Genomic DNA, 72089 nt, shown 5'->3' with positions numbered 1-72089 from the left:
ACAAAAAAGCATTTATCATGAAACATGCGTAAGCTAAGAAAGTAACAGTCTAATATCTATATTATGAGACTATACATATAAACTATATATATATATATACTACTATTCTATACATATGTACTATGGCGTGCTATGACTATATACAATGCAATTATATTGCTGTCTACATAACATGCTATAAGTCTTTGTCAAATGCTATCTAAGCCAACAGAAATGCTATCTAAGGGGGTAGGGTAAGTGCTATGGGCCATGATGGAGTCTGAAAAGGTGGGTTTTCAGACTACGGCGGAAGATTGGGAGTGATGCTGCAGTTCTGACTGCAATGGGAAGTGCATTCCACAGTTTTGGAGCCAGAAGGGAGAAGAGTTTGGGACGTGTGGAGCGTTGTCCCGGCGTTTTTAGTGAGGGTACTTCCAGCTTCCCTGCGCTGGCTGATCTGAGTGCGCAGGAGGGTTTGTAGGGTTCAATCATACTTGCAAGATATGGGGGAGCCATACCTTTGGTTGCTTTGAATGCCAGCATCAGAGTTTTGTATTCTGTGCGGGCAGCGACCGGGAGCCAGTGGAGGGAGCGGAGCAGGGGGGAGACATGTGACCAAGCGAGCTGCGGCATTTTGGATCAGCTGGAGAGGCTTAAGTGCACATGCTGGTAGGCCAGTAAGGAGGGAGTTACAATAGTCGAGTTTTGACAAGACTGTTGTCTGGATTAGGAGCTGGGCTGATTCCTGGGTGAGGAACGGTCTAATTCGTCGTATGAGATATATATAGTTCTGTAGAACAACTGTTTCGTTCGTCCAAAATGAACCCATTTGCTTGAACCACTGACATAGAAACATAAGGGTTTTTCAGAAAACTGTCATGATTTAGAAGACATTTGGAGACTCGAGCTCAGGTCTAAATGTCCTAATCCACTCCAGATCACTCCTGTCTGATCTTCTGTCCTACCAAGAAGAACTGTGAGAATGTAGCTGTGATGATCTGCAAGTACCTCACAGAGTACGTATTACTGATTTACTACAATTACAATTTTGGCATTTAGCAGATGCTCTTAATCCAGAGCGACTTACATTTAGCAAGAACAAAAAGCATGGGAATACATCACATAACAGCATTTATCATGAAACATGCGTAAGCTAAGAACGTAACAGTGGAATATCTATGTAATGAAACTATAACATGATTTGCTTCTCTTCTGCTCTTGGACACACAAAGAATAGCTTCAGTGTACCTGCGGTACCCGTGTTGCTTTGATAGGTGACCTCGTGTATTAACCCATTCTGACCTGAGATCAGATTCATACGAGGTTTCCACTGGACACCCACTGGTCCGATGAACCCATTCTGACCTGAGATCGGATTCTAGAAATGTCAGTCGTTCTTGTCGATTTTTCAAAAATAGCAGACCTACAAGCTCGTATCGCGCCACTCGGTGGCGCGATATGAGCTTGTAGATCTGCTATTTTTCAATAGCTAAAGCATAACATGATGCCAACACCAAAATGGGTGCCCGGTCAGAATGGGTTAAATAGGTGAGTCGAGTGTATTAAATAGGTGAGTCGAGTGTATTAAATAGGTGAGTCGAGTGTATTAAATAGGTGAGTCGAGTGTATTAAATAGGTGAGTCAAGTGTATTAAATAGGTGAGTCGACTTCACGTCTTTCCGTGGTTTCCCTCGCAGGGTGTTCGTCCTGCGTAAGAAGGAGGAGAAGGCGGAGCTCCTGAGGGAGCTGAAGGACAGTGGCGGGGGCTCGGTGTGTCCCGTCCTGAGGAAGACGGTCCGCTACGGCCTGGCGTACCACCACAGCGGCCTGACCTCCGACGAGAGGAAGCTTATAGAGGAGGCCTACAGCCAGGGGACGCTGTGTCTGCTGGCGTGCACCTCCACCCTGGCAGCGGGCATCAACCTGCCTGCCCGCAGGTTCGTGTGGCACTGGTCTCTCTCTCTCGTTGCCAGACTGTTGACTCTCCAGACTTCCTCATTCCAGACAGTTTTCCTCTCGCAAATTTCCAAATGCTTCCGTCGTACAGTCTGGAGCAACGGAAGCTCCGATCATGAGTAAAATATAAATGCTTCCGTCATACAGTCTGGAGCAACTGAAGCTCTGATCATGAGTAAAATATATATGCTTCCGTCATACAGTCTGAAGCAACGGAAGCTCTGATCACGAGTAAGATATAAATGCTTCCGTCGTACAGTCTGGAGTAAACAGAGGCTCAGCATAATTCTGGGGGTCCAGAACCACACACTGATATAGAAACATAGGGTTTAACCCTGTCGGAACAACTGATATAGAAACACAGGGTTTAACCCTGTCAGAACCACTGATGTAGAAACACAGGGTTTAACCCTGTCAGAACCACTGATGTAGAAACACAGGGTTTAACCCTGTCAGAACCACTGATGTAGAAACACAGGGTTTAACCCTGTCAGAACCACTGATGTAGAAACACAGGGTTTAACCCTGTCAGAACCACTGATGTAGAAACACAGGGTTTAACCCTGTCAGAACCACTGATGTAGAAACACAGGGTTTAACCCTGTCAGAACCACTGATGTAGAAACACAGGGTTTAACCCATTCTGACCGGGCACCCATTTTGGTGTTAGCATCATGTTATGCTTTATCTATTGAAAAATAGCAGATCTACAAGCTCGTATCGCGCCACCGAGTGGCGCGATACGAGCTTGTAGGTCTGCTATTTTTGAAAAATCGAAGAACGACTGACATTTCTAGAATCTGATCTCAGGTCAGAATGGGTTCATCAGACCAGTGTGTGTCCGGCGGAAACCTCGTATGAATCTGATCTCAGGTCAGAATGGTTTAACCCTGTCAGAACCACTGAACTGTCTCGGGTGTAAATGCGTTAGTGTGACATCATTGTCCCATTGGATAGTGTACCATTGTGACATCACAGGGTGAACCTGCGCTCGCCCTACGGGTTGTGACATCATGTTTACAGTGTTCTTGCATTGTGACATCACAGTGCTGCGTCGTTGCATCATGTTTACGGCGTTCTTGCATTGTGACATCACAGCGCTGCGTTGTGACATCATGTTTACAGCGTTCTTGAATTGTGACATCACAGCGCTGCGTTGTGACATCATGTTTACGGCGTTCTTGCATTGTGACAACACAGTGCTGCGTCGTGACATCATGTTTACGGCGTTCTCTCATTGTGACATCACAGCGCTTGCGTCGTGACATCATGTTTACGGCGTTCTCTCATTGTGACATCACAGCGCTGCGTCGTGACATCATGTTTACGGCGTTCTCTCATTGTGACAACACAGTGCTGCGTCGTGACATCATGTTTACGGCGTTCTCTCATTGTGACAACACAGTGCTGCGTCGTGACATCATGTTTACGGCGTTCTCGCATTGTGACAACACAGTGCTGCGTCGTGACATCATGTTTACGGCGTTCTCTCATTGTGACATCACAGCGCTGCGTCGTGACATCATGTTTACGGCGTTCTCTCATTGTGACATCACAGCGCTTGCGTCGTGACATCATGTTTACGGCGTTCTCGCATTGTGACATCACAGGGTGATCCTGCGCTCGCCCTACGTGGCCGCAGACTTCCTGAAGAGGAGTCAGTACAAACAGATGGTGGGCCGAGCCGGACGCGCTGGGATCGACACCAGGGGAGAGAGCATCCTGGTTCTACAGGAGAGAGACCGCGGCATGGTGAGTTCTATAGACACCAGGGGAGAGAGACCGCGGCATGGTGAGTTCTATAGACACCAGGGGAGAGAGACCGCAGCATGGTGAGTTCTATAGACACCAGGGGAGAGAGACCGCAGCATGGTGAGTTCTATAGACACCAGGGGAGAGAGACCGCAGCATGGTGAGTTCTATAGACACCAGGGGAGAGAGCATCCTGGTCCTACAGGAGAGAGACCGCAGCATGGTGAGTTCTATAGACACCACCGGGGACCACCAGTGGTTCCTTGAGGGGGTTCCAGGTGGTCCCCAAAATGACAGAGAGTTGGTAACCAAATACCCTTATCCCATCCTGACCTGAGATCAGATTCATACGAGGTTTCCACTGGACACACACTGGTCTGATTAACCCATTCTGACCTGAGATCAGACTCTAAAAATGTCAGTCGTTCTTCGATTTTTCAAAAATAGCAGACCTACAAGCTCGTAGCGCGCCACTCGGTGGCGCGCTATGAGCTTGTAGATCTGCTATTTTTCAATAGCTAAAGCATAACATGATGCCGACACCAAAATGGGTTCCCGTTCAGAATGGGTTAAAGATCTCTTACTCTTGGGGGCATACACTCAAACCATGCGCGCGCCCAGCCATTCACTTCCTTGTTCTTTTTTAAAACGTATGTTTATTGATTTTTCTTTACGACATAGTATTTTCAAATCAATTACTCACTTATATATTTACCCCATACACCCTCGTGGCAGCACAAACGCTGAACAAAATCTTCAAAGAAACATCTTCTGATTTTATTTGTATTTCATTTATTTATGTTTCTTCAGGCAAAGAAGCTCCTTTGTGCTCCCATGGAGACCTGTCACAGCAACCTGATGAAGGACGATGGGAAGGCCCTGCTCAGCCTCACCCTGTCTCTGATTGGTCTAAAGGTGAGAGCACCCTGTCTCTGATTGGTCTAAAGGTGAGACCACCCTGTCCCTGTCCTCAGTGTCCTCTGTCTGTCCTCTGTGTCCTCTCCCTTCAGATCCGTGTCCTCAGTGTCCCCTGTCTGTCCTCTCCTCCAGATCTGTGTCCTCAGTGTCCCCTGTCTGTCCTCTCCTCCAGATCTGTGTCCTCAGTGTCCCCTGTCTGTCCTCTCCTCCAGATCTGTGTCCTCAGTGTCCCCTGTCTGTCCTCTCCTCCAGATCTGTGTCCTCAGTGTCCCCTGTCTGTCCTCTCCTCCAGATCAGTGTCCTCAGTGTCCCCTGTCTGTCCTCTCCTCCAGATCAGTGTCCTCAGTGTCCCCTGTGTGTCCTCTCCTCCAGATCAGCAGCTCAGTGGACCATCTCAGGAGCTTCCTGTCCACCTCCACGCTGCTCAGTGTCCAGCAGAGGCAGCTGTGCGTGGACAGCAGTCTGCAGGAGCAGTGTGACCGCGCCGTGGAGCTGCTGAAGGTCAAAGGTCTGGTCTGCGTCTGCCCCGAGACCCTCGCGCTGCAGGTCACCAAGCTGGGCCGGGCCACCTTCAAAGGTCACGTACCGTTTACAATGTTTTATGTTGTATGTTATGTCATCTGCCGTGTACGGATCTGGAGTGTATTAGTCAGTTTGGTATTGACTTGATCATTGTTTGCAAAACTGTCATGTGGGTTTATTTTTAAGTGGTGCAACCACTTCTACATCCAGCTTGCAATGTCCGTGTAGCTGTGTACGTGTTTGTGATGTGTGTAGGTAGGTACCTGTGACCTGTGTGTGTTAGCACGAGTGGTGTGCGCATGCGTGAAATTGGAGAGAAGTATGTGACATGGCTGCCACCTGCTGGACGACGGGAGTTGCACCACTTGGTTCACACTGGTGTGATTCTTTTAAGACGCAAAGTTACGTCCTGGCACAGGGGGTTATAGTGCTTAAAACGTAACCTGTCGTTCCTTGGCTTGGATTGGGTCAATTAGTCTTCGATCTTCCTGTTATAAGTTTCTAGTACTATGTACTATGAAGAACTAATTAATTCCATTTGACATAATGACTCGAGCAGTGTTGTTTTCCTTCGACTAAAACTAAGATGAAAGATGCAGTTCTGACTGCAATGGAATGCACTTCCCATTGCAGTCAGAACTGCAGCATCACTCCCAATCTTCCGCCGTAGCCTGAAAACCCACCTTTTCAGACTCCATCATGGCCCATAGCACTTACCCTACCCCCTTAGATAGCATTTCTGTTGGCTTAGATAGCATTTGACACAGACTTATAGCATGTTATGTAGACAGCACTATAATTGTATTGTATATAGTCATAGCACGCCATGTGTATAGCATAGTAGTAAATATGTATAGTTTATATTTATAGTGTATGTATAGTTTCATTATATAGATATTCCACTGTTACTTTCTTAGCTTACGCATGTTTCATGATATTGATAAATGCTTTTATGTGATGTATTCCCATGCTTTTGTTCTTGCTTAAATGTAAGTCGCTCTGGATTAAGAGCGTCTGCTAAATGCCTAAATTGTAAATTGTAAATGTTCGTCGACTACCTTTTTTCACTGACAAAATCAAATGGAAACGAAATGAAAACTAAGCTACGATGACTAAAACTAAGACTAAATATACTGACAATTTCGTCGACAAATAAAAACTAGGCTAAAATGTTAGGAAGGGACTAGTGGACAAGAGATCCAGTATAAGTCATTTTACACTTGGTTGCATGCTGAAAATAGCTGATCTACAAGTTTGCAACTGAAGCCTGTCAGTCCTTGAATTGTAAGTCGCCATCTTTCTAGATCCGTTTGGGCCCAGCTGGCCCATTGGCTGGCCCAGACAACGAGGCGGGACTTCCCCCCCTTCTTCTTAGTTGGTTTTTATTTTGACTCGAGTGGGTGGGGACTCCCGATCATAGACTGTAACGGTAGCCACGCCCCTCAGAACATACGCGACTTTATGGTCATTTTTTTTATAAATGGGACCATAATTTTCCAAAAAGAATATTATGACATTAGAAATGAGACTTTAAACTAGTGACTGGAAGCAGAAAGTATTCATGACCATGTTTATTAAGGTAATACAGTCTAGGTGAAGTTGGGCCCAAATACATGGACTTCTATGGGGCTATGGGTTTTTCTGGGTCCAATGACAGACAGCGCCACAACAGGCCATTATATGAACTTTCAGGAAATCCCGATTTCCTTATAGTGGCTTCACAAAATATCTGTCTGACTGCCCCCCTGGTTAAATATCTGTCTGACTGCCCCCCTGGTTAAATATCTGTCTGACTGCCCCCCTGGTTAAATATCTGTCTGACTGCCCCCCTGGTTAAATATCTGTCTGACTGCCCCCCTGGTTAAATATCTGTCTGACTGCCCCCCCTGGTTAAATATCTGTCTGACTGCCCCCCTGGTTAAATATCTGTCTGACTGCCCCCCTGGTTAAATATCTGTCTGACTGCCCCCCTGGTTAAATATCTGTCTGACTGCCCCCCTGGTTAAATATCTGTCTGACTGCCCCCCTGGTTAAATATCTGTCTGACTGCCCCCCTGGTTAAATATCTGTCTGACTGCCCCCCTGGTTAAATATCTGTCTGACTGCCCCCCTGGTTAAATATCTGTCTGACTGCCCCCCCTGGTTAAATATCTGTCTGACTGCCCCCCTGGTTAAATATCTGTCTGACTGCCCCCCTGGTTAAATATCTGTCTGACTGCCCCCCTGGTTAAATATCTGTCTGACTGCCCCCCTGGTTAAATATCTGTCTGACTGCCCCCCTGGTTAAATATCTGTCTGACTGCCCCCCTGGTTAAATATCTGTCTGACTGCCCCCCTGGTTAAATATCTGTCTGACTGCCCCCCCTGGTTAAATATCTGTCTGACTGCCCCCCTGGTTAAATATCTGTCTGACTGCCCCCCTGGTTAAATATCTGTCTGACTGCCCCCCTGCCGTGGACCTGTCTAAACACCTGTCTGTCTGTCTGTCTGTAGGCTCCGTGGACCTGTCTGTCTGCGCGCTGCTCTACAGGGACCTGTCTGTGGGTCTGGAGGGTTTGTTGCTGGACAGTTTCCTGCACCTGCTGTACCTCGTGACCCCGTATGACCTGTCTCACCTCAAGCCTGACTGGATGGAGTACTTAAGACAGGTACCTGTCTCACTCTCACTCCTAGCCTGACTGGATGGAGTACTTAAGACAGGTACCTGTCTCACTCTCACTGTTAGCCTGACTGGATGGAGTACTTAAGACAGGTACCTGTCTCACTCTCACCTCAAGCCTGACTGGATGGAGTACTTAAGACAGGTACCTGTCTCACTCTCACTGCTAGCCTGACTGGATGGAGTACTTAAGACAGGTACCTGTCTCACCTCAAGCCTGACTGGATGGAGTACTTAAGACAGGTACCTGTCTCACTCTCACTCCTAGCCTGACTGGATGGAGTACTTAAGACAGGTACCTGTCTCACTCTCACTCCTAGCCTGACTGGATGGTGTACTTAAGACAGGTACCTGTCTCACTCTCACTCCTAGCCTGACTGGATGGAGTACTTAAGACAGGTACCTGTCTCACTCTCACTCCTAGCCTGACTGGATGGAGTACTTAAGACAGGTACCTGTCTCACTCTCACTCCTAGCCTGACTGGATGGTGTACTTAAGACAGGTACCTGTCTCACTCTCACTGCTAGCCTGACTGGATGGAGTACTTAAGACAGGTACCTGTCTCACTCTCACTCCTAGCCTGACTGGATGGAGTACTTAAGACAGGTACCTGTCTCACTCTCACTCCTAGCCTGACTGGATGGAGTACTTAAGACAGGTACCTGTCTCACTCTCACTGCTAGCCTGACTGGATGGAGTACTTAAGACAGGTACCTGTCTCACTCTCACTGCTAGCCTGACTGGATGGAGTACTTAAGACAGGTACCTGTCTCACTCTCACTGCTAGCCTGACTGGATGGAGTACTTAAGACAGGTACCTGTCTCACTCTCACTCCTAGCCTGACTGGATGGAGTACTTAAGACAGGTACCTGTCTCACTCTCACTCCTAGCCTGACTGGATGGAGTACTTAAGACAGGTACCTGTCTCACTCTCACTGCTAGCCTGACTGGATGGAGTACTTAAGACAGGTACCTGTCTCACTCTCACTGCTAGCCTGACTGGATGGAGTACTTAACACTTTTTTTGCTGAGTGCCAACATATTTGTAACCTCCAGCTATGGGACGTTATCTGCTAGGTACGAACATATTCATACCCCCCAGCTATGGGACGTTATCTGCTAGGTACCTCCCCCTTTACACCATAAGAAGCGGTTAGGCCGAAAATCAGCAGGTTCGGTTGCTAAGCAATGCCTCCGTCACCTCCAGCACCAGGATCTTTGCACATGGCCCCATAGACTTCCTTCCGCTCAAAGTAGGATTTTCTACGCCTTATAACTCTGGACATACGAGCACTCTCCAAGGATGGGATGGATGACGATGAGGATGTGTTTGATATGTTCATCCCATTCTTGGACGGGAACCCCTTTTGGTGTTTTAAGCATTATGTTATGCTTTAGCTATTGAAAAATAGCAGATCTACAAGCTTATAGGTCTGCTATTTTTTTTTTATGTGGCGCAAATCTTTGAATATATATTCTTTCAGAGGGAATGTTTTTTAACTCAAATCTTTGCTTCTGGAGGGGTCCCTGGAACAACATATTTTGAGATGGAGGTCGGCAGACAGCAGCGTGCTGCCGATCCGATTCACATTTGAAAATCAATAGGGCTAATTAGCCCTATATAAAAAATAGAAGACCACATTAGCCTAATGAATGGCATCAGCGTGTTTGAAAGTCGGCCAGTCATATCATAGTTTTAAGCCAGCTCACCTCCACTCGCGCTTGTTCACAAACATGACGGACAGACAGACAGAATTTATAATAATGTATATTGATATTGATCACATGGATGCCACACATAGAATAGTTTAACTCACTGGATAAACTCACTGGATTATAATTTATTCAGACAAGAGGATCCCAGGCCTACGAGGTATAGGCCTATAATTATTCACCTATTTACAATTTACAATTTACAATTTAGGCATTTAGCAGACGCTCTTAATCCAGAGCGACTTACTTACCTATCGCGCAAACCGACAGTGTCGAGGGCCCATGCCCCCCTCTCTCTTTGATGGATTGATGTCAGTTTGTACATATATAGTAGCCTACAGTGGTAATATACAATGGTGCAAAAACGACATAACATAAAAGCCCTAACTGTCCTGCTCCTACATGTGTAGAATTATTAAATTAATAGAGTGCGGGCTATATTCATAGCAGTGACCGCGGCTGTGATTTCTTTCCAGCAATCATTTTTATTGTAATTTGTGAAGCCGCTATTATACTCTGCGGCTGCAAAGCCCTTTTTCTTTTTTTGACAGATGGATCTCAAACTGCTGTCTGCTGAGTCATGTTTGAAGCCTTTTATGGTGCGCTATGGGGCGTGGTTTATATGTATTTATAACTATATTTCCAGTTCACCATGCTGTCGTCAGCAGAACAGAGGATGTGTTTGATATATATTTATAACTATATTTCCAGTTCACCATGCTGTCGGCAGCAGAGCAGTGGATGTGTTTATATATATATGTATAACTATATTTCCAGTTCACCATGCTGTCGCCAGCAGAACAGAGGATGTGTTTGATATATTTATAACTATATTTCCAGTTCACCATGCTGTCGGCAGCAGAACAGAGGATGTGTTTGATATATTTATAACTATATTTCCAGTTCACCATGCTGTCGGCAGCAGAACAGAGGATGTGTTTGATATATTTATAACTATATTTCCAGTTCACCATGCTGTCGGCAGCAGAGCAGAGGATGTGTGCTGCGGTTGGAGTTCCTGAGAGTTTGATCACCAGGAAAGCTGCTGGACAGACCATCAAGAAGGTGTGCACGCACACACACACACACACACACGCACACACACGCGTGCACGCACGTGTGTAGGCTGCCTGGAACAACATATTTACAGATGGGGGTCGGCGGCCAATTACATATAATTGGTAAATGGTAAATGGTGCATTTATATAGCGCCTTTATCCAAGGCGCTTTACAGAGATTGTGCATTACATTCACCCATTCATACACCGATGGCAGCGGAAACCATGCAAGGCACCAACTAGTACATCGGGAGCAATTAGGGGTTCAGTGTCTTGCTCAAGGACACTTCGACAGTAACTCTGGGGAAGCCCGGGTTCGATCCAGGCACTCTACCCCTGAGCCACCGCCGCCGCCGCAATTGTTGGGGTCTTTGACAGAAGACATTTCTTTTTTTTCTGTGTTTCTCAGAGTGTAAACATGGTCTAATAAAGACCCTTGTTTCTCAGAGTGTAAACATGGTCTAATAGAGACCCTTGTTTCTCAGAGTGTGAACATGGAGGTGGTCTAATAGAGACCCTTGTTTCTCAGAGTGTGAACATAGAGGTGGTCTAACAGAGACCCTTGTTTCTCAGAGTGTGAACATGGAGGTGGTCTAATAGAGACCCTTGTTTCTCAGAGTGTAAACATGGAGGTGGTCTAATAAAGACCCTTGTTTCTCAGAGTGTGAACATGGAGGTGGTCTAATAAAGACCCTTGTTTCTCAGAGTGTGAACATGGAGGTGGTCTAACAGAGACCCTTGTTTCTCAGAGTGTGAACATGGAGGTGGTCTAATAGAGACCCTTGTTTCTCAGAGTGTAAACATGGTCTAATAGAGACCCTTGTTTCTCAGAGTGTGAACATGGAGGTGGTCTAATAGAGACCCTTGTTTCTCAGAGTGTGAACATGGAGGTGGTCTAATAGAGACCCTTGTTTCTCAGTGTAAACATGGTCTAATAAAGACCCTTGTTTCTCAGAGTGTAAACATGGTCTAATAAAGACCCTTGTTTCTCAGAGTGTGAACATGGAGGTGGTCTAATAGAGACCCTTGTTTCTCAGAGTGTGAACATGGTCTAATAGAGACCCTTGTTTCTCAGAGTGTAAACATGGTCTAACAGAGACCCTTGTTTCTCAGAGTGTGAACATGGAGGTGGTCTAATAGAGACCCTTGTTTCTCAGAGTGTAAACATGGTCTAACAGAGACCCTTGTTTCTCAGAGTGTAAACATGGAGGTGGTCTAATAGAGACCCTTGTTTCTCAGAGTGTAAACATGGTCTAATAGAGACCCTTGTTTCTCAGAGTGTAAACATGGTCTAATAGAGACCCTTGTTTCTCAGAGTGTAAACATGGAGGTGGTCTAACAGAGACCCTTGTTTCTCAGAGTGTGAACATGGAGGTGGTCTAACAAAGACCCTTGTTTCTCAGAGTGTGAACATGGTCTAATAGAGACCCTTGTTTCTCAGAGTGTAAACATGGTCTAACAGAGACCCTTGTTTCTCAGAGTGTGAACATGGAGGTGGTCTAATAGAGACCCTTGTTTCTCAGAGTGTGAACATGGTCTAATAGAGACCCTTGTTTCTCAGAGTGTAAACATGGTCTAACAGAGACCCTTGTTTCTCAGAGTGTGAACATGGAGGTGGTCTAACAGAGACCCTTGTTTCTCAGAGTGTAAACATGGTCTAATAGAGACCCTTGTTTCTCAGAGTGTAAACATGGTCTAATAGAGACCCTTGTTTCTCAGAGTGTAAACATGGTCTAATAGAGACCCTTGTTTCTCAGAGTGTAAACATGGTCTAATAGAGACCCTTGTTTCTCAGAGTGTAAACATGGAGGTGGTCTAACAGAGACCCTTGTTTCTCAGAGTGTAAACATGTTCTAACAGAGACCCTTGTTTCTCAGAGTGTAAACATGGTCTAATAAAGACCCTTGTTTCTCAGAGTGTGAACATGGACGTGGCCCATCGTCTCTACCTGGCCCTGGTCCTGTTCGCCCTGCTCAGGGACCCCCCAGACCTGTGGAGCGTGGCCGAGAGGTTCCAGCTGGGCCGAGGGTTCCTCCAGAACCTCCTCAGCTCCGCATCGGCATTCTGCTCCTGTGTGCTGCACTTCACCGAGGTAACCTGCTTCCTGTTTCCTCCTGTTTTCGCAGTTATTGTGTTCGTAAATGGTAAATGGTAAATGGTGCATTTATATAGCGCCTTTATCCAAGGCGCTTTACAGAGATTGTGCATTACATTCACCCATTCACACACACATTCATACACCGATGGCAGCGGAAACCATGCAAGGCACCAACTAGCACATCGGGAGCAATTAGGGGTTCAGTGTCTTGCTCAAGGACACTTCGACAGTAACTCTGGGGTTCGAACTGGCAACCTTACGGTTACCATCCAGGCACTCTACCCCTGAGCCACCGCCGCCCCGTTCGTAGGACACGATTTCCCAGCGACGGCTCCCGAGAAATGTGACTGGGGTGCTATTGGGGGGGGGGGGCTAATGCATCTTGGTCTTAGTCAATTGTCTTTATTGAGACAGCAGCCATCTTGCCGGCAAGGTGCTATCTAGGAGCAACTTCCCACAGACAGCCCATTCATCCACACAGAAAAGTCCTTTCTAATTGTATTAAATATCGTCAAACTCACCAACATTGCAGCTGTAGGGAAAGCTTGAATTATCCTCTTTCTATCTGCAATGTAGAATCCAATGTAAAAATCCACTGTAGACATGTTATGAGCTACTTTCTGTCAAGCAATTCCTGGCATGATATTTCTTTGTGTCAGACTTTGGAAGCGCTCGTTGAGTATCACTCGACAGCCCATGCGTACCACACTGCGCAAAAAGCATGGAATACGGATGTGTATATTACAGGAAACTTTCCAACAAACTCCGGTGAACTCCCGAATTGTACCATCACACCTGTATATTACCGTATATTAACTGTATATGCCGCTAAACTTGAGGTTTACGGGCAAAATACAGTGACCCGTTAACCCATTCTGACCGGGCACCCACTTTGGTGTTAGCATTATGTTATGCTTTAGCTATTTAAAAATAGCAGATCTACAAGCTCATATCGCGCCACCGAGTGGCGCGATACGAGCTTGTAGGTCTGCTATTTTTTGAAAAATCGAAGAGCGACTGACATTTTTAGAATCTGATCTCAGGTCAGAATGGGTTCATCATGTTTTGAATGTGCACAGAATGCAGGAGGCAGCAGGAGGTCGCTTTACTGATAACGAGCGCTTCCACACTCTGACACGAAAAATAATAATCTGCACGGAATTTCTTGACAGGGAGTAGCTCATAACATGTCTACGGTGGATTTAGTTTTTTTATTAACCCATTCTGACCTGAGATCAGATTCGTACGAGGTTTCCACTGGACACACACTGGTCTGATGAACCCATTCTGACCTGAGATCAGATTCATACGAGGTTTCCACTGGACACACACTGGTCTGATTGACCCATTCTGACCTGAGATCAGATTCTAAAAATGTCAGTCGTTCTTCGATTTTTCAAAAAATAGCAGACCTACAAGCTCGTATCGCGCCACTCAGTGGCGCGATATGAGCTTGTAGATCTGCTATTTTTCAATAGCTAAAGCATAACATGATGCTGACACCAAAATGGTGCCCGGTCAGAGTGGGTTAAACAAACACATTACTGATAGAGGATAATTCAAGCTTTCCGTACAGCTGCAATGTTGGTGATTTTGACATTATTTAATTCTGTCTGTGGGAAGTGGCACCTAGGTAGCACCTAGCTAGGATGGCCGCGGTCTGAATGAAGACAATTGGGGCTTGTTTGGAGGAGGGGCTTAGGGTGGAGGAGGGGCTTAGGGTGGAGGAGGGGCTTAGAGTGAGATAATTGGATATTTTCAGCATGAAACACATGAAAACGAAACTTAACACAACGCTTCCCGACACAAAAATACACGGTTAACATGAAACCCACCGTCGGAGTTCACATTGTTGAGATTGACTTATTGTGTGTGTGTGTGTGTGTGTGTGTGTGTGTGTGTGTGTGTGTGCGTGCACGCATCAGGAGTTGGAGGAGTTCTGGCCGTACAAAGCTCTCCTCAGCGAGCTGACACGCCGTCTGACCTACTGTGTCCAGTCTGAGCTGATCCCACTGATGGAGGTGAACGGAGTCATGCAGGTGAGCTACTGTGGTCCCCCTGGTGCAGGTGGCCGGAGTCATGCAGGTGAGCTACTGTGGTCCCCCTGGTGCAGGTGAGCTACCGTGGTCCCCATGGTGGAGTTTAACTACTGTGGTCCCCCTGATGGAGGTGAGTTACTGTGGTCCCCATGGTGGAGGTGAACTACTGTGGTCGCCCTGGTTCAGGTGAACTACTGTGGTCCCCCTGGTGCAGGTGAGTTACTGTGGTCCCCCTGGTGGAGGTGAACTACTGCGGTCGCCCTGGTTCAGGTGAACTACTGTGGTTCCCCTGGTGGAGGTGCGCCGGGTGGGAGGGATGTCCCAATCACATTTTCTTTTTTCTCTCTCTCCTGATCCGAATCCGATCATTTGATTTTGAGTATTCTGCCGATCCAATATTTATATTTCACACTTTAATGCCATATCTCACAATATCAGTACAATATCCCAAATCACAGACAATATCCAGTCTAATATCCTGATATGGATATAATATTGATACTACATATGTTCTGTGTGGTGTTCTCAGTCCAGAGCCAAGCAGCTCTACAACGCTGGCTTCAAGACGCTGTCCCTTCTGGCCAATGCTGACCCTTCCTCCCTGAGCGCCAGCGTCCAGAACCTCTTCCTGAAGCAGGCCAGACAGATCGTAGCCTCTGCTAAGGTGAGTGGACCAGCTCTCTGCTTAACCCATTCTGACCTGAGATCAGATTCTAAAAGTGTCTTCTACATCCTGACAGTGTTCTGAAAAAAATCTATGTTTCTATGTCAGTGGTTGTGAATGTTAAACTGACTTCTCTGTGTTTTATAGATGTGGTCAATAGCTAAAGTATAACGTAATGCTAACACCAAAAGGGGTTCCCTCCCGCCCCAAATGGGTTAAAAAACTTCTGCTAAGGTGAGTGGAGCCCTCCTGGCGCTGCGGCCATCTTGGAAACTAAACACAATATAAACAGTGGGAGAAGGGTGGGGGCCGAGAAAGGCCCTTATTAATTTATATGATGAGTATATCTGTCCTTAGAATCTGATTTATCTGTGTTTTATAGAAGTGGTGAATGTTAAGCTGACTTCTCTCTGTGTTTTATAGATGTGGTGAATGTTAAGCTGACTTCTGTGTGTTTTATAGATGTGATGAATGTTAAGCTGACTTCTCTGTGTTTTATAGATGTGGTGAATGTTAAGCTGACTTCTCTGTGTTTTATAGATGTGATGAATGTTAAGCTGACTTCTCTGTGTTTTATAGATGTGATGAATGTTAAGCTGACTTCTCTGTGTCGTATAGATGTGATGAATGTTAAGCTGACTTCTCTGTGTTTTATAGATGTGATGAATGTTAAGCTGACTTCTCTGTGTTTTATAGATGTGGTGAATGTTAAGCTGACTTCTCTGTGTTTTATAGATGTGGTGAATGTTAAGCTGACTTCTCTGTGTTTTATAGATGTGGTGAATGTTAAGCTGACTTCTCTGTGTTTTATAGATGTGGTGAATGTTAAGCTGACTTCTCTGTGTTTTATAGATATAATGAATGTTAAGCTGACTTCTCTGTGTTTTATAGATGTGGTGAATGTTAAGCTGACTTCTCTCTGTGTTTTATAGATGTGGTGAATGTTAAGCTGACTTCTCTGTGTTTTATAGATGTGATGAATGTTAAGCTGACTTCTCTGTGTTTTATAGATATGGTGAATGTTAAGCTGACTTCTCTGTGTTTTATAGATGTGATGAATGTTAAGCTGACTTCTCTGTGTTTTATAGATGTGGTGAATGTTAAGCTGACTTCTCTGTGTTTTATAGATGTGGTGAATGTTAAGCTGACTTCTCTGTGTTTTATAGATGTGGTGAATGTTAAGCTGACTTCTCTGTGTTTTATAGATGTGGTGAATGTTAAGCTGACTTCTCTGTGTTTTATAGATGTGGTGAATGTTAAGCTGACTTCTCTGTGTTTTATAGATGTGGTGAATGTTAAGCTGACTTCTCTGTGTTTTATAGATGTGGTGAATGTTAAGCTGACTTATCTGTGTTTTATAGATGTGGTGAATGTTAAGCTGACTTCTCTGTGTTTTATAGATGTGGTGAATGTTAAGCTGACTTCTCTGTGTTTTATAGATGTGGTGAATGTTAAGCTGACTTCTCTGTGTTTTATAGATGTGGTGAATGTTAAGCTGACTTCTCTGTGTTTTATAGATGTGGTGAATGTTAAGCTGACTTCTCTGTGTTTTATAGATATGATGAATGTTAAGCTGACTTCTCTGTGTTTTATAGATGTGATGAATGTTAAGCTGACTTCTGTGTTTTATAGATGTGGTGAATGTTAAGCTGACTTCTCTGTGTTTTATAGATATGATGAATGTTAAGCTGACTTCTCTGTGTTTTATAGATGTGGTGAATGTTAAGCTGACTTCTGTGTTTTATAGATGTGGTGAATGTTAAGCTGACTTCTCTGTGTTTTATAGATGTGGTGAATGTTAAGCTGACTTCTCTGTGTTTTATAGATATGATGAATGTTAAGCTGACTTCTCTCTGTGTTTTATAGATGTGATGAATGTTAAGCTGACTTCTCTGTGTTTTATAGAAGTGGTGAATGTTAAGCTGACTTCTCTGTTTTATAGATGTGGTGAATGTTAAGCTGACTTCTGTGTTGTATAGATGTGATGAATGTTAAGCTGACTTCTGTGTGTTTTATAGATGTGGTGAATGTTAAGATGACTTCTGTGTTTTATAGATGTGATGAATGTTAAGCTGACTTCTCTGTGTTTTATAGATGTGGTGAATGTTAAGCTGACTTCTCTGTGTTTTATAGATGTGGTGAATGTTAAGCTGACTTCTCTGTGTTTTATAGATGTGGTGAATGTTAAGCTGACTTCTCTGTGTTTTATAGATGTGGTGAATGTTAAGCTGACTTCTGTGTGATTTATAGATGTGATGAATGTTAAGCTGACTTCTCTGTGTTTTATAGACGTGATGAATGTTAAGCTGACTTCTCTGTGTTTTATAGATGTGGTGAATGTTAAGCTGACTTCTCTGTGTTTTATAGATGTGGTGAATGTTAAGCTGACTTCTCTGTGTTTTATAGATGTGGTGAATGTTAAGCTGACTTCTGTGTTTTATAGATGTGGTGAATGTTAAGCTGACTTCTCTGTGTTTTATAGATGTGGTGAATGTTAAGCTGACTTCTCTCTGTGTTTTATAGATGTGGTGAATGTTAAGCTGACTTCTCTGTGTTTTATAGATGTGGTGAATGTTAAGCTGACTTCTCTGTGTTTTATAGATATGATGAATGTTAAGCTGACTTCTCTGTGTTTTATAGATGTGGTGAATGTTAAGCTGACTTCTGTGTTTTATAGATGTGGTGAATGTTAAGCTGACTTCTCTGTGTTTTATAGATGTGATGAATGTTAAGCTGACTTCTCTCTGTGTTTTATAGATGTGGTGAATGTTAAGCTGACTTCTCTGTGTTTTATAGATGTGGTGAATGTTAAGCTGACTTCTCTGTGTTTTATAGATGTGATGAATGTTAAGCTGACTTCTGTGTTTTATAGATGTGGTGAATGTTAAGCTGACTTCTGTGTTTTATAGATGTGGTGAATGTTAAGCTGACTTCTCTGTGTTTTATAGATGTGGTGAATGTTAAGCTGACTTCTCTCTGTGTTTTATAGATGTGGTGAATGTTAAGCTGACTTCTCTGTGTTTTATAGATGTGGTGAATGTTAAGCTGACTTCTCTGTGTTTTATAGATGTGATGAATGTTAAGCTGACTTCTCTGTGTTTTATAGATGTGGTGAATGTTAAGCTGACTTCTCTGTGTTTTATAGATGTGATGAATGTTAAGCTGACTTCTCTGTGTTTTATAGATGTGGTGAATGTTAAGCTGACTTCTCTGTGTTTTATAGATGTGATGAATGTTAAGCTGACTTCTCTGTGTTTTATAGATGTGGTGAATGTTAAGCTGACTTCTGTGTGTTTTATAGATGTGGTGAATGTTAAGCTGACTTCTCTGTGTTTTATAGATGTGGTGAATGTTAAGCTGACTTCTGTGTTTTATAGATGTGGTGAATGTTAAGCTGACTTCTGTGTTTTATAGATGTGGTGAATGTTAAGCTGACTTCTCTGTGTTTTATAGATGTGATGAATGTTAAGCTGACTTCTCTGTGTTTTATAGATGTGGTGAATGTTAAGCTGACTTCTCTCTGTGTTTTATAGATGCTGCTCAGGGAAAAAGCTGCCGCTCTCCAGGAAGAAATGGACGACTTGCTGATGATTGGTGTATGAGTGTATTGATTATCGTAACAGAGAAGTTTTATTCTTTGTTTTGTGTTTATTTTCTCGTTAAAACGATTTAAAGGATATATTTTCTGACATATGGTTATTATTATTATTATGTTTTTGTAAAGGTTTAATTTTCTACATGCAGTCCAGTGTCTCTTTTCTTTTGAATTCCCATTTAGAAACTAAATGGTTGATCACGTGTTGAACGTTTGAAAATAAATAACTGTTATGCCAGTTTGGTTATGCCAGTTTGTGCCAGTTTAAAAAAAATAAACAAATTCATACAACTTCCTGTAAATGCATATTATTTTCAGGTCTTTTTTTCAGAATCCGAATCAATCTTTATTGTCACATTAACGCAAGGTGGTTGTAAAACGTGGTTGAGCCTAAAGGCTCATTACAGTAAGGTGGTTGTAAAACGTGGTTGAGCCTAAAGGCTCATCATTAAAGTAAGGTGGTTGTAAAACGTGGTTGAGCCTAAAGGCTCCTCATTACAGTAAGGTGGTTGTAAAACGTGGTTGTGCCTAAAGGCTCCTCATTACAGTAAGGTGGTTGTAAAACGTGGTTGTGCCTAAAGGCTCCTCATTACAGTAAGGTGGTTGTAAAACGTGGTTGAGCCTAAAGGCTCCTCATTACAGTAAGGTGGTTGTAAAACGTGGTTGTGCCTAAAGGCTCATTAAAGTAAGGTGGTTGTAAAACGTGGTTGTGTCTAAAGGCTCATCATTAAAGTAAGGTGGTTGTAAAACGTGGTTGAGCCTAAAGGCTCCTCATTACAGTAAGGTGGTTGTAAAACGTGGTTGAGCCTAAAGGCTCCTCATTACAGTAAGGTGGTTGTAAAACGTGGTTGAGCCTAAAGGCTCCTCATTAAAGTAAGGTGGTTGTAAAACGTGGTTGAGCCTAAAGGCTCATTAAAATAAGGTGGTTGTAAAACGTGGTTGTGTCTAAAGGCTCATCATTAAAGTAAGGTGGTTGGAAAACGTGGTTGAGCCTAAAGGCTCCTCATTAAAGTAAGGTGGGTGAAAAACGTGGTTGTGCCTAAAGGCTCCTCATTACAGTAAGGTGGTTGTAAAACGTGGTTGTGTCTAAAGGCTCCTCATTACAGTAAGGTGGTTGTAAAACGTGGTTGAGCCTAAAGGCTCCTCATTAAAGTAAGGTGGGTGAAAAACGTGGTTGTGCCTAAAGGCTCCTCATTAAAGTAAGGTGGTTGGAAAACGTGGTTGTGTCTAAAGGCTCATCATTAAAGTAAGGTGGTTGTAAAACGTGGTTGTGCCTAAAGGCTCCTCATTACAGTAAGGTGGTTGTAAAACGTGGTTGAGCCTAAAGGCTCATTAAAGTAAGGTGGTTGTAAAACGTGGTTGAGCCTAAAGGCTCCTCATTACAGTAAGGTGGTTGTAAAACGTGGTTGTGCCTAAAGGCTCCTCATTACAGTAAGGTGGTTGTAAAACGTGGTTGAGCCTAAAGGCTCCTCATTACAGTAAGGTGGTTGTAAAACGTGGTTGTGCCTAAAGGCTCCTCATTAAAGTAAGGTGGTTGTAAAACGTGGTTGAGCCTAAAGGCTCATTAAAGTAAGGTGGGTGAAAAACGTGGTTGAGCCTAAAGGCTCATTAAGTAAGGTGGTTGTAAAACGTGGTTGAGCCTAAAGGCTCCTCATTAAAGTAAGGTGGTTGTAAAACGTGGTTGAGCCTAAAGGCTCATTAAGTAAGGTGGTTGTAAAACGTGGTTGAGCCTAAAGGCTCCTCATTAAAGTAAGGTGGTTGGAAAACGTGGTTGAGCCTAAAGGCTCCTCATTAAAGTAAGGTGGTTGTAAAACGTGGTTGAGCCTAAAGGCTCATTAAAGTAAGGTGGTTGGAAAACGTGGTTGAGCCTAAAGGCTCCTCATTACAGTAAGGTGGTTGGAAAACGTGGTTGAGCCTAAAGGCTCCTCATTAAAGTAAGGTGGTTGTAAAACGTGGTTGAGCCTAAAGGCTCCTCATTAAAGTAAGGTGGTTGAAAAACGTGGTTGAGCCTAAAGGCTCCTCATTAAAGTAAGGTGGTTGGAAAACGTGGTTGTGCCTAAAGGCTCATCATTAAAGTAAGGTGGTTGGAAAACGTGGTTGAGCCTAAAGGCTCCTCATTACAGTAAGGTGGTTGGAAAACGTGGTTGTGCCTAAAGGCTCCTCATTACAGTAAGGTGGTTGTAAAACGTGGTTGTGCCTAAAGGCTCCTCATTAAAGTGAGGTGGTTGAAAAACGTGGTTGTGCCTAAAGGCTCATCATTAAAGTGAGGTGGTTGGAAAACGTGGTTGTGCCTAAAGGCTCCTCATTAAAGTGAGGTGGTTGAAAAACGTGGTTGTGCCTAAAGGCTCATCATTAAAGTGAGGTGGTTGAAAAACGTGGTTGAGCCTAAAGGCTCCTCATTACAGTAAGGTGGTTGAAAAACGTGGTTGTGCCTAAAGGCTCCTCATTAAAGTGAGGTGGTTGGAAAACGTGGTTGTGCCTAAAGGCTCCTCATTACAGTAAGGTGGTTGTAAAACGTGGTTGTGCCTAAAGGCTCCTCATTAAAGTGAGGTGGTTGGAAAACGTGGTTGTGCCTAAAGGCTCCTCATTACAGTAAGGTGGTTGGAAAACGTGGTTGAGCCTAAAGGCTCCTCATTACAGTAAGGTGGTTGTAAAACGTGGTTGAGCCTAAAGGCTCCTCATTAAAGTAAGGTGGTTGTAAAACGTGGTTGTGCCTAAAGGCTCCTCATTACAGTAAGGTGGTTGTAAAACGTGGTTGAGCCTAAAGGCTCCTCATTAAAGTAAGGTGGTTGTAAAACGTGGTTGAGCCTAAAGGCTCCTCATTAAAGTAAGGTGGTTGTAAAACGTGGTTGAGCCTAAAGGCTCCTCATTAAAGTAAGGTGGTTGTAAAACGTGGTTGAGCCTAAAGGCTCCTCATTAAAGTAAGGTGGTTGTAAAACGTGGTTGAGCCTAAAGGCTCCTCATTAAAGTAAGGTGGTTGTAAAACGTGGTTGTGCCTAAAGGCTCATTAAAGTAAGGTGGTTGGAAAACGTGGTTGAGCCTAAAGGCTCCTCATTAAAGTAAGGTGGTTGTAAAACGTGGTTGTGCCTAAAGGCTCCTCATTAAAGTAAGGTGGTTGTAAAACGTGGTTGTGCCTAAAGGCTCATCATTACAGTAAGGTGGTTGTAAAACGTGGTTGAGCCTAAAGGCTCCTCATTAAAGTAAGGTGGTTGTAAAACGTGGTTGAGCCTAAAGGCTCCTCATTAAAGTAAGGTGGTTGTAAAACGTGGTTGTGCCTAAAGGCTCATCATTAAAGTAAGGTGGTTGGAAAACGTGGTTGAGCCTAAAGGCTCCTCATTACAGTAAGGTGGTTGTAAAACGTGGTTGTGTCTAAAGGCTCCTCATTAAAGTAAGGTGGTTGTAAAACGTGGTTGTGCCTAAAGGCTCATCATTAAAGTAAGGTGGTTGTAAAACGTGGTTGTGTCTAAAGGCTCCTCATTAAAGTAAGGTGGTTGTAAAACGTGGTTGTGTCTAAAGGCTCCTCATTACAGTAAGGTGGTTGTAAAACGTGGTTGAGCCTAAAGGCTCATTAAAGTAAGGTGGTTGTAAAACGTGGTTGAGCCTAAAGGCTCCTCATTACAGTAAGGTGGTTGTAAAACGTGGTTGAGCCTAAAGGCTCCTCATTAAAGTAAGGTGGTTGTAAAACGTGGTTGAGCCTAAAGGCTCATTACAGTAAGGCGGTTGTAAAACGTGGTTGAGCCTAAAGGCTCCTCATTAAAGTAAGGTGGTTGTAAAACGTGGTTGAGCCTAAAGGCTCCTCATTAAAGTAAGGTGGTTGTAAAACGTGGTTGAGCCTAAAGGCTCCTCATTAAAGTAAGGTGGTTGTAAAACGTGGTTGAGCCTAAAGGCTCCTCATTAAAGTAAGGTGGTTGTAAAACGTGGTTGAGCCTAAAGGCTCCTCATTAAAGTAAGGTGGTTGGAAAACGTGGTTGTGCCTAAAGGCTCCTCATTACAGTAAGGTGGTTGGAAAACGTGGTTGTGCCTAAAGGCTCCTCATTAAAGTAAGGTGGTTGGAAAACGTGGTTGTGCCTAAACCCTCATCATTGCAGAAACGAGAGGAGCATAAAGTGCATAATATGGCCAATGTGAGTGCATAGTGTGTGCAGGTGTGTGCGTGCCCACGCGTGCACGTGCGTGTGCACATGCGTGTCCACGCACACGGCCTGGCCTACATTTGTAACGGTCAGATATTTCTATCAATGGTTACTAAAAATCACGTGGTAATAATGAACCTCCTTTCCAGATCTACTGAATGTGGCTTTAATGGGTTAAGCTTAATAGGTGAGGCCCTGAATAGGTAATGGGTTAAGCTTAATAGGTGAGGCCCTGAATAGGTAATGGGTTAAGCTTAATAGGTGAGGCCCTGAATAGGTAATGGGTTAAGCTTAATAGGTGAGACCCTGAATAGGTAATGGGTTAAGCTTAATAGGTGAGGCCCTGAATAGGTAATGGGTTAAGCTTAATAGGTGAGGCCCTGAATAGGTAATGGGTTAAGCTTAATAGGTGAGGCCCTGAATAGGTAATGGGTTAAGCTTAATAGGTGAGGCCCTGAATAGGTAATGGGTTAAGCTTAATAGGTGAGGCCCTGAATAGGTAATGGGTTAAGCTTAATAGGTGAGACCCTGAGAGCAGAGGCCCCGCCCCATTGGTCTACATCTGGGGGCGGGGTCGATCCACCCGTGACCGAGTGCCACGACCAGTGTTGTTTTCGTCGACTAAAACTAAGACGAAAGATGTTCGTTGACTACCTTTTTCCACTGACGAAAACTAAATGGAAACTAAATAAAAACTATGCTATGATGATGACTAAAACTAAGACTAAATATGTCGACAATTTCGTCAACAAATAAAAACTAGACTAAAATGTTAGGAAGGGACTAAACAGGCAGACCGACAGACGGTGGGATGACAGACAGACAGACAGGCAGATAGACAGACAGACAGACAGACAGACAGACAGACACAGACAGACAGACAGACAGACAGTGGGATGACAGACAGACAGGCAGACCGACAGACGGTGGGATGACAGACAGACAGACAGAGAGGCAGACAGACAGACAGACAGAGAGGCAGACAGACAGACAGACAGACAGGCAGATAGACAGACAGACAGACAGACAGACAGGCAGACCGACAGACGGTGGGTTGTTGTGATCAGGAGTTCTACTGTATATTGTCACTCCTACTGTGGAATGATCATCATTTATACACACACACACAGTCACGCACGAGCGCACACACACACACACACATAGTCACGCACGAGCGCACACACACACACACACACACATAGTCACGCACGAGCACACACACACACACACACACAGTCACGCACGAGCGCACACACACACACACACACACACATAGTCACGCACGGGCACACACACACACACACACACACATAGTCATGCACGAGCACACACACACACACACATAGTCACGCACGAGCACACACACACATACTGGAGGTTATTCTTGGAACACGTAAAGGTCAGGAAATTGCATCATATGGGATTATATTTATAACCGTGTGTGTGACATACACACACACACACACACACCGGTCACTGCGGTAAGTGAGCACACACGCGCATGCACGCGCACGCACACACACACAGTGTGTGTGTGCGTGTGTGCGTGCGTGCCCGCGCATGTGCGCGTGTGTGCTCACTTACCGCAGTGACCGGTCACACTGATGTCTTTGTTCTGGAGTCACATTCTGACCATCACAGAGAGAGAGAGAGAGGGGGAGAGAGAGAGAGAGAGAGAGAGGGAGGGAAGGAGGGAGAGAGAGAGAGGGAGGGAGGGAAGGAGGGAGAGAGAGAGAGGGAGGGAGGGAAGGAGGGAGAGAGAGAGAGAGAGGGAGGGAGGGAGGGAAGGAGGGAGAGAGAGAGAGGGAGGGAGAGAGAGAGAGAGAGGGAAGTAGGGAGAGAGAGAGAGAGGGAGGGAGGGAGGGAGGGAGGGAGAGAGAGAGAGGGAGGGAGGGAAGGAGGGAGAGAGAGAGGGAGGGAGGGAGGGAAGGAGGGAGAGAGAGAGAGGGAGGGAGAGAGAGAGAGGGAAGTAGGGAGAGAGAGAGAGAGAGAGAGGGAGGGAGGGAGGGAGGGAGAGAGAGAGAGGGAGAGAGAGAGAGAGAGAGGGAGGGAGGGAGGGAGAGAGAGAGAGAGAGAGAGAGAGAGGGAGGGAGGGAGGGAGGGAGGGAGGGAGGGAGAGAGAGTTTTTGATTGATTGAAATCTTTATTAACAGTTTGTAGAATTTACAGTACATTTTAAGCACAAACTCAATACAAAGACTGTCAACTGTGAGTGGACGACCCAATTAAGCATTACACTTGTTTACAACAGGGTCCACATTGTTCAATTCATCAAAACATTTAAAGACATACAAACATTTAGAGACATACAAATAGACATTTCTCTGTAGGTAAAGAACAGAACAGGAATTCATCATATGGGAAGCAAAAAAGGGAAAAGATACAATATACAGTGAGGGAAAATGGGGTGGGGGGATTCAGATTTTACAGAGGCCAGTTTCGAATTGCAGCCATCCGTAGGTGCCCTTTGAGAGCGGTTTTGAAGGAGTCAAGGGATTCACATGTCTTAATGACTGTTGGTAGGGCGTTCCACATTTTGGTGGCATAGGAGCGAAAAGAATTTAGTCCCTTGTTTGTGCCGAATCTGGGTTGTACATGGTTTGTTGCACTCCCTCTGGTGTTGTGGGTGTGGACTTCGTTTACATTAAGGAAGTATTTAGACAGGTACATGGGTATCTTGGTGGTGTATCGAATCTTGTGGACCAGACCCATTGCAAGATGCTGTACTCTGTCGTCGACCCTAAGCCATCCCAGCCTGTCAAAGTGGGCAGGGGTGAGGTGGGTTCGGGGGGTGAGGCCAAGTAGGAGCCTGACCAGTTTGTTTTGAGAGGTCTGGAGCCTTGTTTTAAGGGCCTTTGAGGTGCTGTGGTACCAAGAGGTGGATGCATAGTCAAAGAAACCTTGTACGAGGGCTCCTGTTAAGGTCTTCAAGGTGTTTTTGCTGACCAGTGAGGAGATCCTGTAAAGGAATCTTGTTCTTTGATTGACTTTTTTGATTACGTTGGTGGCCATTTTATGGAGAGAGGGAGGGAGAGAGAATGCCAGTGAATGTTTTTATATTTTAACTGTCTGTGTCCCTTTTGTGCCCATATATGGAAATCTCTGTCTGTCTGCCTGTCTGTGTCTGAAGAAAGAGTGCAAAGTGACTGTTAGTACAGACTAACTGACTGTTAGTCCAGCAATGCTGATATTTTCATGAATTGGTATTGCTAAGAAAGGTGTAACATTGTTATATTTATGTATTCCTACATGTCTGTAGTTTATATATGTGTATATTTCTACATGTCTCTAGTTCATATGTTGTAGTTAATAACTCTTACAGTTCAGTATCTTAATGCCAGTTCTATCATTTATATGTGACCACACGCAGCCCCGCCCCCGACCCAAGAGATTTCCCCGTTCATTTTCCTCATAGAGTTTTCAAAAAGTATTTATTTAATAGGATAGGAACCCCCTTTTGGTGTTTTAAGCATTATGTTATACTTTTAGGTATTGAAAAATAGCAGATCTACAAGCTCATAGTGCGGCACCGAGTGCCACGCTACAAGCTTGTAGATCTGCTATTTTTGAAAAATTGTGAAAATGTGGCACAAATCTTTGAATATAGGCCTATATTCTTTCAGAGCGGACGTTTTTAACTCAAATCTTTGCTTCTGGGGGGGGGTCTCTGGAACAACCTATTTTCAGATGAGGGTCCAAGGCCAAATACAGATCATTCTGGGGGTCCTTGACATGAAAAAGGTTGAGAACCACTGACATAGAAACATGGGGTTTTTCAGAAAACTGTCATGATTTAGAAGACATTTTTAGAATTGTTTTCAGGTCTAAATGGGCTAAAGTCGTTTACGCCGCATGACAAATCATGACCATGAACACAATGTTTTCACTTCAAATCATGACCATGAACACAATGTTTTCATTTCAAATCATGACCATGAACACAATGTTTTCACTTCAAATCAGGACCATGAACACAATGTTTTCATTTCAAATCATGACCATGAACACAATGTTTTCATTTCAAATCATGACCATGAACACAATGTTTTCATTTCAAATCATGACCATGAACACAATGTTTTCATTTCAAATCAGGACCATGAACACAATGTTTTCATTTCAAATCATGACCATGAACACAATGTTTTCATTTCAAATCAGGACCATGAACACAATGTTTTCATTTCAAATCATGACCATGAACACAATGTTTTCACTTCAAATCAGGACCATGAACACAATGTTTTCATTTCAAATCATGACCATGAACACAATGTTTTCATTTCAAATCATGACCATGAACACAATGTTTTCATTTCAAATCATGACCATGAACACAATGTTTTCATTTCAAATCATGACCATGAACACAATGTTTTCACTTCAAATCATGACCATGAACACAATGTTTTCATTTCAAATCAGGACCATGAACACAATGTTTTCACTTCAAATCAGGACCATGAACACAATGTTTTCATTTCAAATCAGGACCATGAACACAATGTTTTCACTTCAAATCAGGACCATGAACACAATGTTTTCATTTCAAATCATGACCGTGAACACAATGTTTTCATTTCAAATCATGACCATGAACACAATGTTTTCATTTCAAATCATGACCATGAACACAATGTTTTCATTTCAAATCATGACCATGAACACAATGTTTTCATTCAAATCAGGACCATGAACACAATGTTTTCACTTCAAATCATGACCATGAACACAATGTTTTCATTTCAAATCAGGACCATGAACACAATGTTTCATTTCAAATCATGACCATGAACACAATGTTTTCACTTCAAATCATGACCATGAACACAATGTTTTCATTTCAAATCATGACCATGAACACAATGTTTTCACTTCAAATCAGGACCATGAACACAATGTTTTCACTTCAAATCATGACCATGAACACAATGTTTTCATTTCAAATCATGACCATGAACACAATGTTTTCACTTCAAATCATGACCATGAACAAAATGTTTTCATTTCAAATCATGACCATGAACACAATGTTTTCATTTCAAATCATGACCATGAACACAATGTTTTCATTTCAAATCAGGACCATGAACACAATGTTTTCATTTTAAATCATGACCATGAACACAATGTTTTCATTTCAAAACAGGACCATGAACACAATGTTTTCATTTCAAATCATGACCATGAACACAATGTTTTCACTTCAAATCATGACCATGAACAAAATGTTTTCATTTCAAATCATGACCATGAACACAATGTTTTCATTTCAAATCATGACCATGAACACAATGTTTTCATTTCAAATCAGGACCATGAACACAATGTTTTCATTTCAAATCAGGACCATGAACACAATGTTTTCATTTCAAATCATGACCATGAACACAATGTTTTCACTTCAAATCATGACCATGAACACAATGTTTTTATTTCAAATCATGACCATGAACACAATGTTTTCATTTCAAATCATGACCATGAACACAATGTTTTCATTTCAAATCATGACCATGAGCACAATGTTTTCATTTCAAATCAGGACCATGAACACAATGTTTTCATTTCAAATCATGACCATGAACACAATGTTTCCATTTCAAATCATGACCATGAACACAATGTTTTCACTTCAAATCAGGACCATGAACACAATGTTTTCATTTCAAATCAGGACCATGAACACAATGTTTTCATTTCAAATCAGGACCATGAACACAATGTTTTCATTTCAAATCATGACCATGAACACAATGTTTTCATTTCAAATCATGACCATGAACACAATGTTTTCATTTCAAATCATGACCATGAACACAATGTTTTCATTTCAAATCAGGACCATGAACACAATGTTTTCATTTCAAATCAGGACCATGAACACAATGTTTTCACTTCAAATCATGACCATGAACACAATGTTTTCATTTCAAATCATGACCATGAACACAATGTTTTCATTTCAAATCATGACCATGAACACAATGTTTTCACTTCAAATCATGACCATGAACACAATGTTTTCATTTCAAATCATGACCATGAACACAATGTTTTCACTTCAAATCATGACCATGAACACAATGTTTTCACTTCAAATCATGACCATGAACACAATGTTTTCATTTCAAATCATGACCATGAACACAATGTTTTCACTTCAAATCATGACCATGAACACAATGTTTTCACTTCAAATCATGACCATGAACACAATGTTTTCATTTCAAATCATGACCATGAACACAATGTTTTCATTTCAAATCATGACCATGAACACAATGTTTTCATTTCAAATCAGGACCATGAACACAATGTTTTCATCTCAAATCATGACCATGAACACAATGTTTTCACTTCAAATCAGGACCATGAACACAATGTTTTCACTTCAAATCATGACCATGAACACAATGTTTTCATTTCAAATCATGACCATGAACACAATGTTTTCATTTCAAATCATGACCATGAACACAATGTTTTCATTTCAAATCATGACCATGAACACAATGTTTTCATTTCAAATCATGACCATGAACACAATGTTTTCATTTCAAATCATGACCATGAACACAATGTTTTCATTTCAAATCATGACCATGAACACAATGTTTTCATTTCAAATCATGACCATGAACACAATGTTTTCATTTCAAATCATGACCTATAAGCACAATGTTTTTATTGGCCGATCAAATAATTAGAAAGCAGGGAAAAAAGGCAGGGTACTTCTTGTTTTGTTTTTCTTATTACTAATGATTTGATGGAAATGTGATGAGGTCAGCAGGGCAAGTTCACAAAACCTGTCTCAGCCCCTGCAGCTGGACTATGTGGAAAAAGTGTAGTGGTTAAGTAATCAATTGGCAGGTGTGGGGTTGCCATGGCAATCGATTGGCTGAGGCAGAGGCTGGGAATTGTACAGGTGAGGAGACTCATTAGGCCGACTGGCAGAGCCTGAGCAGAGCCTTTTGTGGCGGTTCTGGAGAACCGTGGGTCCGACCGACTCGACACCGGCCACTGCACTCCCTGCGGGGGTGTGGAACGTGTGTGTCGAATATGAAGTCGTTGGGGCGATCGGTTCTGGAGTTACGTGGATTATAAGATGTACAGACACGGGTACATTAGGATTGATGTCAACGGCATCAATGCAACACAGCTCTGTCTTATTCCCTGTTTCTCGTTCATTCTCCCACTCTGTTGAGTGGAGAGAGAGATGTGTTGCATACAAGGCCGCTGGCTCGCAGAACTAATTTCAGTGCAAACTGACAATAAAGTAGGCCTACTATATCATATCAAGTGCTACAGGCTATAAGGTGGTCGAGGATAGGACAAGTGCTACAGGCTATAAGGTGGTCGAGGATAGGACAAGTGCTACAGGCTATAAGGTGGTCGAGGATAGGACAAGTGCTACAGGCTATAAGGTGGTCGAGGATAGGACAAGTGCTACAGGCTATAAGGCGGTCGAGGATAGGACAAGTGCTACAGGCTATAAGGTGGTCGAGGATAGGACAAGTGCTACAGGCTATAAGGTGGTCGAGGATAGGACAAGTGCTACAGGCTATAAGGTAGTCGAGGATAGGACAAGTGCTACAGGCTAAGATGGAGACTCTTCCTCTGTGAATAAGTGCGGCGTCTGTGGTGCGTTGCTGTTTACTCACTGGATCAACAAAGCTGTTTATTATGCTCTCTCGCTCTCCCTCTCCCCCTCTCTCTCTCTCTCTCTCTCTCTCTCTCTCTCTCTCTCTCTCTCTCTGTGTGTCTCTCTCTCCCTCACCCCCCTCTGCCCTCTCTCTCTCTCTGACTCTCTCTCTCTCCCACAGCATCTCAACAGTCTGTACCAGGGAGTTCCGTAGACTAGAGGCTGCAGGCAGAACATTCTGTGGTCGGTGTCAGACGGTATCAAAGCTCAGCTCCATCCTAACAGAACATTCTGTGGTCGGTGTCAGACGGTATCAAAGCTCCATCCTAACAGAACATTCTGTGGTCGGTGTCAGACGGTGTCAAAGGTCCGCTCCATATCCTAACAGAACATTCTGTGGTCGGTGTCAGACGGTATCAGAGCTCCGCTCCATCCTCACAGCACCATGTCGGCCCTGACGGGAGGAGAGATGTGCGTCAAGTACCTTCTGTTCGTCTTTAACTTCGTCTTCTGGGTGAGTCACGGCTCACGGCTTTTAAAACTAACCCGTGGCAGGTTAACACTAACCCGTGGCAGGTTAAAACTACACTGCGGCAGGTTAAAATTGATCCGTGGCAGGTTAAAACTAAACCGTGGCAGGTTAAGACTAACCCGTGGCAGGTTAAAACTATACGACTCATGACTGTATAGGACTGTTTTTGACTGTTTGTAGTCGCAGTTTTTTACGTTTGGGTGAGAAATAGGCTATGGTGGGTTTATTTTTTACTATATAGTTGAAATGGTTGAATACTTTTAGATTGATCAGGCTTTATAAGACATTGGGATTTTTGATTTGATTTGATGTATTTATTTAGCACCATATAAAATCAGTACATATAAATGAAGATATGTAGAAAAATTAAAAATAAAAGTTCTGGGAGGAAGCAAGAAGCAGGGGCCTCCCAGTCTCTCCACTAAGGGGACAGGGGTGTGTTTATTTCAGTAGCAGGGGCCTCCCAGTCTCTCCACTAAGGGGACAGGGGTGTGTTTATTTCAGTAGCAGGGGCCTCCCAGTCTCTCCACTAAGGGGACAGGGGTGTGTTTATTTCAGTAGCAGGGGCCTCCCAGTCTCTCCACTAAGGGGACAGGGGTGTGTTTATTTCAGTAGCAGGGGCCTCCCAGTCTCTCCACTATAGGGCTGGTTCTCTAAGGGGACAGGGGTGTGTTTATTTCACTAGCAGGGGCCTCCCAGTCTCCACTAGGGCTGGTTCTAAGGGACAGGGGTGTGTTTGTTTCAGTAGCAGGGACCTCCCAGTCTCCACTAGGGCTGGTTCTAAGGGACAGGGGTGTGTTTATTTCAGTAGCAGGGGCCTCCCAGTCTCTCCACTAAGGGGACAGGGGTGTGTTTATTTCAGTAGCAGGGGCCTCCCAGTCTCTCCACTAGGGCTGGTTCTAAGGGCCACAGGGGTGTGTTTATTTCAGTAGCAGGGGCCTCCCAGTCTCCCCCACCTCCGCCAGGTCTGGTTCTAAGGGGACAGGGGTGTGTCGAGTTGTGACAAATCATGACAATAAACACAATATTTTGGACCAAACAAATAATTACAAAGAAGAAAAACAACAACAAAAAAGTGTTGTAACCTGCCGTTTTCTTCTTCTTCTTTCTAATTCTTTGTTGTCATGATTTGTCACAACTCGAGTTGGGCTTTGTACGAGGCTTTAAAAGGTCTTTAAATAAATACTTTTTTAAAAGTCTATGAGGAAAATGAACGGGGAATACTTTCCTGGGCCCTGGTGGTAGGGGGCGGGACTGCAACGCTCTATTAAAGGACCACTTCACCACTTTTCAACCTATCTTCATATAATAGGTCCTCACTAATATTCATGATAAAATGGCACGATTTCTTTCTACTCAGTCTGTGTCTCATAGGAGGGCTGTGGGCAGTTTAGAAACCGTCTTCCAGTGACATCATCATTAGGCAGATTATTTTTTAAACAAGATTTTTTTACATTTTTTTTTTACATTTTCATTATCGTGAGAACGATGGCTTCCATTTTCGCATTGCAACTTTCCAGGACTAGAAAGCCTGCAGTTTCTATTAGCTTCTAATCCCCATCGAGGATGTCACTGGAAGACGGTTTCTGAACTGCCCACAGCCCTCCTATGAGACACAGACCAAGTAGAAAAGAAATTCGCCATTTTTTCATGATTATTAGTGAGGACCTATTATATGAAATATAGGTTGAAAAGTGGTGAAGTGGTCCTTTAAGGCAACCAGGCGGTTCCACGTGCCGTACAAGGTGCCCGTTTTTGTTTTCTTCACTTGAGCACCTGGCACTGCCCCTCTAAATGTCTGTGCACGCCCCTGTCCTGCCCCTCTAAATGTCTGTGCACGCCCCTGTCCTGCCCCTCTAAATGTCTGTGCACGCCACTGTCCTGCCCCTCTAAATGTCTGTGCACGCCCCTGTCCTGCCCCTCTAAATGTCTGTGCACGCCACTGTCCTGCCCCTCTAAATGTCTGTGCACGCCACTGTCCTGCCCCTCTAAATGTCTGTGCACGCCACTGTCCTGCCCCTCTAAATGTCTGTGCACGCCACTGTCCTGCCCCTCTAAATGTCTGTGCACGCCCCTGTCCTGCCCCTCTAAATGTCTGTGCACGCCCCTGTCCTGCCCCTCTAAATGTCTGTGCACGCCCCTGTCCTGCCCCTCTAAATGTCTGTGCACGCCCCTGTCCTGCCCCTCTAAATGTCTGTGCACGCCCCTGTCCTGCCCCTCTAAATGTCTGTGCACGCCCCTGTCCTGCCCCTCTAAATGTCTGTGCACGGCACGCCACTGTCCTGCCCCTCTAAATGTCTGTGCACGCCACTGTCCTGCCCCTCTAAATGTCTGTGCACGCCCCTGTCCTGCCCCTCTAAATGTCTGTGCACGCCACTGTCCTGCCCCTCTAAATGTCTGTGCACGCCCCTGTCCTGCCCCTCTAAATGTCTGTGCACGCCCCTGTCCTGCCCCTCTAAATGTCTGTGCACGCCACTGTCCTGCCCCTCTAAATGTCTGTGCACGCCCCTGTCCTGCCCCTCTAAATGTCTGTGCACGCCACTGTCCTGCCCCTCTAAATGTCTGTGCACGCCCCTGTCCTGCCCCTCTAAATGTCTGTGCACGCCCCTGTCCTGCCCCTCTAAATGTCTGTGCACGCCACTGTCCTGCCCCTCTAAATGTCTGTGCACGCCACTGTCCTGCCCCTCTAAATGTCTGTGCACGCCCCTGTCCTGCCCCTCTAAATGTCTGTGCACGCCCCTGTCCTGCCCCTCTAAATGTCTGTGCACACCTCTGTCCTGCCCCTCTCTAAATGTCTGTGCACGCCCCTGTCCTGCCCCTCTAAATGTCTGTGCACACCCCTGTCCCTGCCCCTCTAAATGTCTGTGCACGCCCCTGTCCTGCCCCTCTAAATGTCTGTGCACGCCACTGTCCTGCCCCTCTCTAAATGTCTGTGCACGCCCCTGTCCTGCCCCTCTAAATGTCTGTGCACGCCACTGTCCTGCCCCTCTCTAAATGTCTGTGCACGCCACTGTCCTGCCCCTCTAAATGTCTGTGCACGCCCCTGTCCTGCCCCTCTAAATGTCTGTGCACGCCCCTGTCCTGCCCCTCTAAATGTCTGTGCACGCCACTGTCCTGCCCCTCTAAATGTCTGTGCACGCCACTGTCCTGCCCCTCTAAATGTCTGTGCACGCCCCTGTCCTGCCCCTCTAAATGTCTGTGCACGCCACTGTCCTGCCCCTCTCTAAATGTCTGTGCACGCCACTGTCCTGCCCCTCTAAATGTCTGTGCACGCCACTGTCCTGCCCCTCTAAATGTCTGTGCACGCCCCTGTCCTGCCCCTCTAAATGTCTGTGCACGCCCCTGTCCTGCCCCTCTAAATGTCTGTGCACGCCACTGTCCTGCCCCTCTAAATGTCTGTGCACGCCCCTGTCCTGCCCCTCTAAATGTCTGTGCACGCCCCTGTCCTGCCCCTCTCTAAATGTCTGTGCACGCCACTGTCCTGCCCCTCTAAATGTCTGTGCACGCCACTGTCCTGCCCCTCTAAATGTCTGTGCACGCCCCTGTCCTGCCCCTCTAAATGTCTGTGCACGCCCCTGTCCTGCCCCTCTAAATGTCTGTGCACGCCCCTGTCCTGCCCCTCTAAATGTCTGTGCACGCCACTGTCCTGCCCCTCTAAATGTCTGTGCACGCCACTGTCCTGCCCCTCTAAATGTCTGTGCACGCCACTGTCCTGCCCCTCTAAATGTCTGTGCACGCCCCTGTCCTGCCCCTCTAAATGTCTGTGCACGCCACTGTCCTGCCCCTCTAAATGTCTGTGCACGCCCCTGTCCTGCCCCTCTAAATGTCTGTGCACGCCACTGTCCTGCCCCTCTAAATGTCTGTGCACGCCCCTGTCCTGCCCCTCTCTAAATGTCTGTGCACGCCACTGTCCTGCCCCTCTAAATGTCTGTGCACGCCCCTGTCCTGCCCCTCTAAATGTCTGTGCACGCCACTGTCCTGCCCCTCTAAATGTCTGTGCACGCCCCTGTCCTGCCCCTCTAAATGTCTGTGCACGCCCCTGTCCTGCCCCTCTAAATGTCTGTGCACGCCACTGTCCTGCCCCTCTAAATGTCTGTGCACGCCACTGTCCTGCCCCTCTAAATGTCTGTGCACGCCACTGTCCTGCCCCTCTAAATGTCTGTGCACGCCACTGTCCTGCCCCTCTAAATGTCTGTGCACGCCACTGTCCTGCCCCTCTAAATGTCTGTGCACGCCCCTGTCCTGCCCCTCTAAATGTCTGTGCACGCCCCTGTCCTGCCCCTCTCTAAATGTCTGTGCACGCCCCTGTCCTGCCCCTCTCTAAATGTCTGTGCACGCCACTGTCCTGCCCCTCTAAATGTCTGTGCACGCCACTGTCCTGCCCCTCTAAATGTCTGTGCACGCCCCTGTCCTGCCCCTCTAAATGTCTGTGCACGCCCCTGTCCTGCCCCTCTAAATGTCTGTGCACGCCACTGTCCTGCCCCTCTAAATGTCTGTGCACGCCCCTGTCCTGCCCCTCTAAATGTCTGTGCACGCCCCTGTCCTGCCCCTCTCTAAATGTCTGTGCACGCCCCTGTCCTGCCCCTCTAAATGTCTGTGCACGCCACTGTCCTGCCCCTCTAAATGTCTGTGCACGCCACTGTCCTGCCCCTCTAAATGTCTGTGCACGCCCCTGTCCTGCCCCTCTAAATGTCTGTGCACGCCACTGTCCTGCCCCTCTAAATGTCTGTGCACGCCCCTGTCCTGCCCCTCTAAATGTCTGTGCACGCCACTGTCCTGCCCCTCTAAATGTCTGTGCACGCCACTGTCCTGCCCCTCTAAATGTCTGTGCACGCCACTGTCCTGCCCCTCTAAATGTCTGAGCACACCACTGTCCTGCCCCTCTAAATGTCTGTGCACGCCCCTGTCCTGCCCCTCTCTAAATGTCTGTGCACGCCCCTGTCCTGCCCCTCTCTAAATGTCTGTGCACGCCACTGTCCTGCCCCTCTAAATGTCTGTGCACGCCACTGTCCTGCCCCTCTCTAAATGTCTGTGCACGCCCCTGTCCTGCCCCTCTAAATGTCTGTGCACGCCCCTGTCCTGCCCCTCTAAATGTCTGTGCACGCCCCTGTCCTGCCCCTCTAAATGTCTGTGCACGCCACTGTCCTGCCCCTCTAAATGTCTGTGCACGCCACTGTCCAGCCCCTCTAAACGTCTGTGCACGCCCCTGTCCTGCCCCTCTAAACGTCTGTGCACGCCCCTGTCCTGCCCCTCTAAATGTCTGTGCACGCCACTGTCCTGCCCCTCTAAATGTCTGTGCACGCCACTGTCCTGCCCCTCTAAATGTCTGTGCACGCCCCTGTCCTGCCCCTCTAAATGTCTGTGCACGCCCCTGTCCTGCCCCTCTAAATGTCTGTGCACGCCCCTGTCCTGCCCCTCTAAACGTCTGTGCACGCCCCTGTCCTGCCCCTCTAAACGTCTGTGCACGCCCCTGTCCTGCCCCTCTAAATGTCTGTGCACGCCACTGTCCTGCCCCTCTAAATGTCTGTGCACGCCACTGTCCTGCCCCTCTAAATGTCTGTGCACGCCACTGTCCTGCCCCTCTAAATGTCTGTGCACGCCCCTGTCCTGCCCCTCTAAATGTCTGTGCACGCCACTGCTAACGGTGCAGATGGAAACTGAGTTTCTGTTGGTCAAGGAGAAGATAGATAGATAGATAATCTGGATAACCCTGGTTCTCACAAAGTGCTCACATTCTTGTATACTTGTGAGGACATGATGTGAGCCTCACACACACACACACACACACACACACACACACACACACACACACACACACACACACACACACACACACACACACACACACACACACACACACACACGCCCCTACCTCTTGTGGCCCCTCCCCCCAGCCCCTCCCCTGACTAGTTCCTAACAATGCACAGGTGAGGTAGTGTCTGCTGTGACACACACACACACACGCACACACACAACAGTGAGCAGAGAGAGCTTTGGAATCACACGCCTTCTCTCGTCGGTCCTAGAGACTGGATTCATTCGAAGCTTTTTAGACAATAACATATAATATTTTATAACAAACTTTTAGCCTCTTTTAGCCTCTTCTCTTTATAGTTTTGACTTGCGTTGGAATCTAAACATGGGAGGAATTCAGTGCATCAAATATCTGGTGTTTGTCTTCAACTTCCTCTTCTGGGTAAGACGAGACGCTCTTTATTCTGGTCCCCGACGGGAGGTCCATTTGGTTACAATACATCATGTGTTACATTGTATCCCGACGGGGGGTCCATTTGGTTACATCATGTGTTACATTGTATCCCGACGGGAGGTCCATTTGGTTACATGATACATCATGTGTTACATTGTATCCCGACGGGAGGTCCATTTGGTTACATCATGTGTTACATTGTATCCCGACGGGGGGTCCATTTGTTACATGACTGTGTAAGTGTTACATTGTACAATGTAACACATGTAACAAATGGACCCCTCGTCGGTCCATTTATGTGTTACATTGTAGCCTGACGAGGGGTCCATTTGGTCACATGTGTCACACTGCAGGGTGGGGTATAGATAATAGACCTTTTCACAAAAATCAAAGGTCCATTATATTTATTCAGCATTTGAGCCACGTACGGAACTTTGATGAATTGAACATGGTGGACCCTCTTGTAAACAAGTGTAATGCTTTATGGTGTCGTCCACTCACAGAGTTGTGCTTGAAATGTACTGTACTGTATTTAGCCTCTCAGACCCAAAGCTAAACAACATTTTGTTGTCGTTGGATCAGATTTTGTCCACAATTCCATGCTGTATTGTTGTTGGTACCATTAGGAGAGACAACAGGCAAACGTTGACCAAAAGAACACTTATTCTACATTCTCTAATTGTGTAGACTTCTGGTACATTTATTTACTCTTGAAATTATTTATTTTGCAACTGAATGGCTGGAAAATGGAAATGAAGAGTTTACAGATTATTGTATAGTTATTGTATAGCAGTCAATTTATATTGGGGGTCGGGAGGAGGTCCCAGAGACATTGCCAAAGCATTTCCGGGGGTCCCCGGCCAAAAACGTTGAGAACCCCTGATTTAGCAGGGGGTCCATTTGGTTCCATATACTTCCATTTGTTACACTCTCAGAGTTACAGACCCATAAAGGTCCATTTGGTTCCATGTGTTACACTCTCAGAGTCACAGACCTGTAAGAAATGGAGAAATACCAGATCTACAAGCTCATCTACAAGAGACATAGAAACATGGGTTTTTCAGAAACAGCTACAGGACTTGTTTTTTTCCCCATCATTTTCATTTCATGTCATGTGAAAGCAGGGAACCATAGCTTCAAATTGACATTGGTTGTTCAGTTTGACCCACCAGTTTTGGAGATATGGCTTATAGAGTAATGTCTTGCAGAGAAACAGCGAGTTGAGAAAACAGGCTTGAAAAGGTTCACTTCTGTGGACTCTAACATTACACCTATAGCTACATGTTTACGCATTTATTTCACATTTACATGTCTTCTGTGGTCTCCAACATTGCACCTAGCTACATGTTTAAGCATTTATTTCACATTTACATGTCTTCTGTGGTCTCCAACATTGCACCTAGCTACATGTTTAAGCATTTATTTCATATTTACATGTCTTCTGTGGTCTCTAACATTACACCTATAGCTACATGTTTACGCATTTATTTCACATTTACATGTCTTCTGTGGTCTCCAACATTGCACCTAGCTACATGTTTAAGCATTTATTTCACTTTTACATAATAATAATAAACTTTATTTATATAGCACCTTTCATACATAAATGTAGCTCAAAGTGCTTTACAGGGCAGAAAAGATAATAAAAACAAAAGCAAAACAAAACAGCATTAAAACAGGCATGCAGTTAAAATACAATAGCGCAGTGTCAAATCAGGAGAAGGCAGTGGTACAAAGATAAGAACAGGTAAAGCAGGGCAACGACATTAAAAGAAACAAGCAGTAATAAAATACAGTGAGAACATGAATAATAAAAATGTGTTCTGTGGTCTCCAACATTGCACCTAGCTACATGTTTAAGCATTTATTTCACTTTTACATGTCTTCTGTGGTCTCTAACATTACACCTAGCTACATGTTTAAGCATTTATTTCACATTTACGTGTCTTCTGTGGTCTCTAACATTACACCTATAGCTACATGTTTAAGCATTTATTTCACATTTACGTGTCTTCTGTGGTCTCTATATTACACCTATAGCTACATGTTTAAGCATTTATTTCACATTTACGTGTCTTCTGTGGTCTCCAACATTGCACCTAGCTACATGTTTAAGCATTCATTTCATATTTACATGTCAATTTCAGCTCTGACATTTATTTCAGACATGCTCTAGTATGTGAAGAGTCAGTCTGTGATATTAACTCATTGGATAAAACATACATAAAACCAGTTTTTCTCCTGTGGTGAAAAGCTGGAGGTTTGCACGATGACAGGCTCTCAGTCAAATCTGGGTCACACACACAATGTTCATTATGTCTCTTTGTGGTTCAGTGAAATGGCTCTGGTGACTGATACATGGTTTCAATTATTTAAACGATAACTTTTGTTTTTTTTTCAACCAAGGTTCATGTTTTAGGTTATTAGAGAAAGTAAAAGATGAGTGTTAATTATTTTTCATTGGCTGCTTTCTTTAGTTTTAGGGATTTTAGCTGACAGGGGGGGGGGGGGGGGGCATTCGAACATGGGGGTAAATATGTATTTTTGCTCTTACAAAATGTTATAGCTATTTATTTGTTTTGTTATTTACTATAGTCCTACTAACCCATTTTGGGGCGGGAACGCCTTTTGGTGTTGGCATTATGTTATGCTTTAGCTATTGAAAAATAGCAGATCTACAAGCTCATATCGCGCCACCGAGTGGCGCGATATGAGCTTGTAGGTCTGCTATTTTTTGAAAAATCGAAGAACGACTGACATTTTTTAAAATCTGATCTCAGGTCAGAATGGGTTCATCAGACCAGTGTGTGTCCAGTGGAAAACCTTGTATGAATCTGATCTCAGGTCACGACTGACACAGAAATATAGCTTTTTCAGATCTGTCAGGATGTAGAAAACATTTTCAGAATCCAACCGGCCAACATTCCACTTGTTGCTGCCTTGATCTCCGTTTTATGTTTTATGGACTTTACTTATATCTTAACGGGCCTTGTTGTTAATCTCCCATCATGCATTGCAGACACTCCAGTGTTAAACAATTTTATTATATATATATATTTATTTTCTTAAATTATTAGTTCACTGTTTCCTTTCAACCTTTTCTGCACACCGAAACACACCTTGTTGTCATGGCAACAGGAGAGTTCCAAGCAAACTTCCGAGGCGTGGGAACGTGCGTGCGTGTGTTTGTGTGCGACTGCGCACGCCTGTGTGTGTGTGTGTGTGTGTGTGTGTGTGTGTGTGTGTGTGTGTGTGTGTGTGTGTGTGTGTGTGTGTGTGTGTGTGTGTGTGTGTGTGTGTGTGTGTGTGTGTGTGTGTGTGTGTGTGTGTGTGTGTGTGTGTGTGTGTGTGTGTGTGTGTGTGTGTGTGTGTGTGTGTGTGTGTGCGCCTGCACTCACGCGAGAGAGTTTCTGCCTAACCTGTATCTCTTGTCGTGTGGAATCCTCACCTCAAGTTTATTTAGTGTCCCCGAAGGGCAAATTGTGTTGCAGCATAGACAGACAGTACATTAAACAGTGAATGAAACGGTACAGACAACAAACAGTTCACATAGCGGATACCAGAGTAAAAGGTGCACACAACCATTAAAGTGCTATGCGATAGGTCATAAAAGTGCGTGTGCATAGACATAGGCACAAGATAATACAGTAAAAATATATCTGAGCTATAGATCTACCGTGTGTCCAAAACGGCTCACAATGCAACGCGTGTTCAGCTTGTAGATCTGCTATTTCTTAGAGATGCTCCGATAATCGCCCACCGATCGGAGATCGGCCGATATTCACTCCCATCGGTTGTGTCATCTCATCGGATATTCACTCCCATCGGTTGTCTCATCGGATATTCACTCCGATTACATTCTCTCCGACATATCTGGGTGGCGCATGCATTTCCAACTTGCATCGTTCCAAGTGTGAATGAGATGATGTATGATAAGAGCACCGCTCACGGGTGTGACGAGGGCCTCCATATACGGCTTTGTCCCCACAGAATGTCCACAACACAAACATTAAATGCCACTTAGTGACAATGAAGGGAAAATGTACGTCATCTTGTCCCCAAACGTCACACATGAAAGGAGAAATTGGGTCATAATGTGACTCAAATATGACGTATATAATGAAGGGAAAATGTACGTCATATGTAGACGAGCAAATCGGAGTAGCAACACAAATTCAGTTGTCATCAAGAGAAGAACAGACGAGACCACCCCCTCACTTCACAGACCGCCCCTCACTTCATAGTTCAGACAGACGAGACCGCCCCTCACTTCACAGTTCAGACAGACGAGACCGCCCCTCACTTCACAGTTCAGACAGGTGTGTTTTTTTTTTAAACAACTTTCCCTTCACACACTATGTAGTTGATTGGGAGTTCCTCAGGGCTCTGTAAGGGTCCAAATCCATTCATCTCCATTTGTCACTCATCCAGAAGCATGTTCTCGCCACACCCAGTAATCCATCTCTTTAATAATTGTCTGCTGTGAAATGAACTGTAGCTGACCCCCCCCCCCCCACAGAGCTGTGCTTTTCAACCAGTGGTCCTTGAGGGAGGGGGTTCCGGGGGGGGGGGGTCAAACTGGGGGTCCTTGAAATTAAACGGGTTGTGGGGGTCCCTGGCATATCTCTTCAAATGGGGGTCCCTGGCATGTCTCTTCAAATGGGGGTCCCTGGCATGTCTCTTCAAATGGGGGTCCCTGGCATGTCTCTTCAAATGGGGGTCCCTGGCATGTCTCTTCAAATGGGGGTCCCTGGCTCATCTCTTCAAATGGGGGTCCCTGGCATGTCTCTTCAAATGGGGGTCCCTGGCATGTCTCTTCAAATGGGGGTCCCTGGCATGTCTCTTCAAATGGGGGTCCCTGGCATGTCTCTTCAAATGGGGGTCCCTGGCATGTCTCTTCAAATGGGGGTCCCTGGCATGTCTCTTCAAATGGGGGTCCCTGGCATGTCTCTTCAAATGGGGGTCCCTGGCATGTCTCTTCAAATGGGGGTCCCTGGCATGTCTCTTCAAATGGGGGTCCTTGACATGAAGGAGTTTGGGGACCACTGATTCTAAACGGCTGTATAGTTTCCTTGTGGCTGAAATGCCTTGTTGTGGTTGGTGTCTGGTGACGCAATGCTTTCTGTCATAGAGTTACACCGACTGCGGCTAAGACATGTCGGGACGTGATCTGATGACACACACACACACACACACACACACACACACACACACACACACACACACACACACACACACACACGTCAGAGGCTCACTCAGGAGTGTGTGTGTGTCTCTGTCAACTACGGTGTTTTGGTGTCTGAGGGGGATCATGTCTGTCAGCCTGCCGGTTAGCGTGGCTAGTGTTTACATCAACTGATGTCACTCATTTCATTTCACAGCTTTCTTAATGTAGGAAGAGTTAGAACAGCCGGTTGGAACCAGTGTTGATTTCGTTGACTAAAACAAAGTTCATTTTCAATGAGATCAGCGGAGCGGAGCGGTGTGACAATGCAAGCGTATTTACGTGAGCGCGGTACCGTGAATTTGTTGCCCTGGATTCTGTTTAGCTTTTTTTTTTAGCGCTTGCATTGTTGCGCCCCTCTGGAGCAGACCTGGAGGAGACCTGTGTTGATCCAGACCCTCTGGAGCAGACCTGGAGGGGACCTGTGTTGATCCAGACCCTCTGGAGCAGACCTGGAGGAGACCTGTGTTGATCCAGACCCTCTGGAGCAGACCTGGAGGGGACCTGTGTTGATCCAGACCCTCTGGAGCAGACCTGGAGGAGACCTGTGTTGATCCAGACCCTCTGGAGCAGACCTGGAGGAGACCTGTGTTGATCCAGAGCCTCTGGAGCAGACCTGGAGGGGACCTGTGTTGATCCAGACCCTCTGGAGCAGACCTGGAGGGGACCTGTGTTGATCCAGACCCTCTGGAGCAGACCTGGAGGAGACCTGTGTTGATCCAGACCCTCTGGAGCAGACCTGGAGGAGACCTGTGTTGATCCAGACCCTCTGGAGCAGACCTGGAGGAGACCTGTGTTGATCCAGACCCTCTGGAGCAGACCTGGAGGAGACCTGTGTTGATCCAGACCCTCCAGAGCAGACCTGGAGGAGACCTGTGTTGATCCAGACCCTCCAGAGCAGACCTGGAGGAGACCTGTGTTGATCCAGACCCTCTAGAGCAGACCTGGAGGAGACCTGTGTTGATCCAGACCCTCTAGAGCAGACCTGGAGGAGACCTGTGTTGATCCAGACCCTCCAGAGCAGACCTGGAGGAGACCTGTGTTGATCCAGACCCTCTGGAGCAGACCTGGAGGAGACCTGTGTTGATCCAGACCCTCTGGAGCAGACCTGTGTTGATCCAGACCCTCTAGAGCAGACATGGAGGAGACCTGTGTTGATCCAGACCCTCTAGAGCAGACGTGGAGGAGACCTGTGTTGATCCAGACCCTCTGGAGCAGACCTGGAGGAGACCTGTGTTGATCCAGACCCTCTAGAGCAGACCTGGAGGAGACCTGTGTTGATCCAGACCCTCTGGAGCAGACCTGGAGGAGACCTGTGTTGATCCAGACCCTCCAGAGCAGACCTGGAGGAGACCTGTGTTGATCCAGAGCCTCTAGAGCAGACCTGGAGGAGACCTGTGTTGATCCAGACCCTCTGGAGCAGACCTGGAGGAGACCTGTGTTGATCCAGACCCTCTGGAGCAGACCTGGAGGAGACCTGTGTTGATCCAGAGCCTCTAGAGCAGACCTGGAGGAGACCTGTGTTGATCCAGAGCCTCTAGAGCAGACAACACCTGCGTACCTCGCTTCTTGTTTTGAAAGGCACTTTAGGCAGATTTTTAAAAGAAAGGTATTCACTTGTATTCCCCATCGATGATGTCACTGGTGGACTGGTTTCTGAACTGTCCACAGCTAGCCCTCCTATGAGACACAGACTGGTTTCTGAACTGCCCACAGCCCTCCTATGAGACACAGACTGGTTTCTAAACCGCCCACAGCCCTCCTATGAGACACAGACTGGTTTCTGAACTGCCCACAGCCCTCCTATGAGACACAGACTAGTTTCTGAACTTCCCACAGCCCTCCTATGAGACACAGAATGGTTTCTGAACCGCCCACAGCCCTCCTATGAGACACAGACAGGTTTCTGAACTGCCCACAGCCCTCCTATGAGACACAGACTGGTTTCTGAACCGCCCACAGCCCTCCTATGAGACACAGAATGGTTTCTGAACTGCCCACAGCCCTCCTATGAGACACGGACTAGTTTCTGAACTTCCCACAGCCCTCCTATGAGACACAGAATGGTTTCTGAACTGCCCACGGCCCTCCTATGAGACACGGACACATGGTATTTTATCATTGACATTAGTGAGGACGAATTATATGAAGATGGGTTGAAAAGTGGCGAAGTGGTCCTTTAACAAGTAATGAGCTCAAATAATCCACTTTTTAAATTGTGTGTGTGTGTGTGTGTGTGTGTGTGTGTGTGTGTGTGTGTGTGTGTGTGTGTGTGTGTGTGTGTGTGTGCGCACAGCTTGCAGGTACAGGTGTGCTGGCGGTCGGCCTGTGGCTGCGTTTCGACACGAGGACGGCAGGACTGTTTGAAGGAGAGGACTCTCCTACTGTGTTCTTCACTGGTATGACATGCACGCACACACGCACGCACACACACACGCACACACACACGCGCACACACACACACACACACACACACACACACACACACACACACACACACACACACACACACACACACACACACACACACACACACACACACACACACACACACACACACACGCACGCACGCACGCACGCACGCACGCACACACACACATTAGACTCTCCAACCGTCTTCTTTACAGCTAGGCCATAAAATATGAATCATTTACAATGTAGTCATTTATCAGACTCTCTTAATCCATTCTAACCTGAGATCAGATTCATACGAGGTTTCCGCCGGACACACACTGGTCTGATGAACCCATTCTGACCTGAGATCAGATTCTAAAAATGTCAGTCGTTCTTAGATTTTTCAAAAATAGCAGACCTACAAGCTCGTATCGCGCCACTCGGTGGCGCGATATGAGCTTGTAGATCTGCTATTTTTCAATAGATAAAGCATAACATGACATAACATGACATAACACCAAAATGGGTGCCCGGTCAGAATGGGTTAATCCAGAGTGATTTACAGTAAGCAAGAACAACACATGGTAATTAATACATCACATACTGTACATAGAAATGTCCATCTAGGATCAATAAGGAAGCTGAGAACCCAACAGTAGAGTAGAGTACAGTGAAACTTATGCACAATTATTCAACAATTGTGTTCAAACAACTCCTTTATAGTGTATTGGCAACAGTGAGGATGTTACCATTTCTTATAGTGGGCAACAGTGAGGATGTTACCATTTCTTATAGTGGGCAACAGTGAGGATGTTACCATTTCTTATAGTGGGCAACATTGAGGATGTTACCATTTCTTATAGTGGGCAACATTGAGGATGTTACCATTTCTTATAGTGGGCAACATTGAGGATGTTACCATTTCTTATAGTGGGCAACATTGAGGATGTTACCATTTCTTATAGTGGGCAACATTGAGGATGTTACCATTTCTTATAGTGGGCAACATTGAGGATGTTACCATTTCTTATAGTGGGCAACATTGAGGATGTTACCATTTCTTATAGTGGGCAACATTGAGTTGTAACGTTCCATAGCTGGTGGTGACGGAGGTGTTGCATAGCAACCGGATCAATGTTAAAAGCAGCTCTGGGGCTCAACCGCTATAGAGCGCCAAAGTCCTGACTCGCTCATCCCCTGGTTCTAAAGTCCTGACGTCACTCGCTCATCCCCTCGATTCCCCTGGTTCTAAAGTCCTGACGTCACTCGCTCATCCCCTCGATTCCCCTGGTTCTAAAGTCCTGACGTCACTCGCTCATCCCCTCGATTCCCCTGGTTCTAAAGTCCTGACTTCACTCACTCATCCCCTCGATTCCCCTGGTTCACGGAAGTAATTTCTCTATGGAGAATAACATGGGGTTGTCTTAATATTGTCTACTATAAGCATTGTGGTCCAAAAATAAACAAGCTGTCTCTGCGTTATTGTCAGGGAGGTGTCTCTGTATCGTTATATTGTCAGGGAGGTGTCTCTGTATCGTTATATTGTCGGGGAGGTGTCTCTGTATCGTTATATTGTCAGGGAGGTGTCTCTGTATCGTTATATTGTCAGGGAGGTGTCTCTGTATCGTTATATTGTCAGGGAGGTGTCTCTGTATCGTTATATTGTCAGGGAGGTGTCTCTGTATCGTTATATTGTCAGGGAGGTGTCTCTGTATCGTTATATTGTCAGGGAGGTGTCTCTGTATCGTTATATTGTCAGGGAGGTGTCTCTGTATCGTTATATTGTCAGGGAGGTGTCTCTGTATCGTTATATTGTCAGGGAGGTGACTCTGTATCGTTTGCGACAGTCAGTCACTCATATATGATACAGTCTGTTTCTAGCGAAAATTTAACTAATTCAGCAGCAGTAACGTTTTCTCTCAGTCAGTTGATTCTTCATATCCATATGAGTGAAACGGCCTGGATGACATTTATTTTTCAATCACAGTTCTTATATGTGGCGATCTAAGATCCCCCCTATGGGGATTACAATGCAACTAAAAAGTACCTGAACCGGTGGATTTATAGAGCCCTCTACCAATATTGACGTCAGACTTCGGTGCTCTATATACTGGGCTATACGAGGGGGTGCGTAACTTTGGCATATGAATGTTTAAAGGAGCTATAACATAAAATTCTACTTTTTTAATTTCTTTTTTGTTTTTGGAGCTCCCATATGTGTTTTCTATCCCCACAAATAACCAATTTTGAACAATCAGGCCTTCATGTCATATGGGTGTTTTAATGGAAATTGCTCTCAGGAACAGCTCAACTGATTTTGGCCTCATCGTGATGTCATCAATGTCACCCTACTTATATAATTCCTCCTCTTTTTCAGTCTTCAGTTCCAAATTTGCATTTCCACTTTGTTTACAATGTCCACCATTGTTGATATTCCAAGCTGGCATGGAATGGAAACAAGCATGGGTTTATCTAGCATCAGTATTATAATATTAAATAATCTGCATATCAGCACCCCCACCACCTCAGGACATTGTGGTACTGCAGCTAAAACGGCTTTCAAAGTCCAGAAAGAAATGACAAGGCCTGGTTATATCAGAGTGGTGATTGAGGCTCAAACCATTAGAAATAACTTTGAGGGACATAGACCATATGATTATTAAATATTAAAAGCAGTTTTAAAATGCATGTTATTTGCGCTTTAATGTTAACGTGCCCCCCCCCCCCCCCCCCCCCCCTTGTAGATCGTCTATCTCCGCTGAAGGATGGTTTGTCTTCAAACTGTCAGCGCCCTGAGTCAGCCTGACGGACATGCTTAAAGTGCTTTACTCACTTTCTCTCTCTCTCTCTCTGTGTGTCTGTGTGTGTGTGTGTGTGTGTGTGTGTGTGACTGTGTGTCTGTGTGTCTGTGTGTGTGTGTGACTGTGTGTGTGTGTGTGTGTGTGTGTGACTGTGTGTGTGTGTGTGTGTGAGTATAATGGCACCACTGTGCACAGAGGGAAGGGCAGATGAGGCAAAGTTTGTCCGCTTGCGAGCGAGGCCATTTTCTGTAGCCTGGCACACACACACACACACACACACACACACACACACACACACACACACACACACACACACACACACACACACACACACACACACACACACACACACACACACACACACACACACACAGCCTCCATTCTCCGTGCGGGCACAGGGACACCATTGTTCCTCCTTGACTTTTGTTTTTGTCTGTTATTCTCTGAAGATTTGTCACAAGAAAAGAGACTCTCTACCTCTGTCTCTCTCTCTCTCTCTCTCTCTCTCTCTCTCTCTGTCTACCTTTCTCTACCTCTCTCTACCTCTCTCTCTTTATCTGTCTCTCTATCTCTCTCTCTCTCTCTCTCTCTCTATCTCTCTCTCTCTTTCTCCGTCAGTGGGCGGTCGGGTGACCGAGGAGCGGTTTGAAATGACAAACATCTAGAGAGAGAGAGAGAGAGAGAGAGAGGGGCGAGAGAAAAGGCATTTGGGAGGTGTGTGTGTGTGTGTGTGTGTGTGTGTGTGTGTGTGTGTGTGTGTGTGTGTGTGTGTGTGTGTGTGTGTGTGTGTGTGTGTGTGTGTGTGTGTGTGTGTGTGTGTGTGTGTGTGTGTGTGTGTGTGTGTGTGTGTGTGTGTGTGTGTGTGTGTGTGTGTTTGAGAGTACTTGTTACTGTACTTGTGAGGACCCCACAAGTACAGTAAGAATTCACACAAGATAAATAGTTGTTTCTGAGGTTAAATAAATATAATGTTCTTTTTTAGAACGGTTCACATATCTATATATCTATTACATTAATTACATTTAAATTAATTAAATTCTCCTTTCATTGTCAATGGCACATGCAGAGATTAACCCATTCTGACCGGGCACCCATTTTGGTGTCAGCATCATGTTATGCTTTAGCTATTTAAAAATAGCAGATCTACAAGCTCATATCGCGCCACCGAGTGGCGCGATACGAGCTTGTAGGTCTGCTATTTTTGAAAAATCGAAGAACGACTGACACTTTTTTTAGAATCTGATCTCAGGTCAGAATGGGTTAAAATAGGGTGCATTTTGCATCCCAAAACTCAGTTTATAGTTCAGGGACGCAATAAAACAACGACCTCTGACCTCTGCATCCACGGGATGCTCTACTGCACTACTGTACAGTTTTTATTCTAGTTTATTTTGCTAGCTTTAGTTATAATAATCATTTTTTCTTCTGTTTTCAACATGAATAATTTAACCACATTATAACCATAATAATATGACTCCTAATGTGGTTAAAAGACCATCCCTGCATCCTGGGACTCATTTCTAAAAGACCATCCCTGCATCCTGGGACTCATTTCTAAAAGACCATCCCTGCATCCTGGGACTCATCTCTAAAAGACCATCCCTGCATCCTGGGACTCATTTCTAAAAGACCATCCCTGCATCCTGGGACTCATTTCTAAAAGACCATCCCTGCATCCTGGGACTCATTTCTAAAAGACCATCCCTGCATCCTGGGACTCATTTCTAAAAAGACCGTCCCTGCATCCTGGGACTCATTTCTAAAAGACCATCCCTGCATCCTGGGACTCATTTCTAAAAGACCATCCCTGCATCCTGGGACTCATTTCTAAAAGACCATCCCTGCATCCTGGGACTCATTTCTAAAAGACCATCCCTGCATCCTGGGACTCAATACATTGAAAACCTATTTACATCACTGATCTAAAAGACCATCCCTGCATCCTGGGACCTGTTTACATCACTGCCACGTGTCTGTCTGTCTGTCTGTGTCTGAACCCTCCCATCATTTTCAATTTGATGATATTCATATGCAGTGGCGTGCAGACATTTAGAGGGGCAGGTGCTCAAGTGAAAAAAGGGCACCTTGTGCAGCGTGTGGAACCGGCCGGTCGCCTTGTAATAGTGTGAGATTTATAGATTGTGGGGCCTAAATAATAATATTAGAAGCTTTTTCATCAATATTTGATCAATGTCACCATGGTCCACATACTGTACAGTGTACTACACTGTACAAAAATAATAATAATAATGGCACATTTGTCCAGAGGGAAAGGGACACTAGGGGGTGCTGTAGCACCCCCTAGTGTCTATCTGTGCATGCCACTGTTTATATGGAGCACTCGAGGGCTGCAATGGGAACGGGAGCCAGCGGGACCCCGCGTAAATGTTGGCCGTGCGGGCGGTATTTAACCCATTCTGACCTGAGATCAGATTCATACGAGGTTTCCGCCGGACACACACTGGTCTGATGAACCCATTCTGACCTGAGATCAGATTCTAAAAATGTCAGTCGCTCTTCGATTTTTCAAAAATAGCAGACCTACAAGCTCGTATCGCGCCACTCGGTGGCGCGATATGAGCTTGTAGATCTGCTATTTTTAAATAGCTAAAGCATAACATGATGCTGACACCAAAATGGGTGCCCGGTCAGAATGGGTTAAATACCTGCGGGCGGGCCCTAGGGTGACCAGATGTCCCCCTTTGCGTGGGACAGTCCCTCATTGCCAGGACTTTTCAGGCGTCCCACAAATTGAGACCGCATGTCCCACATTGTGACTCAGTGACTGGCAGGCCTCACTGCTGAAATGCCTTAATAGTTAGTCCCCTAATAGTTGGCTCTCTTGCTTCTTTCCTGCTAGATGTGTTATTATGTCTGTTAACCCATTCTGAACGGGCACCCATTTTGGTGTTAGCATCATGTTATGCTTTAGCTATTGAAAAATAGCAGATCTACAAGCTCATATCGCGCCACCGAGTGGCGCGATACGAGCTTGTAGGTCTGCTATTTTTTGAAAAATCGAAGAACGACTGACATTTTTTAGAATCTGATCTCAGGTCAGAATGGGTTCGTCAGACCAGCGTGTTGTCCAGTGGAAACCTCGTATGAATCTGATCTCAGATCAGAATGGGTTAATAGTTAGTCCCCTAATAGTTGGCTCTCTTGCCTCTTTCCTGCTAGATGTGTTATTATTATGTCTTGTTAAAATAACATGAGAAATATCCCCTAGGCTATGGTACCAAGTCGGCCATACCACCCATGACCAAGATTTGCATTTAAAACAAAATGTGAGACATCAGTTTGGATCTGATTCTGGTCACTAAAAGGGCATTTCCTGTTGTTCTGTAGCTGCTGTCTCTGAGGTCTATAGTGGCTCAGTCCTCAGTGCAGGGTGACCGGTCTGAGGTCTATAGTGGCTCAGTCCTCAGTGCAAGGTGACAGGTCTGAGGTCTATAGTGGCTCAGTGCAGGGTGACGGGTCTGAACTGCATGGCCAAATAGTGTCTCTTTATAGACGGAGCTTGAAACAGAAACCTGTATTCTCAGTTGAGATTCTGGTTGGTTTACATTACTGGTCGGGTCAGAGGTCAGGCTGCATTCAGGTGTTAAAATACCAACATAAGTCGGAAGTCCATGAGCCAGAGGCTCCAAATGTGGGCTATGATGACCTAATCTGTTATCCCAGGAGTTTACCAAATGCAGTAGGCAAAGCCATAGAAGACATTTTTTTAATTTAGACGTCAGGCCTAAATGGGTTAATTAAGCAATATTACACGAGAGGGTGTGGGTTAACGTGATTATTGCCACGACAGTGATGCGGTCAGGAACGAGACGAAGTCGAGTTCCCCAAGCATCACTGAAGTGGCAATAATCACGTTAAACCACACACTCAAGTGTAATATTGCAATTCTACAAAAGTTACCATTAAAACTAAGAAAATCGCTGAAAGAATATATATTTTTAATGACAGATGTAGTCACTACGACCACAAATGTCCCAAGAAACTAGCTAGCCTAGCCACCGAGTTTGCTAGCGCTCTGGGAGAACAGAGCAGCTGAATTCTTTGTTTTGATTAGGTGGTGAATGGTGCTGGTTTAACCCACGGCTAGAAGCCGTTTCAACCAATCAGATTGATTCCTCGAAATGACCTGTTGTAGAATATAGATGAAACTGTTTCAAGTAAAGTACCGTATGATGTTATTTTCACCTAGGTGAATTGGATTACACATTTTAAGAAATTGTTATCCATGAAACTGAAATTGTACAAATTAGGCATTATATAGGAAAACATGCCAGATTTTGCATAACTTTCCAGAATCAAAATGGGGAAAATGTGATGTAGCCAGAGGCAACCTTATAACCATATATGGAGCTGGCCTGTTCTGACATCACAACACTCCATATTTGGATGAACAGATAATTGAAAGTGCAACGTGTTGTGAGCTTGTAGATCTGCTATAATAGAATTCATGTTTAGAAACCATGCATCTTCCAGAAACATGAAAGAATGGTCTCAGTTAACTCATAGAACATAACTTGATTTATGTGTTTTTAATGATATCACAGAGTGCCAAATATACGTGTTTTTTTAGCATGATAACGTTGGCTCAAAGCTGTTCGATCGGCAGCTCGCTTGGCTCCACCTTCAGCCTCGATGCATTGGGAAAACAAAAAGGTGGAGCATTTCTAGTCCTTTTTATCAGAGTTACAACTCGGATCACGCTGGATGGACAGAATACAGAAAAGGGACTCTTTGCACATCCCAAAATGCCCCGTGGGACGTGAGGGTCTAGTTAGCAGGCATAGACTTCAAACGGAGAGAGAAACCTTCCAAGGAAGGGACCTCACACTCCAGGGAACACAGACAGCTTACTGCATCAACAACGTGTGTGTGTGTGTGTGTGTGTGTGTGTGTGTGTGTGTGTGTATTCTAATATGTTTGTGTATATATATTGTATTGTATTTTTCTTAAAGGTGTGTACATCCTGATGTGTGTGTGTGTGTGTGTGTGTGTGTGTGTGTGTGTGTGTATTCTAATATGTTTGTGTATATATATTGTATTGTATTTTTCTTAAAGGTGTGTACATCCTGATCGCGGCCGGGGCGTTGATGATGGTCGTTGGGTTTCTGGGATGTTGTGGAGCCATCAAAGAGTCGCCGTGCATGCTGGGATTGGTGAGTCTGCCTGTGGGTGTAAAGCACACATAGGATTCCATGCGTGGCCAAAAGCCTCTGTCTGCTGGCGTCTATTCTGGGTTTTTAGACAGTTGGCAACCTTATGTCTAACCAAAGGATGCCTCCCTTTTTGACAGCTGGTGGATGGAAATGAAGGGGGTGCATACTTAGTTTAGACCCAAATGAGCTTCATTTCCATCCACCAGCTGTCTAAAAACCCGGCAGACAGCTTATTTTGTCCGCGCATGGAAGTTCAGGTGTGCCCAGGCTGTGTCCGTCTGTCTGTCTTGGTGAGAAGCAAAAACTTTATTTTTATTTCCCTCGAGACGAGAGGCTGGTCTGCATTGATATGCGAGCCCCGGAAGTCATTGGTCCCGTAGCTCTAATGCAGGGCAGAATCATAGAAGCATTAAAGCTATGGACCAGAGCTAGCTGGCATACTTAGTTTAGACTAGTCATTGGTTAGACATGGGTTAAGGTTAGGTTTAGGTGTGCTGCCCCGTGGGAGGTTAGGGGTTCATACTTAGTTTAGACTAGTCATTGGTTAGACATGCGTTAAGGTTAGGTTTAGGTGTGCTGCCCCGTGGGAGGTTAGGGGTTCATACTTAGTTTAGACTAGTCATTGGTTAGACATGGGTTAAGGTTAGGTTTAGGTGTGCTGCCCCTTGGGAGGTTAGGGGTTCATACTTAGTTTAGACTAGTCATTGGTTAGACATGCGTTAAGGTTAGGTTTAGGTGTGCTGCCCCGTGGGAGGTTAGGGGTTCATACTTAGTTTAGACTAGTCATTGGTTAGACATGGGTTAAGGTTAGGTTTAGGTGTGCTGCCCCGTGGGAGGTTAGGGGTTCATACTTAGTTTAGACTAGTCATTGGTTAGACATGGGTTAAGGTTAGGTTTAGGTGTGCTGCCCCGTGGGAGGTTAGGGGTTCATACTTAGTTTAGACTAGTCATTGGTTAGATATGGGTTAAGGTTTAGGTGTGCTGCCCTGTGGGAGGTTAGGTTTAGGGTGAGGGTTTGAGATAGGTTGTCGTTGTAGGACTAATGACTGGTCTAACCAATGACTAGTCTAAACTAACTACTGCAGTGACCTTTACATGTAGAGGTCAGACCACAGTGACCTTTGACCTTGGAGGAGTATGAACCGTAATAAATTCAGACGGATACTTAAAGCTGCTATAATCTAATTTCATCTTTATGTACTTAATGATATGGTTTTTGCTGTGCAGCCTCAGGTGATATAAGCTTTAACTGTTTCTCTGTTTCTCTCTCTCTCTCTCTCTCCAGTTTTTCTTCTTCCTCCTCGTCATCTTCGCTGTAGAGGTGGCCGCTGGGATCTGGGGTCTGTCCAACCGGGAACGGGTAAACCGCACACGCACACGCACACACACACGCACACACACGCACGCACGCACGCACGCACGCACGCACGCACGCACGCACGCGCGCGCGCACTGTATGACGCTTATTTACTATATGACAATATGCCATGTTGGGAGTCTACTTAACTACTAGTCGTGGTAACCAACCTTTTCAAGCCCAAGAGCCCATTTTATTCCCAATTGTAAGCCAAGATCTACCACTAAAACATGTTAGAAAAAACACTTGTTTTTTTGCTATTTCTGACAGGCTCAATGCATGTGCACACATTCACACAAAGACTAAAGCTTAAATTAGAATAAATACTTATAGTAAGTTATATTCCTTCTCGACCCAAACTGCAACCTCCTCGCCGACTCTCTCTCTCTCTTTTCCTAACGCGACCCCGGTCCCCGACGAGCAAACTGCGGACGGAAAGCCGCTGATATTCGGGTTGTTGTGAGGTGTTGTGTCGCTACTGGCTTCCAGCTCCGTCTCGGTCTGTAGCAGGAGGAGCCAATGAGCCATTAACCAGTGGATGGCCTGCGCGCTATTCTAAATACACGTGATACACGTTCTGCTGTGTATTGGCAGTGATGGCTGGCTGCCCGTCAGTCTGACACTTCGGGATCGACTTGAAAGGTTCCCGTGAGCTACTGGTAGCTCGCGAACCCCTGGTTGGTTACCCCTAGTGGTTCTCTATATACTACAATATAGTAATCATTCTTTAATTAATCCGTTTAATTCGTGTTAACTCAGAGAGTGTAACAAATGGAGTTGGTTCAGATCTGAACACTCAGAGTTCCAGACCTGTTATGGTCATTCAGGACTATAGCTCTGTAAAAAAGGAAAGGTACCATGTTTACCCAGGGTAACGGGACTAAGCTCAAGAACTTGTTTACAGCCAGGCCCTGCTCATAGAACATTTCATGGTAGGGGTTCAATGCCTTGTCCACGGGCACTTCAGCGGTGGTAATTTTAACGTGCCGGTCCGGGGATACGAACTAGCGACCTTCCGATATCAAGACCGCTATATTGTTGTCTAATCATTGTATATGTTCATGGAGAAAATGGGATAAAAAAGATGCTGATATGAAGCCCTCTAATCCGTCCCCAGGCGGTGGAGGACCTGACAGAGTTAGTTGATATGAAGCCCTCTAATCCGTCCCCAGGCGGATGTAAACAGGTGTTCAATGTAATGAGTCCCAGGATACAGGGATGGTCTTTTAGATCAGTGACGTAAACAGGTTTTCAATGTAATGAGTCCCAGGATGCAGGGATGGTCTTTTAGATCAGTGACGTAAACAGGTTTTCAATGTAATGAGTCCCAGGATGCAGGGATGGTCTTTTAGATCAGTGACGTAAACAGGTTTTCAATGTAATGAGTCCCAGGATGCAGGGATGGTCTTTTAGATCAGTGACGTAAACAGGTGTTCAATGTAATGAGTCCCAGGATGCAGGGATGGTCTTTTAGATCAGTGACGTAAACAGGTTTTCAATGTAATGAGTCCCAGGATGCAGGGATGGTCTTGTAGATCAGTGACGTAAACAGGTTTTCAATGTAATGAGTCCCAGGATGAAGAATTATTATAACTAAAGCTACCACAATAAACTAGAATAAAAAACAGTAGTGCAGTAGTGCATCCCGTGGATGCAGAGGTCGTTGTTTTATTGCGTCCCTGAACTATAAACTGCATTTTGCGATGCAGAATGCTCCCTGTTCTAATCTCTGAGTTGATGGTAAGCCCTCTGCTCCGTCTCCAGGTGGTCACAGAGTTCTGTTCTAATCTCTGAGTTGATGGTAAGCCCTCTGCTCCGTCTCCAGGTGGTCGAGGACGTCACAGAGTTCTACAAACAGACCTACACCAACTACAAAGACACCAAACAGGAAGCTCTGAAGGAGACTCTACGACTCATTCACTTTGGAGTGAGTGGCACGCACGTGCACGCGCACACTGAAGGAGAGCCGATGAGGCTGAATCTATACAGATGTCTTCTAAATGTTAACAGTTTCATGTTTCTATTTTTTTCTTTAACAATTTTAACGATTTCGTAACCCATTTTTTTCCCACCCAGTGTCAATTATCTGATTTTAATCCTGGGCGTTTTACCTACCCTAGGGGACACGGGGAGAACATGTGAGGGTACCTACCCTAGGGGACACAGGGAGAACATGTGAGGGCACCTACCCTAGGGGACATGGGGACAACATGTGAGGGCACCTACCCTAGGGGACACAGGGAGAACATGTGAGGGTACCTACCCTAGGGGACACGGGGAGAACATGTGAGGGCACCTACCCTAGGGGACACGGGGAGAACATGTGAGGGCACCTACCCTATAGGGGACACGGGGAGAACATGTGAGGGCACCTACCCTAGGGGACACGGGGAGAACATGTGAGGGCACCTACCCTAGGGGACACGGGGAGAACATGTGAGGGCACCTACCCTAGGGGACACGGGGAGAACATGTGAGGGTACCTACCCTAGGGGACACGGGGAGAACATGTGAGGGTACCTACCCTAGGGGACACGGGGAGAACATGTGAGGCTACCTACCCTAGGGGACACGGGGAGAACATGTGAGGGCACCTACCCTAGGGGACACAGGGAGAACATGTGAGGGTACCTACCCTAGGGGACACAGGGAGAACATGTGAGGGTACCTACCCTAGGGGACACAGGGAGAACATGTGAGGGTACCTACCCTAGGGAACACGGGGAGAACATGTGAGGGTACCTACCCTATAGGGGACACAGGGAGAACATGTGAGGGTACCTACCCTAGGGGACACGGAGAGAACATGTGAGGGCACCTACCCTAGGGAACACGGGGAGAACATGTGAGGGTACCTACCCTATAGGGGACACGGGGAGAACATGTGAGGGCACCTACCCTAGGGGACACGGGGAGAACATGTGAGGGCACCTACCCTAGGGGACACGGGGAGAACATGTGAGGGTACCTACCCTAGGGGACACGGGGAGAACATGTGAGGGTACCTACCCTAGGGGACACGGGGAGAACATGTGAGGGCACCTACCCTAGGGGACACGGGGAGAACATGTGAGGGCACCTACCCTAGGGGACACGGGGAGAACATGTGAGGGCACCTACCCTAGGGGACACGGGGAGAACATGTGAGGGCACCTACCCTAGGGGACACGGGGAGAACATGTGAGGTTACCTACCCTAGGGGACACGGGGAGAACATGTGAGGGTACCTACCCTAGGGGACACGGGGAACATGTGAGGGCACCTACCCTAGGGGACACGGGGAGAACATGTGAGGGTACCTACCCTAGGGGACACCTAGGGTAGGTAGATGTGATGTCTATGTATGTGATGTTGTTCTAGCTTACTGTAAATCGCTCTGGATTAAGAGTGTCTGATAAATTACTACATTGTAAAGTGGAACTAACGTGCTGCTGTCCATGTTTCCGGGGGACCAGCTGGACTGCTGCGGTCCCACGGGGACGATGTTCGACGGTGGGAAAGACATCTGCCCCAAGAAGGAGGGGCTTGAGGTCCTCGTAACCACGGTAACTAACGTTATACAATGAGACCAGTGTTGATTTTTGTTGGCAGGTATCGATGTTTGTGTTTGTATTGTTCGCCTGTTTGTATTGATCGCCTCTTGTCTTGATTGTTTAAACATGATGTCACGTCATCAAAGCTTATTGATACCGGGTACTGGATAAGCCCAAAGCTTATTGATACCGGGTACTTATAAGCCCAAAGCTTATTGATACCGGGTACTCTATAAGCCCAAAGCTTATTGATACCGGGTACTGGATAAGCCCAAAGCTTATTGATACCGGGTACTCGATAAACCCAAAGCTTATTGATACCGGGTTCACACACACAGGTGTGTGTGTGTGTGTGTGTGTGTGTGTGTGTGTGTGTGTGTGTGTGTGTGTGTGTGTGTGTGTGTGTGTGTGTGTGTGTGTGTGTGTGTGTGTGTGTGTGTGTGTGTGTGTGTCGTATTGTGCCGAATATAAGACCCGCCCCCATTATTCAACACTCATTTGTAGAAAAAGAACATTGAATATCATATAGTCTCTAGTCCCTGATTATTATAATACAACCTTATCGTATATCACTTATAATATATACATATATACGTCTTATATTCAGCACAATGGGGTCATAAATATGTAACTGTGTGTAGTAATATTTAACTGTTTGTGCTCCAGAGTTGTCCCGCTGCCATCGACGAAATCTTCAACAACAAACTGCACATCATCGGAGGAGTGGGCATCGGTATCGGAGTCATCATGGTACGTAAACCTAACGCACCCTAACCCATGTGGGCATCGGTATCAGAGTCATCATGGTACGTAAACCTAACGCACCCTAACCCATGTGGGCACGGTATCGGAGTCATCATGGTACATAAACCTAACGCACCCTAAACTATGTGGGCATCGGTATCAGTCATCATGGTACATAAACCTAACGCACCCTAACCCATGTGGGCATCGGTATCAGAGTCATCATGGTACATAAACCTAACGCACCCTAAACTATGTGGGCATCGGTATCAGAGTCATCATGGTACGTAAACCTAACGCACCCTAACCCATGTGGGCATCGGTATCAGAGTCATCATGGTACATAAACCTAACGCACCCTAACCCATGTGGGCATCGGTATCGGAGTCATCATGGTACGTAAACCTAACGCACCCTAACCCATGTGGGCATCGGTATCAGAGTCATCATGGTACATAAACATAACGCACCCTAACCTATGTGGGCATCGGTATCAGAGTCATCATAGTACATAAACCTAACGCACCCTAACCTATGTGGGCATCGGTATCAGAGTCATCATAGTACGTAAACCTAACGCACCCTAACCTATGTGGGCATCGGTATCGGAGTCATCATGGTACATAAACCTAACGCACCCTAACCCATGTGGGCATCGGTATCGCAGTCATCATGGTACATAAACCTAACGCACCCTAACCTATGTGGGCATCGGTATCGGAGTCATCATGGTACGTAAACCTAACGCACCCTAACCCATGTGGGCATCGGTATCAGAGTCATCATGGTACATAAACCTAACGCACCCTAATCCATGTATGCATATATTTGCCACTGTAGTTGGCATTCTAAAATTCCCATTACACAGAGCAGCAGAATTTATTGGCTTATAGGAATGGAACATAAAGGGCAGGTCTACGCTGCTGTATTTTAACATCAGTTATTATAGGAATGGAACACAAAGGGCAGGTCTACGCTGCTGTATTTTAACATCAGTTATTATAGGAATGGAACACAAAGGGCAGGTCTACGCTGCTGTATTTTAACATCAGTTATTATAGGAATGGAACAAAAAGGGCAGGTCTACGCTGCTGTATTTTAACACCAGTTATTATAGGAATGGAACACAAAGGGCAGGTCTACGCTGCTGTATTTTAACATCAGTTATTATAGGAATGGAACACAAAGGGCAGGTCTACGCTGCTGTATTTTAACATCAGTTATTATAGGAATGGAACACAAAGGGCAGGTCTACGCTGCTGTATTTTAACAACAGTTATTATAGGAATGGAACACAAAGGGCAGGTCTACGCTGCTGTATTTTAACATCAGTTATTATAGGAATGGAACACAAAGGGCAGGTCTACGCTGCTGTATTTTAACATCAGTTATTATAGGAATGGAACACAAAGGGCAGGTCTACGCTGCTGTATTTTAACATCAGTTATTATAGGAATGGAACACAAAGGGCAGGTCTACGCTGCTGTATTTTAACATCAGTTATTATAGGAATGGAACACAAAGGGCAGGTCTACGCTGCTGTATTTTAACATCAGTTATTATAGGAATGGAACACAAAGGGCAGGTCTACGCTGCTGTATTTTAACATCAGTTATTATAGGAATGGAACACAAAGGGCAGGTCTACGCTGCTGTATTTTAACATCAGTTATTATAGGAATGGAACACAAAGGGCAGGTCTACGCTGCTGTATTTTAACATCAGTTATTATAGGAATGGAACACAAAGGGCAGGTCTACGCTGCTGTATTTTAACATCAGTTATTATAGGAATGGAACACAAAGGGCAGGTCTACGCTGCTGTATTTTAACAACAGTTAAAAGTTATGGAGGTACTTGGAGAGCCAGATATTTTCTGAGGTGGTACTTCAGTGTAAAAAGGTTGGGAACCAATGCTTTACACCGCCACTGAGTGTCCCCCTCAGCACCGGCACCTTACAGCCTATCCTCGACCACTTTACAGCCCGTAGCACTCGCCCTATCCTCGACCACCTTATGCACTTGTCCTATCCTCGACCACCTTATGCGCTTGTCCTATCCTCGACCACCTTATGCACTTGTCCTATCCTCGACCGCCTTATGCGCTTGTCCTATCCTCGACCGCCTTATGCACTTGTCCTATCCTCGACCACCTTATGCACTTGTCCTATCCTCGACCACCTTACAGGCGTATGCAAAGGCTTATGTAACATGGATAGAATTTGATGTAGACATAGCACTCTATAGAAGTGTATACGCATAGTTTAATTATATATACTGTAGATATTCCACTGTTATGTTCTTAGCTTCCATATGATTCATGATGACTATCTCTATGTATGTGATGTATCACCATGTGTTGTTCTTGCTTACTGTAAATCGTTCTGGATTAAGAGCGTCTGATAAATGACTACATTGTAAACTGTACATCTGTACGTCTACTGTACCTCATACTGTCGTCTACTCTACTGTACCTCATACTCTACTGTACCTCATACACAAAACATACATGTTTTGTGTTTCCACAGATTTTTGGGATGATCTTCAGTATCCTGCTCTGCTGTGCAATCAAGAGATCCAGGGACTTTGTCTAAACATGCACGCACGCGAGAAACCTTAACTTAATGTTCATACACTCTTTTACATTCCCGCTCTAGAGAAGTGTCTTAATATTAACCTGACTCCACCAGACGGGGGCGCTGTTGATTCACATGTTAACCTGACTCCACCAGACGGGGGCGCTGTTGATTCACACGTTTGTTTTTTTATTCAACCACAGTTGGCCTTTAAGACGGTTTTGTTGCAAGGCGTCGCATTGGTGTGTTTTGGCCTTAAGAGTAACAGATGGAACCAAATGGACCCTTACAGTGGGTTCTATTGGAACCAAATGGACCCTTACAGCGGGTTCTATTGGAACCAAATGGACCCTTACAGCGGGTTCTATTTGGTTCCATTGGTTACACTCTCAGAGTTACTTAATAATAATAATTAATACAAACCTTTTAGTTGAAGTCAGGTCGCCACTCTGACAGACTTTGCTGCCATCTAGAGGATGTCAGAGGGAAATGCATGTGTGTGTCACATAAAACAACATACATTTTATATCTCTGCTGTGGGGAAGAAACCTCATTTTGTTCATTTTCAGAAAATGTTAATTTTTTTCAGAAAATTAAGAAAATCTTATATTTTTAAAACAAATATATATTGTCAATTTGCTTCCATGAGTTTCCCCCAGGCAGTGTAGATATATGATAATAAGTTATTAATATAGGAGTGCACATAAAACAATGCATTGGAGCTTGTCCTGCCTTCAGTCTTAAAGGGATAGTTCAGATTGTTTTAATTTAAACTGTATGAAATACTTGCCATTCATATAGTGGTTGCAACTGTATTAATTGATGATTGATGATTTGTGACTTAATTTACTTTTACTGCGTGGCCCCAGTGCCCCCCACAAAATGACCGGAACTACTTAATATTTCACCAAAACCAGAGCAGAACTGCCACCACGGGACTCGGGCAACCAATTAATACAGTCGCAACCACTATATTAATGGCAAGTATTTCATACAGTTTAAGTTTAAAACATCTGAACTATCCCTTTAATCCAATAAGCTTGTTTTGAATGTAACGATTTGTTATTTTATTTAGGCTACCTTTTACATTTTGAAGAGACGCTCGATTATTATAATTTTTTTATATAAATGATTAAATGCGGAACCATGGATTTTGATGCAGATATTTTGACGGATTAAGATGGTGTATGTATATCTTTTCAGATGCCAAATAAAAATACCTAATGAGAATAATGGTGGACTCTAGTGGTGATTGAACGCAGGACATAATGATGACATCATCAACTTGAGACGGTAGCAGTTCCTATTGAGTGAAAGCTTCTCTATTTGTGAAATAAATTAAATGTTTAAAGGTATATTCAGTGATTTAATTTAATTAAAATATAACTTTTGTTGAGATGATCCACCCTACTATAGTGTGCTGACCATATAAGGAGTTAACCACAGTGTAATGCTAAAGGTTTAATCACAGGGATGTCTGCTTCATGTAATATAATTAAAGGTGTATTGTGAATTAATTAATTGAGTGCTGTCCTTACTTTCAGGCAAAGCACCAACTTCAGTGTTTACGGACTGACCTATAATAACAATAGGCCTATAGCCTACAATAGCATTGAGTCACAGACTGGGGGGTCCGGGGAACCCATGTGCAGTACTTGCCTGTCAGTTGCTGGGGTCCGGGGACCACCAGTAGGCCTACCTACCAGTCAGTTGCTGGGGTCTGGGGACCCCCAGCCCTAGTACCTACCTGTCGTTTTTTTTTTTTATGAATTGAACAAGGTGGACCCTCTTGTAAACAAGTGTAATGCTTTATTGGGTCGTCCACTCACAGTTAACAGTCTTTTTATTGAGTTTGAAATACGGACGGCTGCAATTCGATATGGCCCCCGTAAAATCTGAATTACATATTGCAGATAAGATGTGGCAAAGAATAATTGCAAAGAATAATTGCGCCATCATGGCTTGGTCACAGTTAATGAGAGCTATAAATATAAACTCATGTTAATGGCCTCCACAAATAGTAATCTCAGCAAGGCAGATGGCTTCTTGGTTAGAGTGGGTGACAATATTATCACACGAAAAGATCAAATTACCTACCTAGGTTCCATCCTGGAGGCCAATCTTTCCGGTGATAAGATGGCCACCAACGTAATCAAAAAAGTCAATCAAAGAACAAGATTCCTTTACAGGATCTCCTCACTGGTCAGCAAAAACACCTTGAAGACCTTAACAGGAGCCCTCGTACAAGGTTTCTTTGACTATGCATCCACCTCTTGGTACCACAGCACCTCAAAGGCCCTTAAAACAAGGCTCCAGACCTCCCAAAACAAACTGGTCAGGCTCCTACTTGGCCTCACCCCCCGAACCCACCTCACCCCTGCCCACTTTGACAGGCTGGGATGGCTTAGGGTCGACGACAGAGTACAGCATCTTGCAATGGGTCTGGTCCACAAGATTCGATACACCACCAAGATACCCATGTACCTGTCTAAATACTTCCTTAATGTAAACGAAGTCCACACCCACAACACCAGAGGGAGTGCAACAAACCATGTACAACCCAGATTCGACACAAACAAGGGACTAAATTCTTTTCGCTCCTATGCCACCAAAATGTGGAACGCCCTACCAACAGTCATTAAGACATGTGAATCCCTTGACTCCTTCAAAACCGCTCTCAAAGGGCACCTACGGATGGCTGCAATTCGAAACTGGCCTCTGTAAAAAATCTGAATCCCCCCCACCCCCCCACCCCATTTTCCCTCACTGTATATTGTATCTTTTCCCTTTTTTGCTTCCCATATGATGAATTTAGCTACATAGAAATGTCTATTTGTATGTCTCTAAATGTTTGTATGTCTTTAAATGTTTTGATGAATTGAACAATGTGGACCCTGTTGTAAACAAGTGTAATGCTTAATTGGGTCGTCCACTCACAGTTGACAGTCTTTGTATTGAGTTTGTGCTTAAAATGTACTGTAAATTCTACAAACTGTTAATAAATATTTCAATCAATCAATCAATCACGTAAGATGCCTACTTTGCCTAGTGCCTACACTAAAGTTGAAGAACACTGACCTCTGCTGGCGTTGTGAGAAGCACATCGGTACATTGATCATGATATTCTATGAGTGTACAGCTTTACTTTACACTAGTTTGTAACATGATGTTTTCATTTGATCCTATAAATAACAGTTATTCCATATTTTTATTTGAATTGTGGTTATTGTTCTTGTAGTTATTATGTATTTAACTTTATTTATTTAGCAACACTGGACAATGATTGACTGATTGATGCATGATTGCCTGGCATTGCACACAGGTGCTACAAACCGTGTCTCACTCATTCAGACTCTGGTCTACACAAGGAAGCAGCACACACGGTGTGTTACGAATACGAACTGTTTAAAGTTATTAAAAGACGTCTGAAGTCAAAGACAGACGGTCAAAAGGACATTCAAAGGACTTAGGAGCCCCGGCAGAGGTGAGACTGAACTCAATCTTTATTTCTTTGTATTTCCAGTGACATTATTTAACGCTGTGAGTGTGAGCATATATACACATGTGATTGTCTAATTTGTACTCCCTCAGACAGACGTTAGAAATGGATACATTAATTAATGATTATTGATTTTAAGTAATTAAGTAGCAAAATCTAAAATGTTTTCAGTAGGCCTAGTAAATAAACGGCATGCCTTCTTCCTCTGACACGCAGGGGTATTTAACGGTCACTTTGGAGGAATTTAAAGTTTAAACCATGCAGGGATTTGTGTCATTATTGAGATGAACTGGTACTAAAGTAGCCGCAATTTGCAACTCTAGATTTTTTTGGCCATTGTTGGTGTCATCATGGAAATGTACATTTTCAAAGTAAGTCAGAGTCTCTGTCAAATGTGTTTGACCCTGGCTTAAGCCAGCTCAGTAGATGATGACAATATTTTTCATTTTTGGTTTTTGACCATTCCTTTCATTATAGTAAGTCTTCCTCTCCTTTGCACTGTAGCTCTTTTCTGATCCACAATCCTTTGATAATGGAACTAGGCAATCAAAGGGTCCATCGCTAAAATGCTTGGTAGACAGTAAAATATAATACATACATTAAAATGTGGTCTGGTATTGAATGAAGGATAGACATATGAGTAGAAACACTGACAAGTGTGTGTGTGATTTTCATTTCTATGTAGCCTGCACTTATGCATACAGATTATAGCCAAAGTTCATCCATTTACAGGTTAAATATTGAATCATTATTTAGCTGGGACTCCTGAGATCATTTGGAGGTGTGATTATTGTTTTATTTTCTGTTGTGGCAAAAAGGAATATTGTGTTAAATATTTCCAATATTCAGGTCTATGTCAGTGGAAAAGGGTGGCAAACGGCTCATATAGGCACTTTAATGTTTCAACTCTTACTATAGCAAGATAAATAAAATAATATGAGCACATATAAGCTAATTATGTTAACCTATGCTATACAGTATGTGTATTACATCACCTATGCTATGTTCTGGTGTACATCTCTACCAAACATTTGCTGACTGCTGTGATTATCGATAAGATCTCTGCCCTTCAATTCTGTTGCTTTTAGTTTTATGAATATAAAAGTTTTCAAATATCTTCCGTCTCTGTCTGACAAACGGCACACGTACGACACGATGTCAACATGAATTATTGTGTCAATAAAATGCACAGTAATGTTGGGCTACTGTAGCCGCTAAGATTTAGACTCATTGATGTATTTATCGATTTGAAATGTCAGAATCGATAAATACATCGAGTCTAAATCTTAGGCTAAGGCTACTGGACAAATTCAAGTTATATTACAAAGTTATATTTATTCATTACCATTTGCAATACACTTGTGTTACTGTTACATTATTCAATATTGCAAATATATTCATGTGTGAACAACCAATCAAATGCATGTAATTTATCCAAACAGAAAACAGCTGTGAAGAACCTTGTCACGTGACTTGAAGGTGCAGTGTTGAGCTCATTAGACAGTGCAGAGTAAAGGCTATCTTATTGTTAAAGTTTAAAACGTCTAAAAGTGAAACTTACATTGTTTGACGGACTAATTCCATTGCTGTTTGTGTGCGGCTGTCCGTCTGTTGTGGAACACTTGGTTGGACTTTGGATTTGTAGGCAGAACAACGAGGTTTGTTTATCTTAGTTTTGTTTACGTTATGTTTGTGTCATATCATTACATGCGTGTTGTCGTGAGAGCTTGTTTATAGTCGGACGTTGGATTTAGGCTGATATTAGAATGGTGTACTTCTGCGTGTTGCCAGGTGTTTGCACATGGACTGTTGTCTCTATGAGGTTGGTGGATTGAAAGAGGGTAGTAGTAGCTTATAGTATACCAAACCAAACTATACTTGTGTAAATGAAATGACTGCACACAAACATTTCATTTCATATTCAGTACACACGAAATGCAATTTGGATCAATGGGATGTCAATGGAGGGTATTGCAACTCTAGATTCATACCATTTATTAAACAAATCTAGTATTGCAAATTGCGGCTAGTAGATAGGCTGTATTTTTCAGTGTAATATGAATGTACTATATTGTAGTGATGTAGCATTGTATTCTTTCTTCTATAGATGAGAACATATTATGACCAATAATAATAAAGTTGGGGTAAGCACATGTAACAGTAATGTAGTGTGTTCTCTCTCCACCTCACCTCAGCCATGGCTGACAACATCCTGGATGCTGCCAGCCAGAGAGAATCACCACAGGCTGCCAAGAGGATGAGCCAAGACACTGACCATGTGAGTGACCGTTTTCAAGCATCATTACCAGATCAGCAACATGACTCACAGATTGATAGTGGTTTATTTGTCTGATTATGAATGTCCCTCTGGATGTTGTTGTCGTTGCATTCAGGAGGACGGCACCAGTGTACCTCCATCCTCCCTGAAGGCGTCTGTGTTTGTGGGACCCCCACCATCCCAACAAGCTGTTAGAGGGTCTCAACAGGCTGCGTCTCAACAGGTTCTTGTGTGATGTGATTCTGGTCTGTGAGGGACAGGAGGTCCCCTGCCATCGTCATGTCCTGGCCTCCTTCAGCCCTTACTTTGAGGTAAAAGCACACGTGAGCGTCGCAGTCCCACCCCCGACGACAGGCCCGGATGTTGTCTGCTCCTTTTACCTTCTTAATGCTTTTTTAATAAGGCTTTGCCTCTTTTTAATGTGTCTATTGTTTTTAAATGTGAAGCACCATGAGACATGGAGAACGGTATTTTGCTCCCCTGTATGCCCAGTGTATTTTTGTGGAAGTAACAATAAATCTGATTGATTGATTGAAGAGAATTCCCCGTTCATTTTCCCCATAGAGTTTTCAAAAAGTATTTATTTAAAGACGTTTTCGCCGTGGACAAAGCCAACTGTTGTTGTGACAAATCATGACAATAAACACAATGTTTTGGTCCAATCAAATAATGAGAGAGAAGAAAAAAAGGCAGGGTACAACACTTCTTCTTACTAGTTATTTGATCAGCCCAATACATTGTGTTAATTGTCATGATTTGTCACAACAAGAGTTAGCTTTGTCCGCGGCGTAAACGTCTTTAAATAAATATATTTTAAAAACTTTATGGGGACAATAAACAGGGAATCCTCTTCCGGGGCTCTCGTCGTCATGAAAGGGAGGCGGGACTGCAACGCTCTATTGAGCTGCTGCTGTTAAGGCAATGACATTTAACGTTTGCCTTTGCTTTCACATGAACCGTTACCAAATATCACTCTACTTCTACACCAAATTAATTAATCGATTAACAATGTAAATAAGAAAGAAACTATGGACAGTCCCAAGCCAACCGTTCTCCTTTCCAACGTGCACAGGCCATGTTTACGTCTGGTATGAGGGAGTCCACACAGGACAGAGTGACCATCAGTGGACTGGAACCTCAGATGATTGGTTTGCTGGTGAACTACGCCTACACATCTAAGGTGTCCATCTCTACTGATAATGTGCAGGTAATGTATTTTATTATTATCATAAACATCAGACATTGTCTCCATATAGTCCTACATAACATCAAGCTAATGTGTTCATTTGTTCCAGGCTCTGCTGGCGGCATCAGACCTGCTGGAAGTCACGTCTGTGCGAGAGGCCTGCTGTGAATACATGAAGCGCCACTTGGACGTAAATAACTGTGGAGTTTTACTGCAGTGCCGACGACCACTCCTGTGAAATGTTGAAGAAATACAGCTTTGATCACATTCTGGAATACTTCAGTGTCCTCTACCAGAAGGTCAGTCGTTGGGTAGCGTGATATTGGTCCGACCTCACGTTAGATCGACCATTACTAACCCTAACTCTAACCTAAACATAACCGCAAGCACGGGAGCAACGCCTCTCTCATCAACCTTAATCCGGTCGTCTTAACGCACCCCTCACCAACCTTAATCCGGTCGTCTTAACGCACCCCTCACCAACCTTAATCCGGTCGTTTTAACGCATCTCTCACCAACCTTAATCCGGTCGTCTTAACGCACCCCTCACCAACCTTAATCCGGTCGTTTTAACGCATCTCTCACCAACCTTAATCTGGTCGTTTTAATGCATCCCTCACCAACCTTAATCTGGTCGTTTTAACGCATCCCTCACCAACCTTAATCCGGTCGTCTTAACGGACCCCTCACCAACCTTAATCCGGTCGTTGCCTAATCTATTCTTTATTTCATAAGCAAAGGATTAAATAAACTGAACGGAGCCATGGCCTGCATGCGTATGTGTATAGCCTGTAGGCCTACTGCGTGTAGCGAAGGCGACGCATAGCAATATTCTGGAGAGAAGGAAATAGCCACCAGCCTGTATTCAGGCTATTATGCGGATCTGGTGCAAACACTTTAATTAAGACGTTTGAACGACATAAGGATCTCGAGCGCACGTCTTATATGACGTGGCCACGTCATATAAGACGTTCGCACGACATAAAAAAAATATCTGCTCTGTGTCACTTTAGGGGCTCCGTACAAACTCAATACAAAGACTGTTAACTGTGAGTGGACGACCCAATTAAGCATTACGGACGTGTATATCCACGGATACCACACTTGTTTACAAGAGGGTCCACCATGTTCAATTCATCAAAACACAACTACATGAGAGAGATCTTATAAACTATGCTGGGAGAAGGATTTATTGCGAACGCAGTGAGCCACTTACTATGACAGCAAGGGCTGAATGTCTGTCTGTCTGTCTGTCCCGCTGTTACACCACCCGCCCGCCACCAGAGGGCGCAGCTGTAGCACACACACACACACAGGGCGCAGCTGTAGCGCACACACACACACACACACACACACACACACACACACACACACACACACACACACACACACACACACACACACACACAACCACACACACACGAGCTGCGTTCGCTTCACGCGTTTGAGCGTCTTACTTGTAGGTTACATATTGCAGATAAGATGTGGCAAAGAATAATTGCGCCATCATGGCTTGGTCACAGTTAATGAGAGCTATAAATATAAACTCATGTTAATGGCCTCCACGTAAGATGCCTACTTTGCCTAGTGCCTACACTAAAGTTGAAGAACACTGACCTCTGCTGGCGTTGTGAGAAGCACATCGGTACATTGATCATGATATTCTATGAGTGTACAGCTTTACTTTACACTCGTTTGTAACATGATGTTTTCATTTGATCCTATAAATAACAGTTATTCCATATTTTTATTTGAATTGTGGTTATTGTTCTTGTAGTTATTATGTATTTATTGTATTAGAGAAGCTCCATCTGTCACTGTGTCACATCATCTATAGTATACTATATAACCAGTTACACTACAACTCCCAGCATTCACGTCGATGTGCTTTAGTGAATAGTGATGGCTTCCGCCCACGTGATTATTTTCTTGCCGCATCACGCATGTAAACATGTTGAGCCGCGCCACGTTTGTTTACAAAGCTATCGTCTTCTGGCGTCAGTTGGACCTGTTCAATTACTGTTTACTGTTTAGATGGTTCTGTTATGACTTCTCCTCTGCATGCTGTAGTGTTTAGACGGTTCTGTTATGACTTCTCCTTTGCATGCTGTAGTGTTTAGACGGTTCTGTTATGACTTCTCCTCTGCATGCTGTAGTGTTTAGATGGTTCTGTTATGACTTCTCCTCTGCATGCTGTAGTGTTTAGATGGTTCTGTTATGACTTCTCCTCTGCATGCTGTAGTGTTTAGATGGTTCTGTTATGACTTCTCCTCTGCATGTTGTAGTATTTAGATGGTTCTGTTATGACTTCTCCTCTGCATGTTGTAGTGTTTAGATGGTTCTGTTATGACTTCTCCTCTGCATGCTGTAGTGTTTAGATGGTTCTGTTATGACTTCTCCTCTGCATGCTGTAGTGTTTAGATGGTTCTGTTATGACTTCTCCTCTGCATGCTGTAGTGTTTAGATGGTTCTGTTATGACTTCTCCTCTGCATGCTGTAGTGTTTAGATGGTTCTGTTATGACTTCTCCTCTGCATGCTGTAGTGCAGGGTTCCCCAATAGGCGGCCCGCGGGCCATTTGCGGCCCACAGAGTGACCCCTTGTGGCCCATGAAAGAATTTCTTTTTTTTTTTTTTTTTTTTTTTAAATTGTCCCAGATATAAATGGCATTACATGGGGGTCAGTAGCCTCTGCATGTCAAACTGGGCATCCTTTTCAAATGGGGTCTTGCCCTGAAAATGAATTCAGGGCAAGACCTCGACCTCGCGCGTGCAGACTCGGCCCCCAGCCTGGTACGCTAGTCAAAATATGGCCCTTGAGGAAAATTAATTGGGGAACCCTGTAGTGTTTAGATGGTTCTGTTATGACTTCTCCTCTGCATGCTGTAGTGTTTAGATGGTTCTGTTATGACTTCTCCTCTGCATGTTGTAGTGTTTAGATGGTTCTGTTATGACTGCATGCTGTAGTATTTAGATGGTTCTGTTATGACTTCTCCTCTGCATGTTATAGTGTTTAGACGGTTCTGTTATGACTGCATGTTGTAGTATTTAGATGTTTCTGTTATGACTTCTCCTCTGCATGTTGTAGTATTTAGATGGTTCTGTTATGACTTCTCCTCTGCATGTTGTAGTGTTTAGATGGTTCTGTTATGACTTCTCCTCTGCATGTTGTAGTGTTTAGATGGTTCTGTTATGACAATAGCAGATCTTATAGCTTATAGATCTGCTATTTTTCAATAGCTAAAGCATAACATGATGCTAACACCAAAAGGGGTTCCCGCACAGAATGGGTTAAAGAAGAGCTCTTGTCAAAAACAGAGTGTTACCTGGACCCACAGGGCTAGGAGAGGGGTGTCAGATGCTACCATCACCTTATATTACTGAACCTTCTATTCAAACACAGATATGTTACTACTTATACTATTAAAAGCCTCATATACTCTTGCTTGCCAAAAGGAACAGTTGTAACTTGTTAGCCGATTTTATTTAAGTGACATCCTCCTGCGATAAGTATTCTCAAATTGACGTTCAAGAGATCATTTTGACTAGGTAAATAAGATTCTATAATTCTTCCAGGTATACAGTATATCGTCTGTCGGGTGAAAACCTCATACTTCCAAAACTGTAACTCTTCAGGAAAATAGCTGTACACTGAAGTGGAAATGCATGGAGACATACATAGGGGTACACATTGCTGTGCATTGGAGTGTACTGTACTGTACCATACTGTTCTACTCACACTGAACCATATTGTGTACTTTCTTCCACAGGCATTCCCCCCCCCCCCCCCCCTTCAAAAACTGGGGACCCACACAGGCCAGGCCTCTGGTCAGCCAACCAGCCAGGCCTGGCCT

The 72089-nt window shown here is 44.6% G+C and overlaps 3 protein-coding genes across 8 annotated transcripts in view; all 3 read left to right on the top strand.

Moving 5' to 3' along the window:
* The window catches only part of helq (helicase, POLQ like), a 41122-nt gene extending 21940 nt beyond the window's left edge, over positions 1–19182 (top strand). The window contains exons 11-22 of one of the 2 annotated variants that reach the window (XM_083757753.1): positions 917–995; positions 1677–1916; positions 3546–3687; positions 4498–4602; positions 4978–5182; positions 7621–7775; positions 10468–10566; positions 12475–12651; positions 14583–14678; positions 14725–14742; positions 15226–15360; positions 18894–19182. In XM_083757753.1, coding sequence (XP_083613879.1) covers positions 917–995; positions 1677–1916; positions 3546–3687; positions 4498–4602; positions 4978–5182; positions 7621–7775; positions 10468–10566; positions 12475–12651; positions 14583–14678; positions 14725–14742; positions 15226–15360; positions 18894–18962 — 1520 coding nt within the window. In that variant the 3' untranslated portion in view covers positions 18963–19182. Of the gene's footprint in view, positions 1–916; positions 996–1676; positions 1917–3545; positions 3688–4497; positions 4603–4977; positions 5183–7620; positions 7776–10467; positions 10567–12474; positions 12652–14582; positions 14697–14724; positions 14743–15225; positions 15361–18893 lie in introns of both variants that reach the window. The other variant, XM_083757752.1, reaches the window with a different exon arrangement.
* Positions 19183–30921: 11739 nt separating this feature from the next.
* LOC310853495 (CD9 antigen-like) lies at positions 30922–62803 on the top strand. 5 transcript variants are annotated; one of them, XM_083757858.1, is made up of 9 exons: positions 30922–31091; positions 31156–31247; positions 44994–45096; positions 52969–53066; positions 54352–54426; positions 56249–56350; positions 57879–57968; positions 58623–58706; positions 61227–62803. In XM_083757858.1, exons 2-9 carry the CDS (start codon positions 31179–31181, stop codon positions 61290–61292), a joined length of 687 nt encoding a protein of 228 aa, XP_083613984.1. In that variant the 5' UTR covers positions 30922–31091; positions 31156–31178; the 3' UTR covers positions 61293–62803. The 5 variants fall into 5 exon arrangements, with proteins under 5 accessions (XP_083613984.1, XP_083613983.1, XP_083613982.1 ...); XM_083757857.1 differs by having other exon boundaries at positions 30923–31100; XM_083757859.1 differs by having other exon boundaries at positions 30926–31043.
* A 4167-nt stretch (positions 62804–66970) lies between these two features.
* Positions 66971–68475, top strand: LOC310853168 (kelch-like protein 21; the record flags this gene model as incomplete). The annotated part of the gene is made up of 4 exons (XM_083757407.1): positions 66971–67051; positions 67240–67362; positions 68124–68258; positions 68347–68475. 4 exons carry the CDS (start codon positions 66971–66973, stop codon positions 68473–68475), a joined length of 468 nt encoding a protein of 155 aa, XP_083613533.1.
* Positions 68476–72089: the final 3614 nt, after the last annotated feature.

Source organism: Protomyctophum parallelum, assembly GCF_964188405.1.
Source record: "Protomyctophum parallelum genome assembly, chromosome: 22".
Classification (NCBI taxonomy): Eukaryota; Metazoa; Chordata; class Actinopteri; order Myctophiformes; family Myctophidae; genus Protomyctophum; species Protomyctophum parallelum.
This window is presented reverse-complemented; position numbering and strand designations above follow the sequence as displayed.

Excerpts from the sequence above, each read along its gene's own strand:
- LOC310853495 (XM_083757858.1), top strand. The coding sequence starts at position 31,179 with ATGTCGGCCCTGACGGGAGGAGAGATGTGCGTCAAGTACCTTCTGTTC. Across the intron at positions 31,248-44,993 it reads TCTTTAACTTCGTCTTCTGG|CTTGCAGGTACAGGTGTGCT; the intron begins GTGAGTCACGGC and ends GTGTGCGCACAG. Across the intron at positions 57,969-58,622 it reads TTGAGGTCCTCGTAACCACG|AGTTGTCCCGCTGCCATCGA; the intron begins GTAACTAACGTT and ends TTTGTGCTCCAG.